Source organism: Peromyscus californicus, unplaced genomic scaffold (assembly GCF_007827085.1).
Source record: "Peromyscus californicus insignis strain IS unplaced genomic scaffold, ASM782708v3 Scaffold_10__1_contigs__length_136768540, whole genome shotgun sequence".
Classification (NCBI taxonomy): domain Eukaryota; kingdom Metazoa; phylum Chordata; class Mammalia; order Rodentia; family Cricetidae; genus Peromyscus; species Peromyscus californicus.
Genome location: NW_026294391.1, coordinates 72,443,927 through 72,516,015, shown reverse-complemented (window position 1 = coordinate 72,516,015; position 72,089 = coordinate 72,443,927). Strand labels below are relative to the sequence as shown.

Here is a 72,089-nt window from a genome sequence, read left to right as displayed (position 1 = left end):
CCATGATGACAAACAGCATGTGAAGATGCCGGTAAGCCACGAGCCACATGGCAAGGTAAAGATTAATGGAAATGGATTAATTTAAGCTGTAAGAACAGTTAGCAAGAAGCCTGCCACGGCCATACAGTTTGTAACCAGTATAAGTCTCTGTGTTTACTTGGTTGGGTCTGAGCGGCTGTGGGACTGGCAGGTGAGAGAGATTTATCCTGACTGTGGGCCAGGCAGGAAAACTCCAGCTACAAATGGCGTCCAACGTGGTGGCAAGAGTTTCCACCTAAAAACTGAGAAAAAAGATTCTAAAACGGAGATAAAAACAGTTCCTAATTGTCTCTCTCAAATGAGCGGCACCTGCTGGTTTTAGCTCCTTGTGGGTTTCTGGTGTGCATGCTCGACCTGCCGTTTGGCGGGAATGAGGCCTCTGCAAGTGGCACATTAAGCTGCATGGTGGATTTAGCCTTTGCTAGTATAAAACAAAAAAAGAGGTTTTTGGGCTACATGCTGCTTGGATAAAAGCATAGACCCACGATAGCTCCCAGAGCTGGCTGTAAATATACCGTACCACTGCCATGTTGGGAAGCTGAGGTGGGCGGAGCCAGCAGCCAAAGCTGCTGCAGTTTAAGGCAATAGATTCACAATAAGACAGATTCAGATGTAATAGTTTACGATGTGTGTAAAATATACGTAGGCTTGAAAGAGACAAAAAAGGTGATAAATACAGTTATATAAACAAATACATAGTTTGAAAAATTAAAGTCTTTAAAGAGACAGTAAAGTTAATATAAAAAATAAGCCACATGAAGATGAATATTAAGATGAATATTACACAGAGAATCTGGATTGTGTTGTCCTTGGGATTTTTAACTGCAGAAAAACATTTGATTGTAAAAGCTGTTGAGTTATGTCAAAATGTATATTTTAAAGGTACTTTGACTTCAAAATTTGGATATAAGGATATGTTGCTTTGGAAAAGAGTCTCTGCTTTTGTTCCCACAGAAAGCCAAAGGTTATGGATTTGTTCCAGATTAAGATACATCAGGTTTGACCAGCCAAGACCACCTGAAAGGTCTCTGATGACACCATGGCCCAGATGATCCAACATCCAGAATGGTTTCAAGGCAACCGGCTCAGACGATACAGCCTCATGGACTATTCCATAATCCTAAAATTTTCTGTTTCCCCAGAAGATACAGCGCCCCCCTCCAGCAGGAAGTAGTAAGAGAAGCTACGCCCAAATTCCCAAATATACCAAGCTGACTTTGGAGATGTGTAAAGGTTAAAACCTTCCTTTTTAAGAAAAGAAAAGGGGAAGTGCTGTGGGATGGTCTGTATGTCAAATGTGTTGCTGATTGGTCAATAAATAAATCACTGATTGGCCCGTGGCCAGGCAGGAAGTATAGGCGGGACAAGGAGGAGAATAGAACTGGGAAGTGGAAGGCTGAGTCAGAGAGACACTGCCAGCCGCCATGATGACAAACAGCATGTGAAGATGCCGGTAAGCCACGAGCCACGTGGCAAGGTATAGGTTAATGGAAATGGATTAATTTAAGCTGTAAGAACAGTTAGCAAGAAGCCTGCCACGGCCATACAGTTTGTAACCAGTATAAGTCTCTGTGTTTACTTGGTTGGGTCTGAGCGGCTATGGGACTGGCAGGTGAGAAAGATTTATCCTGACTGTGGGCCAGGCAGGAAAACTCCAGCTACATTTTCCGAGAAAGATTTTCCCAACATATTTGGCTGGAGAAATGAGACGAGATAGGTACTTCCTCAGTAGTCTTTTTTATCCTCGGCTCTCTGCTCCACTACCCACTCATCCAGCCTTACTTGATTTTTCCATGTATTTTACATCTATACATGTCCTTGAGAAACTCTCCATTAGTAGTTTAAACTTACTACTTCTAGTCCTTCTGTGAATTTCCTCCCATGTGCCTGGGGAGGTGGGAAAGTATGGATATTACAACCACAAACGAGAACTGTCTTGACATTTGTTTTATACTGTTCATTGATTTACCCATTTATCCCAAATTTTTATGCTCTTTCTTCTAATGAAGCTATAATCATTAAGATGCTCAAAAAAGAATGTGATTATCAGAGCTGCTTAGACTATTTTAGCAAACTGTGATGTGATTTTGGTTGACATCTACTATGGATAGAAATAATATTTGCCAAGGTGCATTATAGATCACTAAGGGAGGTATCAAATTTGACCATAATAAATCAAGCAGTCTTGCTTGCTTTTGCCTTGTAAGTATATAGCTCTCTTTGGAAATTCATAAGAAACTGGAGGCCAATAATTTTTGCTTTATCTGTGTGTCAGTTTTTTTAACAGATAGAATATGGATGATTACAAGTGGAATGACATATGGAGAGGATATACATCAGGTGTGGTCGCTAATTTACTCAGATGAAAAAAACCTTGAATTTCTAGGACTATACAATATCTTTATTTTTTAAAATAGTTATAGTTTTTATGTGAATATTTTAGTGATTTTTGGCAATTTTCACGAATTCTAAATGTATACATGTGTTTTATATATAATTTACTTAAAATAAAATGATATAAGTGTTCTATACAGGATATTTTTAAAACAAGAATCTCAAATTATAGTTTAATTCTTCACAGAAAAGTTAGCAGAAACTCAGGTATGGAGGAAAAAATCAAGGAATCAATACTTTAAAGATTCATTTGCTTATTATTTGATGTGTATGTGTGTGACTGAGTAAATGTATGTGCACCATGTAGGTGTATATACCCACAGAGGTCAGAAGATGGCATTATATGCTCATGGGAAGAGAGCTGTAGGCCATTGTCAGCTGCCAGATAATGGGTTCTGGGAACCAAAGCAGGTTCCTTTGGAAAAGTACCAAGCACTCTCAATGATTAAGCTATTATTCCAGCCCTAGAATTAGTACTTTATAAAGGATGAAACTATAATGTATTTTTCTTTATGTTTTCATTTTTTGCTTTATAATTTCTACAAAATTAGAGTAGATATCATGAAATTTGCTAAGTAAGTGAATACAGCTTGTACTGGACATTACACGTTTTAAAGGCAAACATTTCAACTTTCACATGATTTCAGTATACATTTAATTTAATCAGTTATGTCAAATTTATTGTGGTACCCATTATAAATATCTTAAGAGCTTTAAGTTTTATTAAAACAAAGTGAAAGATATATTTAATCAACGCTACTACTGATTTCAAGAGACAAAATCTGGAAGTTCATTTCCTGTTTCCTTTCACTTCTTAATTCACATCTTAACAAGTCATAAATACACTATCCATCCTGTACTCTTTGCTGTTTCACTACTTTAATTTCAAAAGCTCTCCACTACAAAAGAAAATGATTATACAAGATGAACATCGATAAGAATCTACTTCAAAAGTAGTTAATTTCTTCCCTAAGTGAATAAAATTGATATCTGTATTCCTGTTTATTTCTGTTACATCGAGTATTTTAAATCTTTTAGTTTCAGAATCATAAATTGTATTTAAGTATCTCTTGGATTCTCTTTGAAGACAAATTTCAAGGTACCCTTAATTTCTAGGTATCTTGATACCCCTTATAAAGCATAAAATGGATGGAACACTATGCTGCATTTCTAACCTCTTTAATTCCAAGCTAAATTATTTTATTAGCGTACAAATGTAGTTCTGAAGGTAAGGTTAGTGGTACACAGATGTAATTTAAGAACTCATTAGTTATCTGGACAGTGGTGGCATATGCATTTAATCACAGCACTTGGGAGGCAGAGGCAGATGGATCTCAGTGAGTTCGAGGCCAGCCTGGTCTAGAGTGTGAGTTCCAGGACAGCCATGACTGTTATCCAGAGAAATCCTGTCTCGAAAAACCTAAACGTGCCCCCCCACACACACACACATACACACACACACACACACACACACACACACACACACACAAACACACACACAAAAGAATTCAGGAGTTGTAGACAGGAGAATTGGAAATCCAAGGCCATAGTCAGCTACAGAGCAATTCCCAGAATACCTTGCTATTTGAGATTTTCTCTCAAGAAACAAAATGTAAGCCTGACTAAATTGGATTTGATATTTTAATTATATTAATGACTAAGATAAAAGTTAAACAAAATGATGTCAGATTAATTTTATTCATCATGAATTATATATTTCTGAAGTTCATAATTATTGGCAGGACTTTCAGTATATTTCCCGTATACATTTTTTTCTTAAAAAAAAAAAAAGAACCAGTTTTGTTTATTACTATTGTATACTTGTATGCATGTTGTATTTGTGGATATCAGAGGGAAACTTTGAGGAGTTGACTTTTTCCTGCCACCTTTAGTGGATTCCAGAAATCAAACATAGATCACCAGGCTTGGGTAGCTGATACTTCAAACTGCTGAGCCATCTTGCAGTCCCTGATTTCTGAGTTTTATTCAAAGTGCAATGACACAGCAGAATGTGCAATTTCTTACTATGTTCCCACAATTGGCCTGCAACCAGGCTCATCTCAAACACACTGAGATATGCCTGCCTCCACCTCCAGAGCAGGGGATTTAAAACAGGCATAACCACTTCTGCCAGAATTTAGATAAATTTTAACATAAAAATTATACATGATTCAGAAGCTATGTATAGTTAGCTTCATATAAATATTGTATTATATTGTTTGCAAGTATATTGAAATGTGACATAGTACCCTATTAACCCATATAATAATTGAGTTGTATCTTTTATGTCAATTAAAACAAGTTTAAAATAATAATTCTCTAGTACAATTTATAAAATCAATAAACAATACACCAAGCCCTAATTTTACAAATTTACACATTTACTTGTTTTAATCCATGCAACAAATATATATAATTTCAATGTAGCCAAAGGACAGCAATAAAAGTGAAGTTGAAAAGAGGTGTATAATGCTGTATCAATAGGAAAAGGCAGGGAACACAGCATATGGCAATGGAATATAACCTTCCAACACACACTCAAATTGAAGAAACAGCTATTTTCTCATCAAACTCCATTAAATACTTAATCCATTCACAACATCAGAGCTCCCACTTTTTATTGTATCTGGAAATACTTTAACAGAAAAGTAGACATTTCTTAATCCAATCAAGTTGACAAATCAACATTATCTGCAAGAAAGAATGCCAAGGGTTCCAGAGACAACTCAGTCAGTAAAGTTTTTGCTATACATGCATGAAGACCTGAGTTTGCTTGATCCCCAGTAAGAACATAAAAGCCCTGCACAGTGGTACCTGTCTATAATCTCAGTGCTAAGGAAGCAGAGACTAGAGGATCCCTGGAACTTAGAGGATTCTTGGATCTTGTTCAATCAGTTTTCTTGTGTTATTTGTCATTTCAATATTGACTCATGTTCTTAATGTTACCTTTGCTCTCTCTCTCTCTCTCTCTGTGTGTGTGTGTGTGTGTGTGTGTGTGTGTGTGTGTGTGTGTGTGTGTGTGTATGTGTGTGTGTGTGTTCATGACTGTGAAGGTCAGAAGAGAATTTGAGGCAGTTAATTTGCTCCTACTATGTGGGTGCCAGGGTTTGAACTCACGATGTCAGCCTTAGCAACAAATCTTTTTTTTTTTTTAATTTTTATTAAGAGATTTTCTATTCATTTTACATATCAACCACGGATTCCCCTGTCCTCCATCCTCCCACCCCCAGCCTCCCCCCCCAACCCACCCCCATTCCCACCTCCTCCAAGGCAAGGTCTCCCCTGGGGAGTCAGCAGAGCCTGGTATATTCAGATGAGGCAGGTCCAAGCCCCTCCTCCCTGCACCAAGGCTGAGCAAAGTATCTCAGCATAGGCCCTAGGTTCCAAACAGCCAGCTCATGCACTAAGGACAGGTCGTAGTCTCACTGCCTGGGGGCCCTCTAAACAGTTCAAGTAAAACAACTGTCTCACTTATCCAGAAGGCCTAGTCCAGTACCATAGGGGCTCCTCAGCTATTGGTTCACAGTTCATGTGTTTCCACTAGTTTGGCTAATTTTCTCTGTATTTTTCCAGTCAAGTCTCAATATCTCTTGCTCATATAATCCTTCCTCTCTCTCTCATTGATTGGACTCCTGGAGCTCTACCTGGGGCTTGGCCATGGATCTCTGCATCTGCTTCCATCAGTTACTGCATGAGGGTTCTATCATGACAGTTAGGGTGTTGGCCATCTGATCACCAGAGTAGGTCAGTTCAGGCACCCTCTCGACCATTATCAGTAGTCTATAGTGGAGTCATCTTTGTGGATTCCTGGGGATCTCTCTAGCAGTCTGCTTCTTCCTATTCCCATGGTCAAGTATAATATTAGAGGGACCAGCCTTAACATTACACATCCCAGGGGCTCAGGAGAGAGAACTACTAACGGTGAGGACTATTTTAGGGAAATAGAATCTCAGCACACCGAGCTCTATAGTCCACTTGCTTTAATTCCTCTGGCATAACATCCTTTATACACAGCTTCAGTTCTGTTCTCATGCCTAGCTCCTTTCTTGCCTGATTTCTCTCTATATCCATCTACTGCTCCCTCTCAGTTCTATCTTAATTCTCTCATCTTAATTCTGCCTTGTGTAGGTCCTTTTTACCTTGTTTTTACCCAGCTAGGACTTCCTCATCTGAATCTTCCTCATCTTCCATCTGTACTCTCTGGTCAAATTCCTCCTTATCCCTCTCAGTTTTCCGTCTGTAAGTTCTCCATGTTCCCCTAAGTTTCCCAGCAATCCAGTTATAAACCCAAGCAATAGCAGTCCCCTGATCAAGCAAGGTCACCAGGCTTGAATTCTGTGGGGTCATAAAGGCAGGTAAGAATTTTCCTCAGGCAGTGACCACGAGGCTTCCAGGGTCAAACGGAAGGGTGATAAGAATTAAATAGAAGGGCAGTAATTGTTAATTATCATTTGCAACCCAAAAGGGAAGTGGCTAATGAATTAACTAAAGGCTAAATTCGGGTAATATCTAAGAAGAAGTATTGATTTCCCAGAGTCCAGGGGGGCTTTGCTATGTCTGGCGTGGGATATCAGGGGGAAAAAATCAATGTACACTATATTCTTACATCTATTAACTTTATTCCTCAAAGACAAAATTCTATCAATTCAGCTATAGCTCCACCAGACATTCAAGGCAGGAACAACTCTGGTCATACCAAGCTCTATATCCGTCTACTCTATTTCTCTGGGATGAAATCCTGTCTCCATAACTACAGTTCGGTCCAGCTCCCCAGCTCATAGTCCAGCTAATGACTAACTCCTATGCTTTCAGCCTCATCTTCGTCCTCTGTATCCTCTTTCTCCATCTCTGCTGCTCTCTACTCCTGGCACTCAGAAAACTCTACTCGAGATCTGCTTACCCTCTACGGAACCTCTGTCATCTTCTCTTCTCTCTTGCCATGCTGCTCTGTCCCTGTCTACAGAAAATGCCTGCCCTTTCTTTCCCTGGGCACCTCATTCCCTGCCTCCTCAGGAATGTTGTTTTATCTCTCACCTTGATATACAAAAACCTCTTTTGTTCTCAGGCAAAGTGCTCTGGAGAACCACTAGGCCTCCCCAAGGCAAGGGGATGGTCTGAGCTTCCTCAGCACAGGAAACAAAGCTAGGCATCTCCTGCCAGCTTGTCTCCTAAGCTCAGCAGGGCAATTAGTAACTTAATAGGTTCAGCAGGTCTGGGGAGCTGAACTGTTTACCAGTTGGTCTGGGCACGCAAGGATTTCATAGCAGAAGACAGCTGGAATATTAAAGGCTGGGCCACCAAATATTCATAATAAATGGCTTTGCCTTTTGACAGACCCTTGGCCGGTCAAAGTTCAGCTTTAATACACAGCTGATTCTCTATGATTGATAAATTCTTGAGGCCCACAAGAAAGAGGGATCTTATGTGCTCAACTATAACCTTAAACGTGATTGGTGGAAAATGTTAAGAATCTGTAAGTTGCTAGGTCAATGGGAGAAAATAAAACTGCCTTCTTTTTTCCTGTAGCTCCTATCTGTCCAAGCTATCTGCCGTTTTTCTACAGGAGGAAAGTGTGCTCCATTGCTAGGCAACCTGTGTACAGCTAGATGCCTCTGGTGATAGTTAAAGGGAAATCTGGAACTAGAGGTAAGATTTGGGAAAGGAGGAAGTTAAGATTAATTGGCACAACTGCCAGGCCTTCTCAAACGGGTAATCTGGATGCTTAAGTCTGTTCTTAAAGAGTACAGAGGTATCTCTGATAAGGCACTTTCCTCCCTCTGGGGATGGAGCTGGCCAGATGCTGCCAATGAGGATAAGTACAGGGAGGCTTGAACTGGAGTCTGGCTGACAGTGCAGAAGGTTATATCTAAATATTCCTAGATAAGGTTAGGGGTTAAAGGTCTATAAAGTTAGTAGGGCATTGACAAGGGAGGGTCCAAGCTAAATTGTGTAAAACTATTACTTAACGTCCACCTGACCTAGGCGGTGTCTCCTTGTGGAATTTACCTTAAATTAGGAGACTTGCATGTGGACTGTTATTACTGTTAGTCCTTGAAAGTGGATAAGGGAGATATCTGATTCCAGAGGAAGCCTTTCCTGAAGCTGCTCTCCAGATACTTTGAATGTGTATGTCCAGAGAATGATCAGTCCACCCTGTTAGCCCTTCTAGGGAAAAGTCAATTGGGAAAACTATAAAGGCACACATGATTTTCATAACAGAAGACAGCTGATACACAACAAGCCAACTAACACCAAAAGCTCCTTAGAAATTGGCTTCCTCTGGAGAAATTCCTTGATCCCTCCAGGTAGTGACTTTGCCGTAATCAGCTGAGTTCTTATGATATATTCCTGCGGCCCGCAGCACCATGGTGTCTTCATTTATCATGGTATCTCTTTCCTTGTTCTCCCACTCTGTTCCTGATCCAGCTAGGACCTCCTGCTCCCCTAAGCTCTCTTTCCCCCCGACCCTTGCCCTACATTACCCCCCCACCTCCAGTTTGCTCATGTATCTCATCCATTTCTCCGTCACTATGAGGTGCGATCCCTGTGTCTTTCCTAGGGTTCTCTTTACAAGGACACATGCTCAACTATGTTCATAGCAGCATTATTTGTAATAGTCAGAACCTGGAAACAACCTAGATGCCCTTCAACTGAAGAATGGATAAACAAAATGTGGTACATATACACAATGGAATACTACTCAGCAGAGAAAAACAATGACATCATAAGGTTTGCAGGCAAATGGATGGAACTAGAAAATATCATCCTAAGTGAGGTAACACAGACTCAGAAAGACAAACATGGTATGTACTCACTCATAAGTGGATACTAGATGTAAAGCAAAGGTTAACCAGACTGCAACTCACAACTCAAGGGAGCCTTTCTAGTAAAGGCAACAAATCCTTTGAAACTCTGAGCTGGCTCACCATGCCCATGTGTGTTTTTATCTATTCCAAATATAATCTTATTATTCTGTAAGCTTTTTAAGTTATTTTTTCCTGACTGAATCACAATTTTTTTTTAATTTATGTGAAAAAGTGTTTTCAATCCATTCCTCTCTCATGGAACATGTGGACTCTTTCCAATTTGTGTGAGCATGAAGAGTACTGCCATGAATACTTGTGCATGAATACTATGTGAAATTATGGTTTCATTTCTTTTCAGTAGCTTCCATTTCTTTTCAGTATGTACATAGAACTTTAATTCTTGTATCATGTATGAATTCTTTCTTGAATTTACATAGGAAAAATAGTGGTAATTTTAAGTGACTGAAGTATTTGGAACCTATGGAGATTTCAATTTTTTTACATTTATACCAACTTTTTCATTAAAACTATTATCATCCTAGTACATGTGAAATTTAATCTTACTTTAGCTCTAGTTTGCATTTTCCTAATGACAAACAGATGTTGTCTTACTGAAGTGAGGTACTAGCTCATTGTGGAATAGATTTACACCACGTAATCATCCAGTGAGGATGTACTATTTCCTCTACTACATGTACCACTTATCCATCTGTTTTTCTTCTTCCAGAAATGTTTATTCATATCATTTAATTCTTCATTTTTACATATAAAATATTGATTTTTCTTGCTCTAGAGACTGAAATACTCATAATTTTTGCAGATTAATCTTTTGTCAAATTAACATTTTTCAAATATTTTTCCATTGAATGAGCTCACCTAGTATGGAAAATTCCTTCTTTGAGCAGTCCAAAATAGTAGTATTCCTGTCTGAATTGATTACTGTACTTTCCCATAGCACGTTAAAATAAAAGCTCAAGGATCTCCTGGATTAATACATACTCTCCCTTTTCTCTATCTGAAGTTGCAATCTAATGTCCCTTCAGTAGTTAGACTTAATTACACCACTCAGCACATTAACTTGCTTCTTTACTTATTGACTTAGAGGCATCTGCAAAGAGACTGGATGCAAGAATTGACTTCCAAGTCAATACATTTTGTTTTCTGTCAGAAGCACTTTCCTATTTTAAAATTAAAACCTTAAGACAAGTAGAGCATATGATTGGAAGGACAAGAAATAATATTTTGATACAATAGCAATATAATAATGAGAAATTCTACTTTTTGAATGATTCATTAATTTTTATTTAATGCTCATTGGTGTTTTGCCTGCATGTATGTCTGCATGAGGGTGTTGGATCCTCTGGAGGTATAGGTAGAGACAGTTGAAAGCTGCCATGCGGGTGCTGGGAATTGAACCCAAGTCCTGTGGAAGAACAATGCTGTTAACCACTGAGCCATCTGCCCAGTCCCCAACAAACTCTACTTCTATTACTACTACATAATTGCTGGTTTCATAAGTCATGGCTATGGGAGATTCAGTACAGTTCAAATGCTGTATCAGAACATCCTTATATCCATGCAGAAACTTAACAATGGCACTATAATCAAATTTACCAGAATCTTTAAAGGCTGTTTCAATATTTTGGGAAAACTGGCTGCTTCAGAATGGAGATGATCAGATTTCAGATGATTTGGTTGACTATAGCATGTCCATTACTGTAAAATGATATTCCCAATATATAAAATATTGACCTTCTTTATATTCCTGTACTGGATTTTCCATCTTCTGACATTTTCTACCAGTAAGTCAGAAGCTGTGGCTGCTGCATCATGATCAACAGCTGTAATTACTAGAATATCATAATAATATTAATAGTATCATACAAAGAGAAAGTGATTAATTAGTGTTATTGTGAACTAAGTTATAGCAAAGGTACAGAATATTAGTTATACCTCAAAGTGAAACAATATCCCTGGTTTTGCCAAACTAAAAGAAAAATATAATAATGATAGTCTTCACTTTAGAAATTATAGCATTTCCTACATCAGTGTTTGCACACCTGGGCCAGATAATGTATTGATTTTCTCAATCAATGAAAACAAAATTTGTGTGTAACAGCTTTAGAACAAATATCAGGTTAATCTTATCACTAATCAATTGTCATTTTCTATTGCCCAACTGTTCTATAACTGTTCTATTAATCAGTCAAATTGACTAGTTAAAGGGAGATACAGTTGGAATCTCTACCTCTGAATCCTCCTGTTCCTTAATAGGGTCAGTCATCTCTGAACTTGCTCCAAGACCAAAATACTACTTTGGCTTACTATTTTTCTAGGTTTTGACAGGCCTAGTATATTTTCAGCCTTCCTATTATAAAGGTTTTCAAGGAAAATGCCAGAAAGCAGGTGATTCTTCTAGTTGTAGTGTATGTACATGTTTTTTTTTCACATATTAACTTAAAAAATAAACACAGGAGGTTCTAGGTTCTGGAGCTGTTTGAAAACAAAAGTAAAGTAAAATTTCATTGATAACTTTACTTTCCATAAAGTCATACTGTGACTGGTAGACCATAGTGACAATGTGTTCAAACCAGTCTCTTAAAAATAGTATCAGTTCAGAACTGGTGTTTGAGAATCCTTTAAATGTGTGGATATTTTTACTCATGCATGGTTACCTTATTAAAAGACCCCTCTGACAGTGTCCTCCTACTCTTATAAGAAAATATCTTAATTGAAGTAATCTATAATTATCATAATTTATTTTTTCTTACAGTTTTAAAGGCTGCAAACAAAATCAAAGCAATAGTCCCTTTTATGTCTGCTGGTGGCCCATTCTTTTCTTCCAACATTATTTATTGTTTATGAGTCCTATAGAGGGAGCATGAAACCATGCGTTTAATTGACAGAAAAGAAGAAGGAGATAACATGATCCTAGTTAATTCTTTTAAGCCCTTCTATGAGGACAATTTTTTTCACTCTGAATGTTAGAGGTCTTTTATTTTAATCATTTCCTAAAGTATTCATCAATTAACAACACTGGATTACAAATTCAATATCAACTTGAATTTTGGAGAGGCTATAAACATTAAAACAACAATAGTTCCTTTCAGGAAGAATTGGAAAAATACATTACAATTTTAGCAGTTTAGTGAACTCCTTTTTGCCCTCAATTCAAATTGGCTTAAATTCTGGGAAAAGGTTGATAAATTTTCTTTCTGATTTTATGATTTAAACTTTTGTCCACTTTCACTACAAACACTCTACTGAAACACCCAAAAAGTATGGAAAACAACACTTATCCTACATTCATGAGCACCTTGAACAACCTGTACTTATAGAGTAGAATCAGAGTAGTTTGGTTACTTGTAGCACGAATCCTAATTGGTCTTAGTAAAAACCCTGAGCCAGATATCAGGGTAAATGCTGAAAGATCAGAGAGATAAAGGAACAAGCCATAGCCACCTCTTACCTTACCAGCTCCTCAGTCTGAAAGAACTGAGCTCCTGTCTTCTCCTGCCTTATATTTCTTTTCTCTGCCCAGTCATATTACTTCCTGTCTTAATCTGGGGCTGGGATTAAAGGCATGTGTGCTTCCCAAGTACTGGGAGAAAAGGCATGAAATCCCAAGTGCTAGGATTAAAGGTGTGTGCCACCACTGCCTGACCTCTATGACTAACTAGTGGCTGGCTTTGCCCTCTGATCTTCATGCAAGCTTTATTTGTTAGATCATATACAAAATATCACCACAGTTACTTATTCTGATGTCCATTTTAACAATCATGGTTATCTTTAGTAGGGAAGTTAAACTAAAGAGATTATTGTCAGCCATGAAATCTGTCTTTTAGTCACCTATGTCTTTCTCAATGGATGTCATAATTTTCTACTAACCTTTTATAATATAAAGAAGAACAATATGCTGGATGATATTGTGGTGGCCAAACCTATCAATTCCTAAAACATCATTCTGAAATTTTTATTTTTCTTATCTTAATGGACAATATGATTTTAGAAAAAAAATAGTTCTACTACTGTCTATCTTGAACTGTTCAGCATGGGAATAATTTATGAAAAAATATACATTTGGCTTTGAATTACTAAAGTCCTTAAGTATATAACAAGTAAAAGGTAAAGTAATAAACAGTAAATAGCAGGAACAGAGAAGCAACAGATACTTACAGAAAAACTTCATCAAACCTAAAAATGAGAGCTCATGTTATCCTTTGGAGATCACTGGAGTTGTCCAAATGAAAACAATAGGCAATATTGTCAAGTCAGAAGCTTACAATCAATCCAGCAGAAATTGACTGGGGAAGTCTCATTGAGGTAGTAAGCTGGAGTTTTCAAATGAGAGAATCCCTGTTGATAAAACATGTTCCTTTGGGTAACATTTTTAAATAAAAGAACAAATAATAGCACATAATATAATCAAACAAGGTTTTCAATTCATACATAAGAAACTGACTGGGATAAGTGTAAGCAGTCAGCTGAAGGTCCTAATGGAGTCCTCTTCATGGATAAGCTTCCCATGGCTGCAACTCCAGCTTCCCATTCCTACTAAAGGTATTTTTATATCAAGGAAAACAATACTATCATCTGTTGTAAATACTTTACCTTCCAGATGCACTTAAGGACACCATCATTTTTTTTTTACTCTGGTGATTGTTGTTTTTCTTTCTTTTTGTTACAGCATTAAGGGTCATGCTTTCCTGGGGCAGGTTGTTTTGGATGAGACAAGTTGGGTAGGTTGGGAGACACTTCACTCCCAGTGTTGACTTCTCAGTGAACAACAACACATGATAATTTTTTTTCTTTTCTTTCCTTTTTTTTTTTGAGACAGGGTTTCTCTGTGTAGCTTTGTTGCCTTTCCTAGAACTCATTCTGTAGCCAAGCTGGCCTCGAACTCACAGAGATCCACCTGCCTCTGCCTCCCAAGTGTTGGGATTAAAGGCATGCACCACCACCACCCGGCTTAACACATGATAATTTACCAATACAATGTACATTACATGAAATACTCCAAAAATCAGCCAGGTTCTCTCCTTTTGTATCTGTTGTTTATGCTGTGGTGCTGCCCCTCATGGCTGGTCGCCACCCGCAGCAGCCATGCTGGCGGAGGAGCATGCTGATTGAAAGAATCACAGCCATGGTTACCTTTTTAGAGCTTTATTGGGAGAGGGGGAGAGAGAGAGAGAGAGAGAGAGAGAGAGAGAGAGAGAGAGAGAGAGAGAGAGAGAGAGAGAGAGAGAGTGCTTTATTGGGAGAGAGGGGGGAGAGAAGGGGTGGAGAGAGAGGGACGGGGAGAGTGAGAGAGGGGGGCCAACAGGAGGAAGGAGCAGAAAGGAGAGGAGACAGAGCATGCACAGAGGGTCCACCCGCTTTTTAGGCTGGGACGCCGTCGAAGGCTGATGATATAATTAAGGACCAAATCCTTACAATATCTTCTCTATAGTTTATGGTAACACTGCTTTCTGGTGGGATGAATGCAGCCATGAGCAATCAAATGGTTACAAATGATTGTCCAGCCACTCACTTGATGTACTCCAGAAGAAATGCCTTGTTTTTTTCAATATGATGAGTTACATATTCTCCAAATATTTATTTCCTTTCTGTATGAATTTGCTCAGTTTATCTTTCACATTTTATTATAAAAAAAAGAAACCCAAATTATATCATGTACATTTTCTTACAAGTCAGTTTAGTTAGCTGTACAACTTTATCATTAAGAAGTTCTTTACTTGAATTAAACAATGATTTAACTTAGTTCTTTGCCACTTTCCAACAAGAGTCGCCACCCTGCCAATATGCAAACCATCTTCTTAATTTCTACCTGAGGCTTCATCACAATAATTTTCATGTCCTTTTTTTTTTTTTTTTTTTTTTTTTGAGACAGGGTTTCTCTGAGTAGCTTTGCACTTTTCCTGGATCTCGCTCTGTAGACCAGGCTGGCCTCGAACTCACAAAGATCCACCTGCCTCTGCCTCCCGAGTGCTGGGATTAAAGGCGTGCACCACCACCGCCCGGCGAATAATTTATTTATTTTTATTTTATGTGTATTGGTGTTCTGCCTGTATGCATGTCTGTGTGAGGGTGTCTGATCTTGTAGTTACAGACAGTTGTTAGCTGCTGTGTGGGTGCTGGGAATTGAACTCATGACCTCTGGAAGAGCAGTCAGTGTTCTTAACCACTGAGCCATCTCTCCAGTTCATGTCCTTTTTTAAACCATAAGTCTTTTCCAATAAACTTCAATATTTTTCTAATACCTACTTCAGAACTCCAATGATTTATAACCATTATGCAGCTCGAAAGTCAATTCCATATTCCTAGTTTTATGTAGCAGTTATCCAAATCTATCATTAGTTTTCTATGAAGCTTCAGCAAAGCACTGCAGAGCCATTAAATTAATAAGATTTTGGTGTGCCTACCTGATATTTTGAGAAATATACTTTAAGAGGGTATTGATTTTGGTTTTCTCTTTTTTATTACTATGCACCCGTTTCTATGTTAGAACACAGACCTTGGTGTAATCTGAATGAGGTTTTCTTCACCATGGTTACTCATATTTCACTCCTGAATAAACTTTCTTATGCCTTTTGAGTTGATAGGTGCTAGCTTGTGTCCAGTTAGGCACCTGAACTTAGGACCCCAAGAATGGTGCATTTTTTTTAATCAGAGGAGTAAAGAGGATAAGAGAGAGATACCAGCCAAATAGGTGCCTTGTGCTCACACAATCTGTGTTTATCTCCTCAGGTGGATTGTGGTGATTTTTTTCTGGTACTTTTTGTTTGTTTGTTTATTTGTTTGTTTGAGACAGGGTTTCTCTGGATAACAGTCCTGGGAGGCCTGGAAATCACTTGTAGACCAGGTTGGCCTCAAACTCACAGTAATCCCTCTGCCTCCTGAATGCTAGGATTAAAGATGTTTACCACCACTGCCCAGCTTCTTGCAGATACTTAAGCCTCCTTTGTTTCAATTTGTTATTTATTCAGAGTTAGTTGCTTAGCATCCTATTTGATGCATCCTTTTGTTTCTTTAAAACATTTTATTTTAAGGTATCCATTTATTTATTTGCTTTGAAGTTATTTTGGCTTCCAATAATCTATTTTGTTGTTGGTTTTGTTTTATTTTGTTTTTAGAACTCTGAAGGCATTTTGATTTCTGAATGAGCATTCAGTCTGTTTGTCCCTGAAATGCCTCTAATATTCTATTGAAGAAAGGACAAAATATTTGAAGAAAACCAGAATATTTTATGTTTCAACTAACTGTATATTTGATATATATGTTAATTTAACCTACATGTATTTCAGAAAGGGGAATTAAGCTAAAGATAATTTAGTTGGCTTTAACTCTCCCTCAGTTGAGAATATTCACTATATTTAATATGATTAATTTTCCACATTTAACTAGAAATCTTAGGCAATATACTTAAAAACAAAATCATAAGTGGACAGCCTGCTTTAATTTAAATTTAGAATTATGCTTTAGAATAGAAATTATAAAGCTGGTAATTTATAAAATTAATAAGATTTCTAAAAATTACATCTATGTTAAAGTGATACATTAAAATTAAAAAGAAAACTGTTTTGTGAGATGGTTCAGTGTTATGCTAGCTATTTTTATGTCAACACAAGCTAGAGTTATTTCAAAAGAGCAATGCTCAATGTTCCAACTGGAGTGCATTCTCTTAATTAATGATTGATGTGGGAGGGCACAGGCCATTGTGGGTGGTGCTATGCCTGGGTTTTATATGAAAGCAGATTGAGAAAATCATGATGATAAGGTCAATTAAGTAGCACTCCATCAGTTTCTGGTTCCAGTTTCCTTCCCTTCTTAATTTCCTCTTCTGACATTCCTAAATGATAAACAATGAGGTAGAAGAATAAGCCAAATAGACACTTTCTTCCCCAACTTGCTATTGGTCATGATATAGTAATACCTTATTACTATATGTAACCACGATTATAGTAACTCTAAGTCAGATATTAAGTCAGATATTGGTATAATTAGTGAGACATTGCTTTGATAGACCAGACCAGGTTCTCTTTGGAAGGATTGTGGAAAGACTTTGGACACAGAGTTTTAAAAGCCACTGAATATTGAGAGTTCAGTGGACGGTTCTGTAGGAACTTAGAAGATAAGAATGTTGAAGACACTACAGATGATGGAGCCCAACTTTGGAATCTGAGGGAGGTTTAAAGACTTGATTGAGGTGAATTGCTGTTTTTAATTAAGGTTCTGGGGTTGTGGTTAGCTGGGACTGAAGAATCTGTTGTGATTAACAATATACTAGAACCGCTAAAGTGAAAGCTTTGTTTTGCTGGTATACACGATGCTGGCTAACTGGAGCTGAGATCTTAGTTCTAGAGTAAGAAGAGACCAGCATCACTGAGTTGAAATCTGGGAAATATTTCTCAGAGTTAGCACACAGAAGCTATGTTTCAGAGGCAGCCAAAATGCTGACAACTAAACTAGTAGTCTAAAAGTCACTTAAGTGGTGCAGATTTAGAAGACATGAATGGGTCATGGAGAGGAGCTGACACTTGGCAATGTGTGGCAGGGATGGAGACCTGAAGAAAGCCCAGAAAATGCTACTAGTGAAAGTGAAAACCAGTTGAAGCAGAAGACCCCAGCATTTAGGAGATGCCTGTACCATGGGATGATCACCAAAATCAGCAATGAAGTCAGCTAGAACAAATAGACAAGCTGTTGGTGCTATAGAAGGGAGAGCCAAAGAAGTAACCCAGGACTTTTGACTTTTGGCAGATCCCAGAAGACTATGAATGAACATTGAGGTTTTTTTTCTTTGTTCAGGTTATGACTGTGCCTTGGTTCTTACTTCTTTAAGAATGTATTCCAATTATTTTTTGATTTTACAGGAGTGCACAATTGAGACTTTGAACTTTAAAATAGATTTTGAATATTTAAAGAAACTGGATATATCAAAGAGACATAAATTTTAATGTGTTTGAATTGTTAAAGACTGTTGAGCTTTAAATGTTATTTATGTTTTATATTATAATAATATTAATGTGCCACCTTGGGGGCAAATGAGAAAGGAAAGATTATTATTGAGAAGTGATGTGTTTGTGTGTCAAGTTGATAAGGCATCAAGTGTTTAAAAGTGCTTATTGCCAATACTGATGAGTTTAATTTCTGGAAGCTACATAGTGAAAGTAGACGACCAACTCCCAAAAGATGTCCTCTGACTTTCATATATACACACAAAGCTTCTTCTAACCCCTCTCAAGGTTCCCCTCACATATTCTGAACTTCATATTCTTTCTCAAAAACAAAAATAAAACTAAACAAAACACACACACACACACACACACACACACACACACACACACACACACAATCTATGGAGTCTAATTTGTGTAGGCCAACTGTTCCTTGTTGTGGGTCTGGGGTCATTCAAAGATTCACCAGTCTGACCATACTAATTTTTTTAAACAAATAAGAGGTTTTATTGAACACTGGCCAAGACCATGAATACAGGCCAGGTCCACACCCTAAAATGGTACCAATTACTATGTAGTTCCTGCCTACACATGATCAAACATACATCCTGTGCCATACGGGCAACCAAGCTTGTTTACAAAAGTGAAAACACACAGCTTGTTATCTTACATGAAAACAGTCTCCAGCATTCCAGGAAGATTTCTGTAATTGGCAAGTAGGGTTTACCGGTTAGAAGCAATTTTGTATTATAGATCTCTTTAATATATTAATTTAAACTTAAAACATAACATTAGCCATTACATCCTGAGCATGGACCTTTCCTGAAGTGTGGTTGATTTACTTAGTGTCACTACATGGAAGGAAACTGTCAAATTAAGAAATAAAGCATGCCGGGCAGTGGTGGCACATGCCTTTAATCCCATGCACTCGGGAGGCAGAGCCAGGCAGATCTCTGTGAGTTCAAGGCCAGCCTGGGCTATAGAGTGAGTTCCAGGAAAGGCACCAAAGCTACACAGAGAAACTCTGTCTCGAAAAACCAAATAAATAAATATATAAATAAATAAATAAATCGCATTTCATTCATTGTATATTTCTCATAATTAATGAAAGGTACAAGGTTTATAGATATTGCAAATATTTCCTAATTATCACTGACTAAATCACGGACTGAAATGTTTATGAAAATAAAATAAAATTTTCTATGGTAGCATTGAGGTAAAAGTTTCCTACCTATCTTGACACTGAAGAAATACAATAACTCATCAAAAGATAACATATAGGAATACAGTGGCTTCCAGAAATGTTTGTGGCCTAGAGAAGAAGTCCTTTGTATTCTGCTTCATATCCATCTGAATCAGGAATGGAACGGCTGAAACATATTTTGTAAGCCATGTGATAAAGGAATGCTGGGGTTGGGGATTTAGCTCAGTGGTAGAGTGCTTGCCGAGCAAGCTCAAGGCCCTGGGTTAGGTCCTCAGCTCTGAAAAAAAATTAAAAAGTTAAAAAAATAAAGGAATGATAGTTAAACATTGAATAAAGAGGAAGATAGTTTTTTTTATAAGAAGTCACAAATTTTCTCTGATGTAAGTATTTAAAATAGTAATAATAGCAATTTAATTTTTCATGATGTAGTTGAAGTGTGGTGGTTATATACTTTTTATAATTTATTTGATGTTAAATATTTTCTTCATTATGTAATGTGAAATATATTTCTTGAATAAATAATATTATAGAATTATTTAATATAGGTATAGCATTTTATTAATACTATCTGTCCTGTGTAAGTCGGAATTCTTTAATTAGAAGTGTGCTAAACAGGCTTAAGGCATTCATATCACTGAAAAATGCTCAACTGACATTATCCTGACACTGAAGTTTAACAAAGACTTTTTTAGGTGCTATGAACTTATGAGGAAGAGATGAAGACAATAACACGGCAAAGGCATTAAGTGAGCATCCTAATATAAAAATTTATCATATATATGATTTAGGGAAACATTTCTTCCATGTCACTTGATGTGTCTAAGCACCCTCTTACTTTTTAGAAATAAGCCCACAATGGTAAGCTACAATGGGAACTTGATTCATAAAAAATAAAAAGAAAGTTCCCATGTGCTAACCCTATACTTATATTTTTGGAAAATAGCCTAGCCTTCTTAGAGACTTCCTCATAAACCAAACAAAATAAAACCAAAACCCCCTTGTGAGCATAAGTTTTTATTGACAGGCTCTTTACCATTATGTAAGACAGGATGTGGAACATACTAACATTCTTACATTTTTTCCCATCTACAAGAAAAAACACACGCTTTTATCTTTCTGTGTGTACTTATCTTAACCTTTTAAAAGACTATTTGAGGGCTGAGGAAATGCTTCAGTACAAAAAAGTACTTGCCATCAAAGCTGAAAACACATGTGATATCCCCATGATTTACATGGGGAAGGAGGGAACTGACTCCTACAGTCCCTCCTCTAATCTTCATTGATGTGCTAGCACATCAGTGACCTACAAAACCTCCACAAGCAAAATAAATTAATGCCATAAACATTTTTAAACATTTTGTTTTAGATTTAGGTTTGTATTTGTTAGACTTAATTGTTTTGTAGTAGTTTTCTCTGAGATTAAAACTATCTATCTTAGAAGGAAGCTCATTAAGACACAGGATGTTAAAGGAGAGGTCAAAAAAAAAAAAACAGTAACAGGGTGTTCTCAGGAAAGTTCTTTAGCATCTTTGAACTGAGGATTTTTACAAGGAGGTAAAAGAGCAATGTGTGCTAAAGGAAGGTGAAATGTTCCATTCTGCAGGCAGCTTGTAAAGCTCAGGAAGGAAACAACTCAATGGCTTCAGCAAGTCCCTGAAACTGGCAAGATTCACTAGACGCTTTCTCCTTTGAGAATTTCTCCTTCAAGAAGTACAAGAGCCACTGAGAGACATACTCAGAGTAACTAGGTTACTTGGAAACGACATCATTTAACTTGTAGAATAGCCTGCAGGTTGTACAGGGAACTCTAGGACTGAAGCTTTTATGTGCAGTCATGCTGGGGTGGGTTTGGTTGATACTGCTGTCTATGAATCATTTCTGCTCCTATAACTAATCTCTCACCCATATTCCTGTAACTAATCTTATTAAAACTCACTGACACACCAAGTTGGACTTTTGTGGTATTCATATGTGTTGGTCTATCATCAGTTCCCTATCTGTGGTGAACACATATTTGTTAATGCCTCACCAGGAATAGTGTTATAAAATATTAATTTGAAAATTACATGTCATATAAATTGCATATGTACATTTATACTTATGTATCTTCTATAACTTTATGCCATATGGTTCTATAATAATTTACTAGTGAATATACAAGTACACACTGATGCGTTAAATTGCAGATGAATTTTATATATATATATATATAATATATATATAACAATTGTCTACATACTGTATGAACATATACCAATAACTGTCTACATATTATATGAATACATAACACAGAATCATTACATATAAGACTTCCATGTAGCTGTCTGTGGTTTTGTGTGTGTTCAGTTGTGAAAGAATTAGATTTCACAAATTAGTTTGCTAGATTTTCACAACATTAAATAAAGCCTCAGAAATAAACATGTAAATTTCATTGGGCATTAATGCTGAATTAGTGATAGATTTTAACTCAGTAACATGAACACCAAATCTTTTACTAGCAAGAATCTCTCAATTTTCACATTCACTTAACAACTGACTACTATTTTGAACACAAAACTTGTTACTTGACCAATTTTAAATCCTTTCTTGTATCAATCCATTTTTTCTCAACATATTATCTGTAGTTTCCTTAATTTTCCTAGAACAATCATCTTAATTACTTAGACCATGTTGTATATTTTTCTCTGTGTCCCTATTGCTTTGTCCTAACGCTTTGAAAATCATTCTTTTGTCACATTTAACTTATTGCTTATACAAATAATTTTTGTAACTGATAAATAAATGTCAGTAAATTTATTATTCCAGGTACATAAAGAAATGTAAAACAAACATTTATTATTGAGTCAATGCAACTCTGAAATTTACAACATTCACATTAAACTTGAAAAAAATCAAATGAGTCACACACACATAATTTAATTTAAGTTCATCTTAAATATTATAGTTCAGTCTAATAATATTATAGTTGTTAGATATTTAAGGCAGCATACAGAGACAGAAGGCAGAAAGAGACCAGTCTGGCCTCACCAGAAGATACTGTTTATTTCAAAACAGTGAAGGGCAGATACTTTCTAACCAGAAAGGAGTGCCTATAAAGGGTGAAGGGGGTATTTGGAATTTATATAGGAAGATTGGGAATGGGAAATTAAATGCAGCTTCAGGAGGCTGTGTGCCAGTCCACAGCCTCTACTTCCTGGAGTTTGTCATCCAGACAAGGCCATTTTCTCTTTAGAAAGTGCTTTTCCCTGGCTATCAAGATGCAGGTAACAGTGAATGAACTGACCAATATCTATGAAGCTGAAGGGGCTGGAATATTAACATAGGGGCAGCAGATTTCAGCAACTTAGGGGAACAGAGAGATACTTGATCAGAGTCTGGGAGACTTTGTTAAAGGTTGATTTTGACGACAGTACTTACAAAGATGCTCAAATATTGCTTTGGATTTTCAATTCTCAGTAGTAAGAACTGTTTTTATTATGAAAATGTTTTATCTGAGCTAAATAAAATTGCTTTCAAAATCATATTGGTCTACCATGGGGAAATTCATAGTATGCTGAGCATCTTATAACACCCACACACATTTGACCTTGTTTTGTTTTAAGGCAAGACGACATGTAGTCTAGACTAGCCTATGATTAAGTCCTATGCAGCTCAGGGTGGCCGTGAACTTCACTTCTTTCTGACTCTATCTTTTAGTGCTAAAATTATAGGTATGTGACATCATGGCCAATTTTCCTTCTGTTGCATTTATAAAGGTTTTGTTTGTGTCTTAATGAAAGAGGCAGGAAGAACCGTTTAAAGTCCATTTCATTCATATTGTGATAACTGTGTCTGGTTTCTTTAAAATAAATGCCACTATTACTTTGGACACTTTTTGAGCATATTCCCTTGTTGATTGTCAATTCTTACAGCTGTCTTGTACAAACTATAATAATTGGTAGTACTTGCAGCTTTAAGTTCACTTTGAGTTAAAACCAAAAGTATTCAAAAGTTAGGAAACTAATTTTAATCAAATATTTTAGACAGTTTTAATATATCCATGTTATCAAATGGAAAATATAACACAACCATTTTTCCTAGTGAGTTGACATTTGGTCTTATGATACTTTTTAAGATAATATTCTTTTGAATAGGACCATGTTCTCATCATAATTTAAAATATATAATATTATCCTTTATTCCTACTTTTAACTAGCAGAAATTAAATGCTAACAAGTCGACTTAGTTGATATTTATTTGATACATGTTCTTATGGCTATCTAGAATAATCTTTTCACTATCCACAAGGTGTAGTTCTTATAAATTCAAAATACCAATTTTGGCTATGTTCTCTGACAATTTTACACAGTGCCATTGTTTTAATTTGTAATTACATATTTATTTTCTATGTTTATGTATCACTGTTTTAATTGTATGTTTGTTTTTGCTCTGTTGTCTATCTTCTTTGCAGCGCTGAATACTGTATGATAACACATATAAAGAGTTCACTGTTTTGTAAAAAGAGGCACATGTTACTGGTAAGTGAATTCTAGAACAGTTCATCATCATGAAGCAGATCATAATAAAGCATCCAACAGCCTTAGAAGCCTATATAGAGACAGTACCTATTCATAAGAATCAATGGGAATTAATTATACATTTAGAAAGCAGAGATAGGTTAAGTTTGTTAACACCAGTTTTCCTTCACTGTTTAAAATCGTACTTAGTACCCTGGTAGGTTTCCATATTGGTTGATTCTAGTAGTTACTTCATTTCAAGGAAATTTTTGAACATGAGAATGAGAAGAGTTTCCATGGGAGTAATGGTTATGGTTATGTAGTCAAATAGAAGTGAAAAATATCCTCACAAAAGGGGATGATTTCTTTTTTATTGAATCTTATTCAATTAGCTTTCACTTTTGGCATATACTTATAATCTGGCAAGGATTTGAGGATAGGCCAAGAAAAATGAGTAAGAAAGAAAAAAGAACAGCATAACAGAATGAGTGTGATATGGAAATCCTTATGATGAAGTGATTGACTTCAGCACAAGTTCCTAACAAATGTGACTATCACATTCAAATGAAATTTAGATGTAAATAAACTAGCCAAGTCAATCAATATCCCAAATTCTAGAATGTTTACATGTTACTAACTTGCAGTAGACTTTGATATTGTCTTGACAAGTACAAAAGACAAAAGATGTTTTAATAAAATAAGTCATAACATTCAATGTAATTATTATTTCAAATATATTTCAGACTCTTGTTATATACTTTAGGATACTTATTTTGTTTGCAATGATATTTTTTTAAAAAATTTCTACATTTCAAATAATTGTAAGACTACATAACATTATATAGTTACCAATGATCAGTAATCCTTAATATTAAAAATGAAAAACAGAGCAAGAAAACAGTATCTTTGTTGTCTTCTAATTTAGAACAATATTGTGAAACTTGAAAATGCTGAATTATTTTATCACTTTCAAGTTTTTTATATATATTAGTAATTTACACTCTGTTGGTATTTTCATTAGAACAATGTTGATAACAAAAGTTCACTTACTGAGTTTAACTCTTTAGTTCATTTAAACCATATTTCTGAAGAGTCATAATTATTTGATTCAGACATCCTGTTTAGGGCAGAGTGTCTAAGTTCTCTTATTTTTTGATCATATTCCAGTTGTGGGTCTCTGTATTTGTTCCCACCTACTGTAGGAAGAATATTCCCTGATAAAACATGAACAAGACATGAGAAAAGCAGAATGTTGTTAAGGGTAATTTTATTTCTTGTTCTTTTAGAAAAACAGTGATATTACTTTTCCCCTATCTAGGTCAATGGCCTATCTAGTCTCACATTCTTGGCCATTGTATTAGTTTGCAATATGACAACAGAAACATTTTTAAAGGAAGTATTTAGTTGTGGCTGGCTTACAGGTCAGAGGATTAATACAATACAGTCATGGAAGGAAGCATGGCAGCATGCAGGCAGACATGGTACTGTTGAGGAAGCTTAGAGTTCTACATATGGAGGCATTTTCCTTCAGACCTCCACATTGAACTCCCTGGTCCCTATATGTAGAATATTTCTTTACAGTGTGTGAATATATGTCACTATGATTGGTTTAATTAACAACTGACTGGCCAATAGCTGAACAAAATAAGATTAGGTAAGGAAGCCAAACTGAGAATGCTAGGAAGGAGAAAAGCAAACTTGGGAGTCGTCAACAGAAGCAAAGAGAAGCAAGATGGGCATGACACACTGACAAAAGGTACCAAGCCATGTGGCAAAGCATAGATAAGAAATATGGGTTGATTCTATTGGTCTAGGTTTGTAATTAGTATTAAGTCTCTGTGTTGGTTATTTGGGAACTGGCAGGTGGGAAAAAAATGTCTGCCAACACCTATAGGCTTGAGCCCACATGATAATGCAAAACATCATTCAGTCTAACTTCAAAAGTCCCCATATTCTTTCAAAGTTTCAACAATGTTTAAAAGTTCAAAGTTTCTTTTAAGACTCAAAGCAATCTCTTAACTATGATGTCTGTAAAATAAAAATCACATACTTCCCACATACAATGGCACAGAGTATACATTACTGTTCTACGATATCTATTAAGGAAAGCTGCAATTAGGGAGTAGAAGTATAAGAGAAAGAAGTGTGTTTTAGTCAGTCATGTTTTGGTCCAGTATTTCCTCACTATACTCCCTATCTTACCTTTTGGAACACTAATGTATACTCTGTGCCACTGTATGTGGGAAGTATGTGATTTTTATTTTCTCTTAGACTTCTACTCCATAATAGCAGCTTTCCTTAATAGATATCATAGAACACTTGAATTTCCAAAATCTTGGGATCTCCAAGGCAATTCAGGTTTCAGTTTCACAGTTTTACACAGTGGCCTCTCTAGAACTCCATGCAGGGACACCTCTGACACATCCTTGGCCTCCTCAGCTTAGTCAAAGAGGAATAACCCCTAACTGCTTTCTTGTATCCTTGACTCTAGAATGCAAAACACATTACTGAAGCTGCCAAGTACTGCTACGTGCTAGAGCTAGAAAATGGTCCCCCTTGTTCAAATACATTTTTACCAGTTTTCTGTTTGTGAAGGTTTTCTTTGCTGCCTAAGCTTGGCTGTCTTGGTACTAGTTCTGTAGACCAGGCTTGCCTTGGATTCCAAGATTGTGTTGCCCCTGTCTCCTGAGTGCTGTGATCAAAGGTGTGTACCATCAATCGTGGGCCTCAGTTGTTCTTCAATTATTTTTTATAGTTGGAAGCTTAGCTTGGCAAAGTCTTGCCTTGAGGTCGTCATTCCCTTTATTCCATTTGACATCAAGCTTCTCATTAAACTTTTTTCTGGTGCTCTTTTTATCCTCAAACTATATATTTTGTATTTTTCTTGTTCAGCTTGCTCATTTTCATTATAGATCTTCATAATATTGGTTACTAATAACCAAACAACTCCTAAAAGAAAAACATTTAATTGATGCTAGATTACACTTTCAGAGGTTTAGTCCATTTTCCTCATGGCAGGAAGCATGTTGGCACTCAGGTAGACATGTGAGTGATTGGCAAGTGGCATGAAGAAGAGTACCACTGGGTCTGGCTTGAACTTCTGCATCATCAAAGTTGTAGCTGGAGTTTTCTCCAGTCCCATACAGGCCTGCAGCTGCTCAGACCCAAGTAAACACACAGAGACTTATATTACTTATAAACTGTATGGTCGTGGCAGGCTTCTTGCTATCTAGTTCTTATATCTTAAATTAACCCATTTCTATTAATCTATAAGTTGCCACGTGGCTTGTGGCTTACCGGTACTTTACATCTTACTTCTCATGGCAGCAGTGGCTGGCAGTGTCTCCTGACTCAGCCTTCCCCTTCCCAGAATTCTCCTTTCTGCTTGTCCCACCTATACTATACTTTCTGCATGGCTACTGGCCAATCAGTGTTTTATTTATCAGTCCATCAGAGCAACACATTCACAGCATACAGAAAGACATCCCAGCACTATACTTCCTCATAAGGGCACACCTATTCCAACAAGGACATACCTCCTAATAATGCTACTCCCCATGGGCCTAAGTGGGGCCATTTTCTATCAAATCATCACATTCCACTCCCTGGCCCCCATAGGCTTGTATCAATTTTATAATGCAAAATGCATTTAGGCCAACATCAAAAGTCCCCATATTCTATCATAAGTATCAGCACTGTTTAAATGTCCAAAGTTCAAAGTCTCTTCTGAGACTCATGAAATCTCTTAACTGTAATCCCCAGTAAAGTCAAAATGAAAGAACAGATCACATACTCCAAAATATAACATCACATGGTATACATTGCCATTACTGGACCAAAGCAAGAAATAAACCATCTGGGAAAATTTCAAACCCTGCATCTCCATGGATGATGTCAAAGTTCTCTTCAGTTCTCCAAGTCCTTTCAGGTTTGTTAATTTCAACACACTTATTTTTCATAGACGGCTTCCACTTCCTGTTAGCAGCTTTCCTCAGCAGGTATTCAATGGCTCTGGTAACTCCAACATATTGGGTCTCCAAGGCAATTCAGGCCTCAACTTCACAGCTTCAAACAATGGCCTCTCTAGGCTTCCATACAGGGACATCCCTGACACATGCTTAGCCTCCTCTACTTCCCTTAGTCACAGAGGGGGATTCAATAACCTCTTTCTTGTATCATTGACTCTAAAATACAACCACGTGGCTGAAACTGCCAAGTTCTGCTGCTTTCTGGGCCTGGTACATGGCCCCTTAGTTCAAATACATTTTCCCCAGCTTACTGTTTTCACTGCCTAAGTTTGGCTATCCTGGAATTAGCACTGTAGACAAGGCTGCCCTGGAACACAGAGATCCACTTTCCTTTGCCTCCTGTTTCGATAAAAGGCATGTGATACCATGCTGGCCTTAAACTTTTCTTTAATTTCTTTTCAAAAGCTTACAGCTTAGCTAGGTGGGATATTGTCTGGAGCTTATCACTTCCTTTATTCCATTTATCAGGCTTTTATTTAATCTGTTTATTTTCTTGATCATAGGACTCAGCTCCATTAAACTTCCTGGCACTCCCTTTCTCTTCAAACTGTACATTTTGTATTTTCCTTGTTTAGCTTGCTCCTTTTCATTATAGATCTATGTAATATCAGTACTATTAGCCAAGAAACACATCCAATAGTAGCTTGTTTTGAAATCTACTCTGACAAACCTGTTAATCCACAACTCTTCAGTTCAGCCTCAGGCAGAATTTTGTGCAAGGGTAGAAAGCAGTCACGTTCTTAACCAAAATATCATAAAACAATATCTAGGCCACACACTAAGGTTCTTCTCTTCTGAAACTTCTTCAACCAGGTCCCCAGAGTTTAAATCACCCTCAGCACCCTCTTCCATGTTCCTACTAGGATGGCCCATGAAGCCCCACTTAAAGTGTCCAATAACTCTTCTAGTCAAATGTCCCAAAGTGTTCCATATTCCTCCAAGCAAAAGCATGGTCCAGCCTGTTACACCAGTCCTTGCTACCAACTCTGTCCTAGGATTTCTTTTGCTATGAAGAAATACCATGACCACAGCAACTTTTAATAAGGAAAACATTTAATTGGGATTGCCTTACAGTTCAGAGACTTAGTTCTTTATAGTCATTACATGAAGAATGGCAGCACACAGGCAGACATAGTGCTAGAGAAGCAGCCAAGAGTTTTATATCCAGATCAATAGGCAGGAGGAAGAGAGAGTGATACTGGCCCTGGCTTGAGCTTCTGAAACCTCAAAGCCCATCCCCAGTGACACACTTCCTCCACCAAGGTCATACCTATTCTAATAAAGCCACACCTAATAATGCCAATTGCTTATTTTTGTTGCAAATATTTTTATTAGCATATATTAATTACACAAAGCAATGGACTTTACTATCACATTTTTATAGGTGTATTAGAGCACTCTAGAGAAACAGAACTGATGGAGTAAATATATATATATATATTTCTACAGTTGTTTAGCAGATTGTCTTACATGATGACTAGAGTGGTCCAACAGTGGCTGTCTATATGCTGTCCAAGACTGAGAACCAGCAGCTGCCCAGCCCATGAGAGCCTTGGGGTAGTCCTCAGTCCACATTGCAATATCAGAATCACACTTCTGACAGCAACAAAAGTTGCCAATGATGACAGCTGCAGGGTGGCTGCACATGCCCCCAGCAAGTTGAGGGATGGGCGAGTGAAGCAGCACTGCTTTCTTTGTAGACAGATTTCAATTTGGGGGAGGATCTTCACACACACACACACACACACACACACACACACACACACACACACACACACCAGTTAATTCTTCCTAGAAATACCTTCAGACATGCCCAGAGGCATGTCTCCTAGGTGATTACAGCCAGGTGGTAATCAGTGTTAACCCTCATAGCCAGGCAGAAGCGGTGCATTCCTTAAATCCTAGCCTTTGGGTGGCAGAGGCAGGCACATCTCCATGATTGGAGAAGCCAACCTGGTCTACACAGTGAGTTCCAGGGCATCCAGGATTACACAGAGAAACCCTGTCTTAAAACAAACAAAAAGAGTCAAAAGTCAGGTGGCAGTGCCCGTGGCGCACATCTTTAATCCCAGCTCTTGGGAGGCAGAGGCTGGTGGATCTCAGTGAGTTTGAGACCAGTCTGGTCTACAAAGCAAGTTCCAGGACACTGAGGATTACACAGAGAAACCTTATCTCAAGAAACAAAAACAAAAACCAAACAAAACAAACAAATAAAAAAGATGAATCATTACAGCAGGGTTGTTAATGATCACAACCCAAACAGGTGTGGCTGATGAACCTTTAATCCAAGTGCTCAACGCAGAGGCAAGGGGAATCTGTGAATTAGGAGCCAGTCTGGTCTACATAGTGAGTCTCAGGACAGACAGGGCTATGTAGAGATACCTTGTTGCCACTTTGATTATATTCACTACTCCAACACCTTCTGTTACTTCTCTCTTCCTCCTGTAGCTCCTCCTCTTCCTAGTTCCTCCTCTGCTGTCCTGCCCACTGAAATGCTCCCGTGCTAAACTGATCTACATAATTCCTCAACTTCCCAGGTGACTCTTGATGTTAAAATTAAACTGACTCAGCTGGAATTTTTTGATAGGCCTGGGTCAAGCCAACTCCTTAGGAATTCCTTAATCCGATCAAGTTGACAATCAAAACTAACCATCCCAGCACAGAAAGAAAAACAGATTAAAAACTTAAATGTAAGACCTAAAACTAGCCATGTGTGTGGATCATACCCTTAATCCCAGCACCCAGGAGGCAAGGTAGCAGGTAGATCTGAGTTCTAGGTCAGCGTTGTCTACATAGTGTGCTGTAGATGTAACCAACCTTCTTATTAAATAAGAAACACAGAGCCAATGCAAAGAAGAAAGCCAAGAGGACAGAGCTAAGAGCTAAAACCTTACCCTTCCTCCTGTGGTGGTCCTACCTCTCCGAACCAGAGCTACCCCTGTGTTAAAGTCTTTATATAGAGTTCCTCTTCTGCCTTCTCATTGGTTGTAAACCCAACCACATGACCGCCTCCTCACGGCCTGTCTGTATAGGCCTCCAGGTTTTCCATGATTGGTATTGATTAAAGGCATGTGTATCCAATAATGGCTGTATCCCTGAACACACAGAGACTTACCCAGCTCTGCCTACCAAGTGCTGAGATTACAAGTGTACGCCACCACTGCCCTGCTTTCCTATGGCTTGCTAATAGCTCTGACCCCCAGGAAACTTTATTTATTAACCTACAAATAACATTTTAATACAAATAAAATATCACCATAGTGTGCTCCTGTCCAGTCAGTGCTACAAAGTGAGACCCTGTAAAACCAAAAACAACAACAACAATAAAAAAAACCTTACTAGAACAGGTAAAATTTCATGACAGTGGGTTGAGCAGAAATGTCCTCAATATGGCCCCCAAACACAAGCACACACACACACACACACACACACACACACACACACACACACACACACACATCTTTAGCACCAGCACTTGAAGATCTATGAGATCTAAGTCAGCCAGGGCTATATATAAGTATATATATCAAGATCCTGTCTCAAAACAAAACAAAATACTCACACCTATAATCAGAAAAATGCAAAGTCACCATGATAAATAACAGTCTATTGTAGTTTTTAAAGCCAGGAACATTTTGGTATAACCTCTGTATCACAGTACATCAATACATAAGCCTGAAATGGTGGCACATACCTGTTATCACATTAATTCGAGAACAGTCTGGGCTACTTAGCAAGACTGACTCCAAGCAAGCAAGCAAGTAAGCAAGCTGGCGTACTCTAGAAGAAAAAGTATTTTCATAGCAAAGGCATTCAGTCTATAATTTCAGTTGTTTGAAATACATTTGTCCATTAATAAAATTTGTGGTAATATTTTGTTTGTACTCCAACAGATAAAATTTGCCTGAAAATCAGAGAACAGAACCAACCACTAGATTAAGCATAGAGGCCAGGCAGTGGTAGCACACATCTTTAATCCTAGCACTCCCGAGGCTGAGATCTATCTGGACCTCTGAGTTCAAAGCCACACTGGACTACAGGAGATTAATCCAGTCTGATCCATGGTGTTCTTGGATACCCAATCTATGAACACTAAGTTTATTACAATAACAAAGTATCTGCAAGTGAACTATGAGCATCCTTCTGAAATATCTTCAGCTTCCTTTGAGCACCAATGTAATGCCAACACTCCTAAAGAAGTTGTCAGGACAAGAAAAGTCTGCACATGTTCTGTGCACAGTTCCCCTAGATGTTTCTAAGTCATGGATGTGGGATCTGTGAGTATGAAGAGCAGCTGTTTGGAAAAATTCTGAAGCTCTGGGTTTTCTGATCCTAGAAAAGCAAGAAATGATAGAATACAGTTAGAAGCTGGAGTGGCTTAGCTCTGGTAACCGGCATAAGCATAGTAGTTTGCATTCCAGTGGTTCAAGCTGAGATATTCCTGATTAGGCTGCCTGTACTGTTAGTAGAAGAGGTCTGTCCCCAGGAAGTGAGATGGAGAGAGTGTAGCTTGAGTTTTCCTGCCTGGCCCACAGTCAGGACAAATCTCTCTCACCTGCCAGTCCCACAACCGCTCAGACCCCACCAAGTAAACACAGAGACTTATATTGGTTACAAACTGTATGGCCATGGCAGGCTTTTTACTACCTGTTCTTACAGCTTAAATTAATCCATTTCCATTAATCTATACCTTGCTAAATGGCTCGTGGCTTACCGGCATCTTCACATGCTGTTTCTCATCATGGTGGCTGGCAGTGTCTCTCTGACTCAGCCTTCTACTTCCCAGCTTTATTCTCCTCCTTGTCCTGCCTATACTTCCTGCCTAGCCACTGGCCAATCAGTGATTTATTTACTGACCAATCAGAGCAACACATTTGCCATATAGAACATCCCACAGCAAGAGAGTCTTTGGAGAACAGCTTCGCTGAACTGGTAGGTCAGGTTTCTGTGGATTTTTGTGATCTCTCCAGTCCTGCTATATTTCCTCAGGGCTATAGCCATCTTCTGGTAAGTCATGGGTTTTTGGTTGCCTTTTCTTTTCCCCCAAAGCTCAGCAAGCTTTCCTTTGTTTTTTGATATAAACTGAAAGACACCTTTGGTTTTATTGACCCACTGAATACAAGACACCATCTCCAAATTGCACAGAGATTTGAAAAGGTATTCAAACAACCAAAGCTTCCTCCTGCTTTCTCTTCCCTTGTGCTGGAAGAGGGGGGGGCTTGTACCAGTTGGTTTTCAGTTATTCTCTGCAGATAGTGATGGAAACTTTCTTCCAAATACAAGTCCACAGAACCATTTGTTACACTTCTCCAGTTATAGGCAGGCTCTTCTGGGGGTGATATTCCACAACTGGAATTTCCTCTCATGTGAGGGTAAGGGTTAAGGAAAATCATGTAATTTTTATGTTCTGGGGGGCATATTAGCTCACACTAGCACTATTATTGAAGATGCTCTCTTTATTACTGTGTGTATTTCTGGCTTCTTTATAAAAAATAAGGTGTCCATATGTGTGGGAACATTTGTTTCTTCAATTATAGTTCATTGATCAGTGTGTCTGCTTTTATTTCAATTACCATGCTGCTCTTAGTAATATACCTCCATAGCACAACTTGAAACCAGAGATGGTGATACCTCTAGCTGTTCTATTACTCATGATGGTTTTAGCTACCCTGGATTTTTGTTGCTGCTGCTGTTGCTGTTGATGATGATTGTTTCCACATAATGCTGGAAACTGTCCTTTCAAATCCTCTCAAGAATTATTTTAGAATTTTGATAGAGATTGCATGGAACCTGTAGACATCTTTTGGTAGAATGGCCATTTTCACTATATTGATCCAGCTGATCCATTAGCGTGGGAGATATTTTTATCTTCTGATATCTTAAATTTATTTCGTCAATGTGATACAATTTTTATTATAAAAAATTTCACTTGTTGATTAAGTTATCACAAGATAGTTTTTTGTGGCTATTCTGAAAAGTATTGTTTCTTTGATTTATTTCTCAGTCCATTTGTCATTTGTATAATAGGAAACCTACCAATTTTTTAAGTTAGTTTCTTCTGGGGTTTTCTAGACAGGGTTTCTCCGTGAAACAGTCCTGGCTGTCCTGGAACTCACTCTGTAGACCAGGTTGGCCTTGAACTCACAGAGATCTACCTGTTTTTGTCTCCTGAGTGCTGAGATTAAAGGCATGCACCACCACTGCCTGGCATTTAAGTTTTTTTTTTTTTATCCTGCTACATTGCTGAAAGTGTTTATCAACTAGAGAAGTTTCCCAGTAGAATTTTTAGGGTCAATAATATATGCTATCATATCATCTGAAAAGAGAGATACATTGACTTCTTCCATTGCTAATATACCCCATTAATCACCATCATTTTTCTTTTTGCTCTAGCTCAGCCTTCAAGTACTATATAGAATAGGCATGGAAAGAGTAGACAGTATTGCATTGTTCCTGATTTTAGTCGAAATGCTTTGAGGTTTCTTTTTTGTTTGTTTAGGTTGATATTGGCTCTGGGATTGCTGTAAATTGCCTCCATTATTTTTATGTCTGTCCTTTGTATCCCCAGTCCCTCCAGGAGATCATGAAGGGGTGTTGAATTTTGTCATAGGCCTTTTCTGCATCTAATAGAAGGATCATGGTTTTTTTTCTTTCAATTTATTCATGTGCTTGATTACTTTTATTGATTTATATATGGAATACCATATCTACGACTCTGGTATGAAGCCTGCCTGGTCAAGATGAATAATCTTTGACATGTTCTTAGATTTGGTTTGCAAGTACTTTTTGAGAAGTTTTGTATCTATGCTCATAAGGGAAATTGGTCTATTATTTTTTCTTTGTTTGGTCTTTGTGTGGTTTAGTATCCATGGTAATTATGGCTTCATAAAAAGAATTAGGCAATGTTCCTTCTGTTTCTATGTTACAGAATTGTTTGAGGAATATTGGCATTAATTCTTCCTTGAAAGTTTTATAGAATTATGTTAAGAATCCATCTGTCTCTGGTTTTTGTTGAGGCTTTTGGTTACCACTTCTATTACACTGGGGGTTAATGGCTGGTTTAAATTAATTATATGATCTTGATATAACTTTTGTGCTTCCTGTCACATGAAATCCATCCTTTCATTTTATATTTTTCAGTTTGGAGAAGTACAGATTTTCAAAGTATGTCCTTATAATTCTCTAGAATTCTTGAGTGTCTGTTGCTTTCTTTCCCCTTTCATCACAAATTTAATTTATTTGGACTGTCTCTCTCTTCCTTTTAGTTTATTTGGATAAGCACTTATTGGTCTCATTGATTTTTCTCAAAAAAAGAAAATGAAAAAAAAAACAGCTCTTCATTTCATTGATTGATGTATTGGTTTTTTTTTGTTCATTTTGTTTTGTTTTTGCTTCTTTTTGGTTTGTATTTTATTGATTCCAACCCTCAACAAATAATTCTTGACATCTGCTCCTTTTGGGTGTCATTTCTTCTTTTTGTTTTAGTTCTTTCAGATGTGTCATTATGTTGTGAATGTAAGATCTCTCTCTTTTTTTAAGTGACAGCACTTATTGCTGCAAACTTCACTCTTAGGACTGCCTTCACTGTAGCTCAAAGGTGTGGTGGGGTTGTGCGCTCATTTTCATTCAGTTGTAAGATGTTTTTAACTTTCTTCTGCCTTAACATTTTTTGCTTTTATTCATTTTTTTTTCGATTCAGTAGTAAATTTGTTCATTTTCCATGAGATTGTAAACTTTTTGGTGTTCCTGTGGTTGTTGATATCCAGTTTTAATTTGTGGTGGTCAGATAAGATTCTGGGTGTTAATGTCAATTTTCTTGTATCTTGTATTTTCTTTACAATTTTCTTTCTTGTATTAAGGCTTGCTTTGTGCCAAAATATGTGGTCAGTTTTAGAGAGAGTTCCATCAACTCCTGAGAGAAAACAGACATGTATGTATATATTTATATTTGGGTGAATTGTTCTACATTTTATTTATGACCTTATTTAGCTTCAGCATTTCTCTGTTTAGTTTTTTGTATGTGTGATTGCACTATTGGAGAGAATGTGATTTTCCAGTTACCCACTATCACTTTTATGAGGACCAATGTGTTATTTAAGCTATACTACTGTTTCTTTTATGAGCTTGGGATCCCTTGTGTTTGGTGCATAGATATTAACAGTTGCCATATTCACTTAGATTTTTCCATTGATGAGTGCATAGTGTCCTTCCCCATCTCTCCTGATTGACTTTGGTTTGAAGTCGTTTTTGGCAGATTTTAGATGAAATTCTAAGCAGTCTTAGTAAATAAGAAACACAGAGCCAAATACCGAGGAAATAGCCAAAGAGATCAGAGCAATAGCCACAACTAACTTAGCTTACCACCAGCAGTAGCTTCCCCAGAGAGTTTTTTCCTGCCTGACTTGTTTTTATTGCCTTTCTGTTCTGCCTTCTCATTGGCTCTAAGCCCAGTCACATGACTTCCTTGTCACTCACTGCCTGTTTATACAGACCTCCAGGTCTCTATGGTTGGTACTGGAATTAAAGGCTTGTTTTACGAAATTTGGCTATGTCCTTGACCACACAGAGACTCTGTCTGCCATGTGATTGGATTAAGGGCATGTGCTACCACCACTGGACTTCTGCTTAATGACTATTTGACCTCTGATCTCCAGGCAACTTTATTTATTAACATACAAATAAAATATCACATTTCATCACAAATAAAATATCACCACAGCAGATATTAAAATGACAACACTGGTTTGTTTCCTCGATTGATTTGTTTGCAATATCTTTTTTTTGTTCTTTTACTCTAAGGTGGTATCTATCCTTGATGTTAAGATTTGTTTCTTGGATGCAGCAAAAGGATGGATCCTGTTTTTAATCCAATCTATTAGTATGTGTATTTTTAATGAATCAATGAAATATTAATGTTGAGATTTATCAATGGGCAGTGTTTGTTGTTTCCTGTTAATTTGTTGCTATGGTATATTTTTTCTTTCATTTGAATTGCTAGTCTGAGGTTATTTATTCATTGTTTTGTTTGGTGTGGCTAACCTCTTCCTGTTGAAGTTTTACTTCTAGAACTTTATCTATCTATCTATCTATCTATCTGCCTATATATATATATATATATATATATATATATATATATATTGATTTTTATCATGGAATGTCTTTAATTCTCCATCTATTGTTATTGCAATTTTGCTGGATGTAGCAGTCTGGGCTGGCATCTGTGGGTTTTTAAGTTTTGTAATACGTTTATCTATGTCCTTTTGGTTTTTAGAGTCTCCACTGAGAATTCAGGTGTTCAGCCTTTATATGTTGTTTGGTCTTTTCCTATTGCAGCTTTTTATTATTCTTTGTTCTCTACCTTCTGTGTTTTGATTATTATGTGTCATGGAGGATTTCTTCTCTGGTCCAATCTGTTTGTTGTTCTGTGTGCTTTTTGTACATGATAGGCACCTCCTTCTTTAGGTTGAGAAAATTTTCTTCTATGATGCTGCTGAAAATATTTTCTGTACCTTTGACCTCAGTTTCTTCCCCTTTAACTCTTCCTGTTATTCATAGATATTGCCATTCTACAGTGTTCCAGTTTTCCCATATATATTTTCTGTGTTATTTTAGATGTAACATTGTGTTTGACTGGGGTTCTTCATTTCTTCTGTTTTGTCTTCAATGCCTAAAATTCTCAGTTCCACCTCTTGTACAGTGTTGGTGAGGCTAATGTCTTAGTTAGAGATTTTATTGTTGAGGCAAAACACTATGACCAGAAAGCAAATTTGAGGAAAAATGGTTTATATGGCTTAAACTCCCATATTTCTGTTCATTATTGAAGGAAGTCATGACAAGAATTCAAAAAGGGCAAGATCTTGGAGCCAGGAGTTGATGAAGATGTCATGGATGGGTGCTGCTTACTGGCTTGCTCAGTCTGCTTTCTTAACAGAACTCACAGCCATTATCCCATGGATGGCACCACTCACAATGAGCGGGGCCCTCCCCCATTGACGTCTGTCTTAGGGTTTCCATTACTGCAAAGACACCATGAGAACCATAACTCTTATAAAGGAAAACATTTAATTGGGATGACTCACTTACAGTTCAGAAGTGTAGTCCATTATCATCACAGTGGGACATAGTAGCATGCAAGCAGACATCATGCTAGAGAAGTAGCTGAGAGTTCTTACATACTGACTGACAGGAAAAAAGAAGTGGTTTGCTGCACTGGGCATGGCTTGAGCATATATGAGACCTCAAAGCCCATCTTCCAACAAGAACACATCTACTCCAACAAGGCAACACCTCCTAGTGTTCCACTCATTTTGGGGGCCATTTCCTTTCAAATTACCACAATCACTAATTGAGAAAATGCCTTACAGCTGGATCTCATGGAGGCATTTCCTCAACTGTGGCTCCTTCCTCTCAGATGACTCTAGCTTATATCAAATATACACAAAAGCCAGTACAACTTACCTCTGAGGTTTTTGTTTGACTTCCTAAATTTTGTATTTCCAGTTTTACCTCACTTTAGGTTTCCTTAGTCATTTTATTTCTAATTTCATGTCTTGAACTATTTTCATTATTTCATTCCATCACTTACTTTTCAATAAGTTTATTAAGGGATTTATTTATATACTCTTAAGGTCCTTGAACATATTCATATTAACTATTCTGAAAATTCCATTGACTTTACCCATAATTTTGTTCCTCAAGGCCTACTATAGTAGAGTTGCTGGGTTCTAGTAGAGACGTATTGTCTTGGACATTAATGTCTGTGTTTTTGCACAGGTGTCTAAGCATCTGGGTTTGAGATGATTGTGATTCTAGAGGGTGATAACTACTCCAGTCCTCATTTAGTGGGTGTTCCCTTTCTTGGATTCTGTTGCCCACTCTAGACTTTAGGAAGGTGTGGTAGCCGTCCGTTGCCTGATAGAGAATGCTTATGTTGTGGCCAGTTTGTGATCCCTGGAAATTTTGGGTAAAATGTCTTTCTAGGTATTGGGGGGCTGATTTGAAGGATACAGATTACATAGAAAAGTAGGATGAATCTGAGAAGGTCCATAGGAAGCAGGCAACCTGGATCTTCTCCAAGGTTTGATGAAATACCCAGTGAGTGGAGTCAGAGAAGAAAGGCAGTTTCCTGAAAATATACTTCTACAAGTTTGAATTCTACTTGAGATTTTGCAAGTAAGGAAAGGGAATAAAGTGAAGATAGCCTACCTGATTCCCAGACCTGAGTGGTGATCAAGTTGCCAGGTAGCGCGCCTCTGGGTGTTGTTGTCTGCTGAGACAGATAAATGGACAGGTAGGACAATTGGGTCTTCTGTGAGGATCTCTGGTATCTCCAAGGAATGGTAGCAGAGAGAGGACATACCACTTCAATTGGTCTGCTACATTGCTGAATATGAGAATGGGAGATTTAAAATGGAAGGCAGAAAGTAGAGTGAAGCTCATCTACCTGATCCACAGCCTGGAGTCGCCTATGGGTTCCAAGTAGAGAGTGCTCAATATTATACTTTTTACAATTAAATTTTTAATAAAACATTTTCATATAATATGTTTTGATTATATTATTTCCTATCCCCCAATTCTTCCCTAGTACACACTACTTCCCTACTCACCCATCTTCACATTCTCTCATTTTCTTTCTCTCAATGAAGCAAAAACAAATAGAAACAAAGACCAAAATGAAACTCAAAATAAATTAATTAAAAATAAAACAAAGTAAATGACAGAAATCTATGAAAACAATACAAAAGTAACACACACATACCCCAACAAGTTAAATAAAGATTCACTCTATTTGGCCCACTACTCCTAGGCATAGTACCTCCCTTAGAATGTGGTTGATATACCCAGTGACATTACACTGGAGAAAAGTGATTTTCTGTTTCCCTGCAAGCATCCATTGCAAATAGCTTTTTGTTTAGTTGTGGCACTTTGTTTTCATTTTCCATTCCCAGTGCTGGTATTTTATCTGATATAAATTTATGCATATCACATTTGTGCATACTGTCACAATCTCTGTGATTTCATGTATGAATTATCTGTATTAGGGAGTTATTTGTATAAATATGAATTCATGAGTCTCTGTGGGTGGTGTTTATCAATCCTGTTGTGTCTGTAGGACATGTTCGCTTGAAGTCTTCCACAACCTCTGGTTCTTACAATCTTCATGCCTCATCTTCATACATAGATCCCTGAACCTTGAGGGGAGGGATTTGATAAAGACATTAGATTTAGGCTTTAGCCTCCAATATCTCATCCTCTTCACATTGTCCAGTTGTTGGTCACTGTTAATTACCATTTACTGCAAGAACCTTCTCTGATGATAGCTGAACAATGTTGATTGAACTTTTGAGATCATATCTAAGAATACATTAAAAAGGCTGAAATTATAAAGATTTATTCCTATTTTCTTCGGAGTTTTAGAGTCCACCCTTTGTATTTATATCATAAATCTCTTAGGAGTCAGATCATGTATGACGTTTGAAATGATACTGTATTCATTGTCTTGCTGTCTCAAAATCACTTATTCCAAGACTATTTTTCCCTCATTGAATTGTCTTGTCAACCTTGGAAAAATTAATTGGCAATAGATGCATGGGTTACCTTTTGAATTTTCAATTATATTCCATTAGTCTGCACATCTTTCCTTATGATTGCACCATACTCTTTTCATTAGCGTAATTGTGTACTCATTTATGAAACTGGAAGTGCAGTGTCCAGACTTTAGTTCTTTTTATTTTCAAAAACATTGGCTATAATAGTATGATTATAATTTCATATTTTAAAACTAGGTTTAATGCTTCTGAAATTTAAAAAAAATAGAATTTTGATAGAGTTTGCTTTGAATTTGCTGATTATTCTGAGTTGAATTTCCAAATTAGTGCAATTAATTCTTCTTATCTTTGAATATTAGATATCTTTCTTTAATTTCTTATTTCTTTAATTTCTCTTATCAACAACTTGTAGCTTTACATAGTTATGTCCTTCTCTGTAGATAGCTTTGTCCATGGATAATCTATTTTCTGTTGACTTTTCCATAATTTATGGATTTTTCTTTACTAGTATATACAACTCAGCTGCTGTTGAATCGAGACTGTACTCTGAAACTTTTGTGAAATTTCTTATTAGTTCCAATAGCTTTTTATTGGTTCACTGGGATTTTCTACACGTAGCATTTTGTCATTGTTGAGGAGAAATCTAAGACTACATAGGTCATGGGCCTAAGGGAAAATCTACTATTATTCTCTAAAGGGAATATAACACAAACTGATTCCTAAGGACATGGTGCTATATACCCATAGATCAGTCCCTCACACAGCCCACATCAGAGAAACTTCTTGCCGTAAAGAGGAATCAACACAGAAACCCACAACTGGATAATATACATCTCATGGAGCAAACCTCAAATCAAAGTCATTTGTTAATTCCAAAATATTCATGCTGCTATTGCCCCAAAAGTCATATTGTGCTAAGCAGATAATTATTGTATCTAGCAAAGTTTGTAGATAATCGAGATTATTAATTTCTCTTTCATTACCATGTACAGCACCTTCTTGCAATATGAAATTTAACCAGTATGCATTAAGGGTGAAGCTTTCTAATGAAAAAAAGTTACATTTTCACATTTGCTGGGTCATAACTATGTGGTCCCTTTAACAATAGCATTTAACTCTCAAGTTGTGGAGGTTGACCAATAATATCAGTCATAGCCTGTAATGTTTAGGGAATCTATGAGAACCAATGGGCCAACAACAAAAAGATGGAACCTTATAACACATTCCTTGTACTTGGGGTTTATTTTGGTAGCATATGATATCTAATTGGCATTATATGGTGAATATATGTACACTATATGGAGGCCTTTACAGTAGTGGGTTTCCATATCTCTTTTTCAAAGGCCCTTCAGTGTTAGCTATCCCTCTCTATATTTACTTTGGTATGCTCCATGAGCTGGAAACAATCATCTAGATCCAGAAAGAAAAATATTATATGATTTCCTCTCATGTGGATATTAGATTTTATATTTTAGATATGCATGTTTCATTAGAGTATGCACAAAAGTTTGGTGGCTAGTATAAAGTTAGTGGATAGGAGATGATCTTTCAAGGAACTGAAATAGAGTAGGGTGTTATAAGGGGGTAAAATAGAAATTAGGTTGGGATTATTAAATAGAACCAAATTTTTTGATGTTTAAAAAAAAAAAACCTCATTCACAGTCAAATGTAAACGTTGGCAGCTGCTCAGAGTAGGAGAATGGAGAAGAGATGGGAAATTAAGCTATGTCATTTAAGTTAAGCTGGCATTGAGGTTAGCTACTTGGTAGGGAGTGGGCTTCAGAAAAAAAAATCAAAGAACTTTGAAGTATTAGAGACATCATACTTAGATATAGATAGAAAGAAGGAAATTAAAAGATACACTTCTCTGTGTAGTTTAGGAAATCAGGCAGACTGATGAAACAACCTGGCTGTATAATTACAGAGATTCTATTAGAGAATTTCGGAAAAGAAAAGTACATTATCTCTTTAAAAGAATAATTGGTTCACTTATCTCTTTAGCATAACTTAAGGTGGGCCTATATTCCAGGTAGTCCTTTGCAGAGAGGTGGTCACTTGACCTGGTGATTGACTTCTGAATTAGAATTTTAGGCCTAGGCCAGAGATTTTGTCTTGAACAGATGTAGTTTCACTTATTGGGTCTTACCTACTAAAACTTCCATTTAAATTTTCTCCTTTATCCTCTCCAAACAGTTTGGAAATCAGTAATAATTTTGGGAATATTTTAAGAGTATTTTATTGTAAATGTTTTGAATAAAAATTGTCTAATTTTAGCTGTGAGAGTATCTAAATTGCCTCTAATCTCCTTTTGAAAATATCTTTGGATTTTTTGTCAATTTAAATTTTTTCACTTCACATTGACAATCCAAGTTGACTGATTTCCTACTCCAGACTTACTAAAATATCTTCATTAGCTTCTGTTTAATTTATAACATTAATTCATTTTGGTCAAAGATTTCCAGATCAGATTGCATATTTATTTTCATATAAGGTAATATTTATTATTATAAATCTCGGTACTCATGTATATATTTGAATGCTCACTCATCAGAGAGTGGCACCACTTGAGAAGGAATAAGAGATGTAGTTGAAAGGTGAGAGGGAAGATGGAAAATTTTGTGACTGAATTTCAATTAAAAACATTCAAAAATAAACAAATGCATTCTATTAACATAATAACATTAAAAAACCACTGTATTTTTATTTTACAGTCCCATAATATTGTATGCCAGTTTTATGCTTATACTGGTGACTATATTTCTGTAGTGTTTTAGAAATAAATGTTACGATAACCTACCTTGATTTTTTTCTTTTTTTTAATTTAATTTTATTTTATTTTACACTACAATTCAGTTCTACATATCAGCCACGGATTCCCTTGCCCCCCCCTTCCTGCCTCCTCCCCTTCCCCCCAACCTATCCCCCATTCCCACCTCCTCCAGGGCAAAGCCTCCCCCGAGGACTGAGATCAACCTGGTAGACTCAGTCCAGGCAGGTCCAGTCCCCTCCTCCCAGGCCGAGCCAAGCAACCCTGTACAAGCCCCAGGTTTGAAACAGCCAACTCATGCAATGAGCACAGGACCCGGTCCCACTGCCTGGATGCCTCCCAAAGAGATCAAGCCAATCAATCGCCTATCTCACCCATTCAGAGGGCCTGATCCAGTTGGGGGCCCCTCAGCCATTGGTTCATAGTTCATGTGTTTCCATTCGTTTGGCTATTTGTCCCTGTGCTTTATCCAACCTTGGTCTCAACAATTCTTGCTCATGTAAACCCTCCTCTTTCTCACTAATTGGACTCCTGGAACTCCACCTGGGGCCTAGCCATGGATCTCTGCATCCAATTCCCTCAGTCATTGGATGGGGTTTCTAGCATGACAATTAGGGTGTTTGGCCATGCCATCACCAGAGTAGGTCAGTTCGGGCTGTCTCTCGACCATTGCTGGCAGAAAGACAAACATGGTATGTACTCACTCATAGGAGGATACTAGATGTGGAACAAGGATGACTGGACTGCTACTCACATCACCAGGGAGGCTACCTGGAAAACAGGACCCCAAGAAAACACGGGGATCACCCAATGACGGAGAAATGGATGAGATCTACATGAACAGCCTGGACATGAGTGGGGGTAATGAAAGGCAAGGGTTGAGGGAAAGAGAGCTTGGGGGAGCTGGAGATCCCAGCTGGATCAAGAACAGAGAGGGAGAACAAGGAATAGGAGACCATGGTAAATGAAGACCACATGAGAATAGGAAGAAGCAAAGTGCTAGAGAGGTCCACAGAAATCCACAAAGATACCCCCACAATAGACTGATTTTTTTTCTTAGTAACATCTCTAAGTCTTTTGTGGTTCTATAAGAACTATAGTAATGTTTTACTCGACCCACCTTTTAATTGATTCCATATACCTATCTGTGTATGTGTGTGTTGGCATGAGTATTTGAATATTTGAATGTGAGATATGGCACACATGTGAAGGCCAGAAAAAAAGTGAAGAGTTAATTCTTTCTTTTGATCAGGTGGTCTGGTAATGGAACTCAGGCCTTCAACTTAAAGGAATGTGCCTTTGCCCTTTGAGCCATCTCACCAACACCAGATTTATCTTTATATGTGTACGATATTCTTAATATTATTATAAAGATTTCACTAAATCTACACTTTACATATGTTTATAATGTAGTTGTTTAAAACATACTAATTTTTACAAATTATGAGCAAAAGTCTCTCTCCACTTTTGCATGCTCTACAATACATATTATTAGTGAAAAGATCTCTCAGGTCCTTGATTACATTACATTATATGTATTTTACTTATATTTATGCATATGATGAATCTGTCTATTTTTATTTAATTTTTATTGTTTTATTTGGATATGGGAAGTATAACTTTTACTACTAAAAATATAAAAATATTTCTTTATTATGTTGATTTCATACATTGTTACTTTCTGAATTTGTCTGCTTTAACCACATTTTGATAGAATACATAGATTTTCACTGAGTAATATCATGACATGTTCAAACATAGATAATATTTCCTTGATTATTATTATTTGTTTTGAGGTTGTAATATAATTAAATATTTCCTCCTTCCTTTTCTCTCTCTAACCCTTCCCCTGGTATTTTGGTCTTTTTCAAATTGATGGCCTGCTCTTTTTTTATTGTTGTGACACAAATAACATTATGTGGACTAAGCAGATCATATTTTTAAATTAGGTAGTATTTTCCTTTGACTCTTTGAGATACTGTATCATTTTCATTTTCATGATTTCTGTTACTATTACTTTCAAGACAGTATCAAGGTAGTGGTACAAGTAAGAACATTTATATTGGTCTATAATTCAAAGGAAACACTTTGAACTTTTTCTCATTCATTCTATTGGATATAGGGTTGATAGTCAAGCAAAGCATTTATTACTTTAAAGTAGACTCCCTTCAAACCTAATTTGTTAAAAGATTTGTTCAGTGAAGAAATGTTTCTACTATGACTGGATACATGGTTCAACAGTTAACTGTCTGTAATTCTTGGGGAATTCAAAGGAATTCAAAATTCTCTTTCGGCCTCTTGGAGCACTAAGCACACTAGTGTTGAACAGATATGCATGCATAAAAACATTCCTACACATAAAATGATAAAGATAATTTTAAAATAAAAGAAATATTAATCCTTATTCAACATACACTCCATATACTGTGATGAGAATGTTGTTTTAGTTTTGGTTTTGTTTTTTGTTTTTTGTTTTGCTTTGTTTTCGTTGCGTTCATAGGTCATAGGTTTCAGAACACTTACTGATTTTTAAATGTTAAAACATTCTACCGTTCCTCCTACAACTCTTCTCTTGTATGTAATGATTTGTGATATGTTGAAGTTAGTTTATTAGTGTTTGGTTTAAAAAATTACATTTCTACTCATGAGTGAATATTAATCTAGTTTATTTATTATTGCTTTGTCTAATTTTTCTATGAGGGAAATGTTAACATCATTAAAATAAATTGTCAAAATTATGATTTATTCATGAATACTGAAATATTAACAAATTGGAAAAGGAAAGAGAGCCTAAAACTTTACCCACAATTCTCTAGCCTGTAGATATTTTACACAGAGGAACTAAAATATGCACTGGTTAAAGGAAAACCTTTTAAATAATTTATGTTGTAAACATTAAAAATAAATTTATAGAACATGAAAACTATCCCTAATTTTTCAGTAGATATGAAATTCAGTTCAATGGAATTTAAGTGCTTTGATATATTACATGAATTATAAAATTTTTAGAAGAAAATAGTGGAGAAAATATCTCAGGTTATGAAAATGATTTAAATGTTTTCATACATGATTCTAGAAACAAGTGAAAGTAACTGAAGTCTACACCAGTATTATTATATTAATAGTGACAACAAAAGCTGATTCACAAAAAATGTTCAACAGGGTGAATAAACACCTTATAGAATAGACTGACTTGGATAATTTGCATGTGGACTATTAGAGAAATTCCATAAACTTAATTACAAAAACTATTTATTTGGTTGTGAAGAAGCTTCCTGCTTTGGTATAATTAAATTTTCTATTTGTACAATTATAGAAAGACCAATACCACATGGTTATCTATACCCATTTGTTCCCCTTTGAATATAAAGTCCAAATCTGTGCTGTAATTACAGACTATCTGGTTATTGAATAGCAGGTATTAGAATTATACATTAAGAGTAAACCCTAGTGATCTTTAGCATAGTAAACTAAGAACAATATACATTAAACTAGTACATATGTGGTGAATATTATAGGAGTTCACTGGCTCTACATACAAAGAATTGATATGGAGCTAGAAAACTTAATTCTTCTGAGTTGATTCACATATATTGGATAAATGTACCAAAATATTATTATGTATTCTACAAATAGGATAATTATTACAATCAGCTAAAATACAAAATAAAATCAAACATTTAGAGAATGAAGAAATGAATTAATTTTAAATGTTAATTCTAAATAGGTAGAAGCAAGGGTTCAATATGACTTTCTTAGTATATTAATATAAATGAAGATTTGATGAATCAGATATTAGATTGAATGGCACTAATTTTAAATATCTTACCTAGGATTTTTAGATTTCAAACTTAATGGAACTTAAAGCTGGCTCTCTAAGCTACACAATTATGTATATTGCTTCATTATATTTCATCTTGGTATTTTTCTTGTTAAATTTTAATACAACCAAAGGTAAAATTAGTGTTAGAATGTTTCAGTTCTTTGTATCATATTGATGTAGATAAAATAGAAGTTTATTTAAAGTTAAAACTTTTTTGTCATATATTTAAAACTATATTTTTTCAAAAGAATAATCAAATATGTGCATTAAAATTTCATAAGACTTCAATTGGAGATGTATTTGTAATATGTAGTAATTTGTATTACAAAAAGGAATTCTTTAACATGAAAAGTTTGTTGATTTTGTTGTTATTATTTTTGTTAAAGAATGAATTCTGTGATAACCATGTTTTGAAATATGAAGAACAAAAATTCACATTTCTATTGTGCTTTATATTGTTTCCACTTGTTAAGTTTGGTGAAAACCTTATTGAGAAACCTTATCTACTTCACAAGAATAAGAAAAGGATGTTCCATGGAAATTAAGATTAGAAGTTGTATTTTAAAGTGAATACATTTTTTGTTGCTTTAAGACATGATGAAGAATAGAGAAGCCCTAAACCCCTACTCTCATTATTATGAGCATGTATGCTTATAAGTACAAATTCTTATGATGTGTGTTAGTAATGAAATATTTGTCAATGCCTGATAAATCTTCACTCTGCTCCCAGTTTCCTGATTCACCACTATTTTGTGAATCATTGTTGTTTTGCATTGTAGTGCTTAAATTAAAACTGCCCCACATTTCAGTGTCTTGTGACTATTATTATGAATTTGACTATGAAATGACGGAATATGTTATAATAATCATGGAACTTTGTAATTTTGAAATAATTCAGTTATAGTTGATGTATATTTTGGGGATGTATTATTGCACAATGAAATGATTACACTATAAAAGATTAATATTTTAAAAGTATATCTCTTTGGAGAACTATAAAATATTACTGTTTGGTTCAGCAGCATAAAGTACATATTATTAATATACTTTTATTTATATTTTATTTATTTTCATCTGTATCCAGCATATTCAAATATTTGAGGAATATATTAATAACTAAATTGTAATTAAAACATGGTTACTGACTTTCTTACTGATTAGAAATGATTCTTTTTTTTTTTTTGGTTTTTCGAGACAGGGTTTCTCTGTGTAGCTTTGCGCCTTTCCTGGGACTCACTTGGTAGCCCAGGCTGGCCTCGAACTCACAGAGATCCGCCTGGCTCTGCCTCCCGAGTGCTGGGATTAAAGGCGTGCGCCACCACCGCCCGGCTTAGAAATGATTCTAATGAATAAATAATTGGGCTGGGAAATGGCTAAGCCTTTAAAGGCTAGGCTCATAACCAAAAAATAATTGCTAAAAATTAGGCTTTAGTCAATGATGACATCACACAGACAATTTTACCATTTTTTGTTTCCCCTACAATTTTGTGTAAGGGAGTAAAAAAGAGTATCATATCTAGATCATTAATTATTGCAATGGGTGTTATATTTATACATATGTTTTAGAGATTAAGAATGGATAAATGCAGGTTATTTTAGCCTAAAGTTTCACTTCCACCTTCTGAAACTCTTTGCTGGTACATTTAAAATCCTGTATGAGTAAAGAGAAAAATAGTGATTCTTAAGCTTTTTTTTTGTTTTGATAAAGAGAGAGAGGAAAATAAGGAAAAGTTCCATTTGAGTAGAACACTTCATTGAAACTTCAATGACTCTGTGCAAATGGAAACTCAATTTATTGACTCTACTTATCTGAGCATTCTACAGCCAGTCTCTTTGTTAAGGAGTCCAGTACAGCATGTTTAAAATCCATATTTGTCTGCTTGAAACTATGGAAACCATGACTAATTGATTTGAGAAATTGAGTTTTGAAATGTGAAGTTCAATACACAAGAGGCTTTAGCTGTCTTTCTACTAAACTTCCCGTGGTATTATCATCATTCTGAATTTTATTTTCAGTTGAAAGATTGCAGTAAGACAAACATTTAAAAACTGTATTTGACATATCTTTTTGTTTGGTTTTAAATATATGCTACCTTCTGATAAATTGCATCTGCTCACCATAACTCCCTTTCTCCCTTCCCTATGTCTTTCAAATTCATTCAATTCCCCTGTATCCTAACCTATTTTATTATTGTTCATCTCCAGATACAAAGCGTAATATAAACACATTTATCTGCATCATACTGAACAAATACTTTTAAGTAAATATATCAAACCATTCTCTTTACAAAATGACAGTAATACTTTGAGAATGAAATTTGTTATCACTGTGCACAACATTTGTCTAACAAAATAGTTCAAACAACTGACTTATTTTTTAATATGTATAGCACTGTAGTTTTGAAGCCATTGTGAGAAAACTTAATTGATACAGATTATTTTTATGTACATGCTGCCTATCATTATAAAATACATAAATTGCATTGCACATGTAAAAGGGAACAAGCAAGGTCAATTAATTATCAAAAATAATCAGACCACAGTGCAAAGAGAAAGAAGTCAGAAAATTAAATCATGTTATTAAACTTAAAACATACTTCATCAGAACTAACTTTATTCAGAGTCTTGTAACTCTTGATTTAAGCATGGAGAATCATGCCCACTGTTTAACAGAATGGAAGTAGTCTGTGCATAGAAAATAAGCTTCTTCTTTGAAATATTTTATTAGGGTAAGTAAAACAATCCATGAAATTTCACTTGTAGAAAATTAAGTATGAAAGGGAAAAATGAAAAATAATTGCAAGAATGAGAAAGAAAACAGTGACTCAGAAAATGACACACTTTTTGAGGACACAAACGAAAATGTCTTCTATAGTACAAAACATGGGGGAAACTACACAAATTTGCCCTTTATTTAAGAGTAAAATATCAATGTTGACATATTTTAAAATATTGCCTTTTCAGAAATGCATGTTTCCACCAGGAACAAGATCCACATTTTTATTAATGGATTATGGGTAAATATTTTCTGCATCAAATGAATATACATTTATTTAGAGTTAGGATAATGAATTATAGGTAGTCTTTGTTATATATGTGTAATAAATACATTAAAGATAGATATATGGGTAGAGAGGTAGATGATAGAAAGATAGATGATAGATAGATAGATGATAGGTAGATAGATAGATGGATAGACAGACAGACAGATAGATAGATAGATAGATAGATAGATAGATAGATAGATAGATAGATAGATAGATAGATAGATGGTAGGTACATAGACAGGGGTATGATAGACATAGATTCTGTTTTCAGCTAAAATAGGGTAAACTTAAATTATTGATCAAACCATCATGGATTCACATATTTAAGAGCATGTGAAGAATTAGTTGTATCATATATAACCAAAGATGGTAAGTTGACTTGATTTTATTCTTCAGAGAATTATTTATTCAATAAGATGTTCATAAAAAGCTTTAATTCAGATTAGTTTGACTTCATAAAGATGTATGTTTTAGACTAAAACCCAATGCAATTAATTTTATTATTTACAATTTTCAGGTTTATTAAGTAGTTTTTTTTCCCACTGATGTTGATATGTTTGATTGAAACAAATCACTGACAATTTTAAAATACTTCTTTATTTAACTCTACAGTCTACATAAAGCTTTAACTGTGCAGCTCATTTTCCATTCCTAGAGAGAACACTTTTCTAAGTAGCAATGTCACAGCAGAAGCCTAGACTTGGGTCCTGAATTTGAGTTTTGTTCGTCAGGCACTATTGCTTTTAACTAGTCCCTCCTGACAGAGTTAGGAGAATTAAAATATACTAAACTTTACATCAAGACAAGTTTCTAGCTATTTATTAATATTTGCATCTCAATATTAAGAAAATGTAAATAAATGGTAATTTATTCAATATAACTCCACTTTCATTTGGGTAATTACAGCCTCCTTGCTTTGTTGTGGAAAAACTCGGGTCCCACAATCCAAAACCTTTTTAGGTTCAGTAAACACATAGTTTTCAGATTTGTTAATCCACACAACCCTGAACAATTTCCAAGCCACAAATTGCCTAGACCCAGTTCATTTTTCCCTTTATTGCTACAGACTTCAGTGATATCCAAAGCTATTCACATCATCAAACTCATTTATTGAGAGAGTTTGATATCTTTCTTTTTTATTTAGTACCTTAATTTGGCTGATGTTTAATTCCATTACTGTAACTCAAACTCCTTTACATATGTGTGTCATTAAAAACTGACAAAATTTTTGGACTTATAGTATTTTTGCCTAAAAATTTTCACTAAAAGTGAAATTATTATTATTATTATTATTATTATTATTATTATTATTATTATTATTATTAGAACTAGTAGGAGGGGAGGAGGAGGAGGAGGAGTAAAATATGCATCTTGTTTGAACTCTGATGAATCATGACTTAATCTGAGTCAAAAGTTTTTGTTTAGGAATGAAGATCATTCCTTCTCTGTTCTCTATGAAACACTTTCCTACAACTATTATAAAGTTCATTCTATTCATAGATTTGTCTTTTTGTCTTCTGTACTTACAAATTATCTCATACAATGTTAAGTAAATCAAGTGGGATTTTATTATTGTCATTATCATGCCATGGACTTGATATTACCACAAAGAAGAGATGGCTCTTCCCTTTATGTATGTCTAATAATTGAATTTATGGTCTTCATGCATGATGCCAGTCAAGCACTCTAACACTGAGCTACATTGTCAATCCCTCGGAGTCATTAATGACTAATTTCTTGATTATGTCTGGAATAGTTTGTTATCTGTTTGGATTCATTAAGTTCCTGGAATCATGTTTCTAGTGTTGGAAGAGAATTCCTGAGTGCCTAATTTAAAGATTAAGAAGATGTGGCATTTTCACAGAATGAGAGGCCAACCTTTGAAGAAGTTGTTGTTGATAGATTGTAGTCTACCACATATATTATAAGTACTCAAAATGTCTGTCAAACTCTTGAAATTTTATGTATTTTAAAGTCCAATAGTTTAGGTCAATTACTTGCATATCAGGTTTTATAATGTATTACATTCTGGAAAGGATGCCGTCTACACTACAAGTTTTATCACAGCAAAACATCATTTGAATAGTAACCTGCGTGTTTGTAATCATTTCATTGATGCTTAACAGTGGTTGTCTGTTTAGACTGACAACTTAGCTATCAAAATCAGCCAAAAAGATTGTGAGCTTTGGAATTCTGTAATTATTATAATTGTAGATTATAATGATCCTACAGTAGTCTAATATAATCTGTACCTTTACAAATTATACAAATCAATTTGTTAATGCACAAATAGAAATTTAACAGGAAATATGAAGAAGAATACAGTTTAAAATTATTTGTTATAAATATTAAATCTTGAGGGAGTAAGTGATCCAAGTTGTAAAATAATTTGTTTTCCTCAATGAATGAGCTATGTCACATTTAAAATAGTGTCCTAAATCAATTCAATCCCATTACAATGATCAGAAATGTAACACAAAAACAAATTAAATCAAGTCTTCCAGATGCAATGGTATAATTAAACACAAGTCCAGCTGCTACCAGCCTTATAAACAAGGTAAAACATGTGTGATTTCACCCTAAGGATATTATTTGATATTAAAGAAAATCACTATAATGAAAAATTTGTCTTCCTTCAGTTTTATTTTTTCCTTGTTATGATCTAAATTGTTGTCCACAGCAATCTAGTACTAACAACCAATGTTGAGGAAATTCAATTAGGAGAAAAATTATTTTTTAATTTTATAATTGCAAATATTGACATATAGTCATAGCATTATACTGTTTGAAAACACAAATGTAAATTCCACATATCTTGTTCTTGCTTGCATTACAAATAAAAATGAAGTGTTATCTTGATTTTGAAATAAAAAATATCTTTGGATTTAAGTTATTATTGTTTTCAGCTCCAACTTTGTGACTACTCATGTACTCTGTACTATGTACCTCCTAATTAATCATAGTAAAAATCCTATTTTGACTCAGATAATTTTCCATACAGGAAACATTTATATATATATATATATATATATATATATATATATATATATATATATATATATATATATATATGATAAGAATAAAACAGTAACAAAATGTAATTTGCTAAAGAGCAATGCCATGTTTATAAAAAAGCAAAAACAGCATCATTAAATAGATATTGGTAAAGCCATTAATCAGACTTTTTATTGCTCTTAGGAACACATGAAAAATAACTTAAAGGATAAATATTTATTTCACTTAATGATTTCAGAGAATTTACTTTGTGTTCAGATGGCTCCTAGATGAAGAATGTCATGTCAAAATCTGTCCATTCCGGGCAGACAGGAAACAAATGAGGGAATAGGAAAGAATGAGAAGTATCTTTGGAATGCCCCTGTGACTCACTTCTCCAATTAATTCTCATGTTTCAATAATACCTCTATATTGTAACTACACTAACTAATCCATTAATTAAGACTGCCAGGATCCAGTCCCTTCCCAGAAAGTCATCAGGTGGTGATCTCAGAACAAATGAGCTTTTGGGAAAGACCTCAGATTTAACTCATAGCATGAAGTTTCTCTGGTCACCAGAAGTCCTAGCCTTCTCATAATGGAAAATGGACTTTGTTTATCTCTATGACACTCAAAAATTTCAAGAGTTCCAAGATTATACAAAAGTACAAATGCCCTGAGATGTAAGTCCAAAACCTATGAGTGCTAACAAACTCTAAAAAGGAAAATCAAGTTATATACCATAAGTTGCAATGACACACAGTAAAAATTGTATCCAAAACAAGAAGAATAGAAATGATGTATATAAAGAAAGATAAAAATCCATTAATATGAAAATGATGTAGATATGTGTTCAGCCAAACTCTACGGCCTTGCTGACTATACTGGTATGTTTTCTCTTCTAGGTTAAATTTGCTTACTTTCTGCATTTTTTGGGCAAGCATTCTATGGTCATGGAATTTCTGACATCCTGGAGTCTTCATTCTTCACAGTATTTTTACTTTCATTCTTATACCTTTATGCATCAATATTCCAGTGGCTACCTGAAGGAAGCTAAAACCATAAAAATCGTCTGACACCAAAGGCTTTCTGTTATCACTGGGGAGCAGATATCAGTGAGCCACTAACTTTTGAATTTTGTACACTTTTAAAATGAGCACCATGTCAACAACATCAAGGTGTGCTTCCAATTCAACCAGTAACTTGTCCCTTTCTACCAAGGATTTGTAGCTATTAAATAACTATAAAACTGAATGGCAAGCTTTGCCACATGTCCTTGTAAAGGAAGAGGCTTCTGTTTTCTTTTCTCAAGGCAAAATTTTTCAAACGAATGTATTAATGGGCATCAGTAGCCCTGTGACAGTTGGAGCTGACATCTTTCCTATCTTATCAATGAGAATATGTACAATGTTTTAGTGTAGCTAATGTTATATCAGTCATCACACCTTCCATTGCCAAACATTTTGCATGCTTCTTTTCTGCAAGATTCTCAAATCACCTTGCTCTAATTTGACTCCCAATTATCTCTTTGAACTTGGCTACAAGTCACCTGTAATACTTATGCACAGCACAATCTGAATGGTAGAATTCTATGAAATTATCTCCACCAGATTATGTAGTCCATTCTTTTAAATTTCAGCCTATGGCTATGTTGGGACATGGGAAAAATGGAGACAGACTACACAATGTGGCCCTTATCAAATCTAGTCAAATTTCTGATAGTGTTTTCCCTTCCATTGTAAAATTATGCAACTCAGTTATACCATGGTTGTCAGTATGTGGAAGAATACTATTATTTCTATAGAAAGAATAATGTTAGGAGTCCTTATACTTCCCATTTCAAGAAAAATATTATCTTATTTTATGACATTTCCATTGTAGGCTCCATTTACAAAACTGTGTTTGAAATTAATAAAAAAAACTAAGCTACAAAAGAACACCTTTTCCAAGGTTAACAACATAAACATTTGGACAATTATTTATAATTTTATTTGCCAGATGTATTGGAAGTGGTTGAAATAAAAAATAGGCTAGTCAAGGTTGTTGAGGAAGCGATAGGAATGAGTTGTTCATAAGGACATGGACAAGCTTTGATACATTGTCAATAACATAGGTGGCTGTGCATATAAAGAATACTCTGAGTATACTTATGACCTGAGAACTTTCATGGCTTCCACATTAGGTGAATCTTTGAGTTTTATGTGAGCAGAAAGGAAAGGATCTGGAATAACTGTGAAATGTCTGTCTGAGTGTTGAAGATATGCTTCTGTATGTATACAAAACTGCTTTCAGTATAAAGGGGAATTGTCTTATTGCTCTTAGACAGCTAAGTTAACTTGAGCAAAAACTTGATGATTAATAGAAAACAAATTTATACAGTCCTTCCATATCATATCCTCCTCCCCATCATACTCAGTGGATCAAGATCAGGAGAAAGCTTCCTATTGTCTTTATCTCTCTCACTGGGATAGGAAAGAGTTTGAGCATATAGTCAGTATTTCAGATACTAGAGTAAGTAGATTATTAGACAAAAAAGTCCACTACAGGTAATGTACCTACACAGGTCCTAAGGAGATACCTTCACAGAAAAAAAAATTGGAGAAGGCCATATATCTCAGAGGCCTTAGGTGGCTGGTGAAGACCTAGCCTTGTGAAGAGCCAATATATGGAAAATAGGAGAGGATTTTATGGCACAAATTGTAATAAGAGAAATGGAGAGTTTATCACTGGGGCTAAAAGCCCTAAATCTATTAAGCTGAGGAACAAAACATGGATTTAAAGGAATGCTAATTTGGGGTTGTTTCAAGAGGTGGTGCATCAGTTAAGAGTGCTAAGTACCCTTTCAGAGGACCAGAGTTCATTTCTCAGCAACTAAGTTTGGTGGCTCAAGCTCACCTGTATTTCCTGCTCCTAGAAGTCTGACACACTTTTCTGGCCTCTGTAGTCACCAGCACACCTGTGACCACCCCCAACACACATAAATAAAAGTAAATCTAAAAGATGATTTGAAATTAGTCAGATGAAATTAAAAGAAAGTAAACAGGGAGGAAATAGAACTTGCAAGACATTATAAAGTACACCAATATATCCATAAAAATTTTCTAAGAAAGCAAAGAAACAGAAAAGGAAAGAAAGAAATTTTGTTTAGTAAAATAGTATAATGCAACTTCAAAAATCTGGAAAAGAAATTAGTATATAGATATAAGAAGCCTAATATATAAAAACAAACATAACACCCTCTGACTCACTGAAAAAACTTAATCAAATATAAAAAGTTAAAGAATTCACAAGTGAGCAAGAATGATTAAGTAATGTAAGAAAGAATATCTGTAAGACTTATGAGAAGCCATCCCTAATGAATATAGGTGTCAAACCTTCAACACATGAAACCAACCAATTAAAGATTTCATCAAATGAGTGCTTTCTACAAATATGTGGGATTTATTTGAATGCAGGCTGTAAGGATGGTTCAACATAGTTTATTTTTAAATGTGCTCTACCACATTAAACAGCTGAAGAATAAATAAATGTCCCATGATAGTTTCAGCGGATGCATAAAAATATTTGCTATTATATAATTTAATACTCTTTATTGAAACATACATATAGCAATTAAAGAAATAACTCAATATAGTCATATAATGAAGCCATTTCTGTGTATCCAATAGCAACATTTTGCTCAAATATGAAAACTTAAGACATTTCCTTTATTAGAGACCATGTTATAATGTCAAGTTCCACCACTCCTTTTTGTTATGATTGCTTGTTTATTTAAGACAGAGTGTTATTTAGTTGCACCGTTCTGCTTGAAACTAATTAAGTAACCCAAGTAAGCCTTAAACTTGTCATCTTGCCTTTGTGTCATGAATTCTTGTAAGGGTGTTCCACAAGCAAAGGCAAAGTCTCATTATTGCTGTTGAACCAATGAAATAGGGCAAGGAAAAATAATCCTAAGTTGTAAAAAAAATCAATAATATTGGTTCACTAATAATGTGCTCTTCTATGAGAAAACTAGCAAATATTTCACAAATGACTATGAGATATAAATGAATTAAAAGGAGGTGGAAACACAATTAAATCTTACAATAATCAGCTGTGCTTCTATATACTAACAATGGGCTGTCACATAAAAAGGAGTTGAAAACACAATCACATTTTCAACAGCAAATAAAATGCACAGAAATAAAGCTTAAGCAAGACTGTGTAAACTGGAGAACATTACTGGAATAAAATAAAATAAACAAATACAATTTTTTCAAGAAAGCAATTTCATCTTGAAATTCATACAGAGCTAAAAAGAAGTTCAAGTGGCCAAAATGACCCTGGGAAATAAGTTTGTTGTAAGATTTACACTATTATAAAAAAAAGTGTCTGAGATAATGAACTTATGAGAAAACTGTTTCTTTTGCCTCACAGTTTTAGAGGTCTAAATCCATGATTAGTTTTATATATTGTTTTAGGTCCTGCATCACTTCAGCACATAAGAACAAACAGACAGCATGTGTTAGGTCAGAACTGCTTATATTATCGTATCATCATCAGCAGTAGCAGCAGCAGCAGGGAAGGAAGGGGAAAGGGAGATCAGAGTTTAACACCTCAAAGGTCTTTAAAATTCTCAGTATGCTCTAGTTCTATAAATAGCCTCTACAGCCTACTAGTGTCATGGGGCTTGGGATGAAGTCTTCAATGCAGTTGACTGTGGGAGATACTTATTTAAATCAAAGTGAGAAGAACCTGAAAAAAAATATCACTACATTATTATTAAAATCTGAATTAGGGCTTCTGGGTGAAATGGCCAATTAAAAGAGGCCTTCGTGTGACTCTGTAATGGAGAAGAGAAGAGAATGGAAGAGGAGAGAAGAGAGGAGAGCAGGGAGGGAGGGGGCAGGGAGAGGGAGAGAAACAAACAGACAAAGAGATAGAGGGCTAGAAACAGAGACAAATAGACACAGATGTGAAAGAGACTATTCCTGCAACAGAAAGAGAAAGATACTGTCTGTAAAACCTATAGCAGAAGTGTGGTATAAAATCCTGAATCAGATCTCCTCCCTGAGCTCCTGTCATGACTCGCCTGAGGAATATATGGAAGGCTTAGACTCTGCATGGCTTAGAGAGTGACAGAAAGAAAAAACTGACCCAAGAACAAAGTGGAGAATGGGTGGTTTCTTTCATGTACTGTTAGGATAATTGGATTTTCACAAGTAATAAAGAAATGTAAACCCTAACAAACACTTTAAAATGAGCTCATAATCAATTAAATATTTAAACTGCTGGTCTGAGAGCATAAAACTGCTGGTTAGGATATAAGAAATTTTAATCATGTTGATTACAGCTTTAATTCTTTGCTATTAAAACAAGGAGATTGATAATAAAATTAACAACAAGCTAACTGCACTGTATCAAACTAAGATTTTTCTTCAGAGTGAAAGAAATAATGAATAAAATGAAAAAGGCAACCTGGTGAAAATGAAAATGCAGTTACAGAGCATACATCATATATGCATGATATCAAAACATACACGGTATTACTATAACTCAAAGATAAAACTATATAATTGTATTAATGAAGAGGAAAATGACAAAATATAATTCCATCAAGGAAGAAATACAAGCAACAAACAGGTATATCAAATCCTGTCTAATATCAGTTTTCAGAGAAATAATAATATTTATTATTATTTACAAAAAATATTATAAAAATTGGGCAGGTTATATGTATGTATGTATGTATGTATGTATGTATGTATGTATGTATGTGTGTGTATATATACACACATGCATGCAAAGACAATAAAAAGGGGCCATAGATTTGAGAGAGAGAGAGAGAGAGAGAGAGAGAGAGAGAGAGAGAGAGAAAGGAGAGGTATATGGGAGAGTTTTGAGGGAGGAAAGGAAAGGAAAGAAGGAAGGGAGAAATACTGTAATTATGTTATAATCTCAATTTTTTAAAGTTAAAAATTGATATATAGTACTAATGTAAGTTAAATAATCTGGTGGTATTACTAGCTATGTTTCCCTGCTACCCCTGATAATTAACATTTTATATTTTCCAACACACAATGTATATACCTATTACACAATTACATCTTATCTATCTCAACTCAGTTCCTGGCACTCATCATTCTACATATTTCTTCCCTATCATTTTGGCTAGTTGAATTCATTTATATGAGTGAAATCTATATGCCTTTTGTTATGTAAAATGTCTTCATCATTCATCTTAACTTCCTTCTTTAAACTGAATAGTATTTCACAGTATGTGGAACTGAAGCTCTATTTGTCCATTTATCCACTAGTCGACACTTGGTTGCATTCTCACCTTTGTTCGTTCAGATATACATCTTGAAGACAAGCTGCTGAATCGAATCAAATATCCAGTTGTGGGTTTTAGGAACTTCTCGAACTTCTTTGTTTCCATCACTTTCGAGATGTTTGCCACATTGTTATTCTTGTCAGTGATGGATGTGGGAGCCACTTTATCTTTCTGCTTAGAAACCCTTGTTATCAGTTCTCTATCCCTCTCCCTCTATCTCCCTCTATCTGCCTGTCAGTCTGCCTCTCCCGTGTGTGTGTGTGTGTGTGTGTGTGTGTGTGTGTGTGTGTGTGTGTGTGTATGTGTGTATGCATGTGTTAAAAACTATCCTAAAGAATAGGAACTGGTATGGCTTTGTGATTTATCATTTATTTATTTTTATTTTTTGATATTTTAATGCATAAGTACTATATTTAAATAATTTACACCTTCCCTGTCTCCTTCTAATTCATCATCATCATCATTATTATTGTTGTTAATATTATTATTTAAACTTTTCATTAATTCTTTCTGGATTTCACATCATGCATCACAATCCCCATCCCTTTGGATCCACCCTCTGCCCTTGTAACCTCCTTTCAAAAATAAAATAAAATTTAAATGAAAAACAAAAGTAAACAAAAAAATCCCAGTGTAGAAGATGTAGTGTGACCCAGTGGGTCACACATTATACCACTTAGTTCATTTTCTTTACTTGTAAATGTTCATTGTGCTGAGTCATTGGTTTGTTTCAAGGCCTCTGGCTTCTGCTGCTCTATTGATACTATGCTCTCACGGGACTCCTCTTGTATGTCCTATTGGTAACTTGTGTCATGTAGGTCCTACAGCTTTGGATCTGCAAATATTGCCCCTTCACATGCTCCAGCAGTTCATAGAGAAGGTAAATATTGCATTTAGCTAGCTCATAGGCCTGGTTTTTGGTGTGGATGATAGCTCGATTGGTCATCCCATATTACACTCACAAAAATAGGATAGATTATAGAATATTTTCTTTAAATTTGTCAAATACAAATAGACTAGATATTGTAACAGTAATTCTTGCTTGATAACTGTTTTGTTATATGTAATTTTAATATGTTAAAGTTATAACCTTCCTTTTTGATTATAAATAAAAGAGGGAGTGCTGTGGAATGTCTTTCTGTATGCTGTGAATATGTGTGACTCCCATTGGATAATAAATAAAGCTGTTTTGGCCTATGGTAAAGCAGCTGCGAAGAGAAGGGCAGAGTGGAGTTAAGGGGGACGGGAGCCACTGCCCAAGGAGCAACAAGATGCCAGCAGACTGGTAACACTATGGCCACATGGGAATCTATAGATTAATCAAAATGGGTTGTCTTAAGTTATAAGAGCTAGCTAACAAGAAGTCTGACCCATAAGCCATAGAGTTTGCAAATAATACAAGCCTCTGTGTGTTTACTTGGGAAAAAGCAGCTTCCAGATGTAGGTGGGAGAGATTCATCCCAACCTTCGGGCTGGGGAGGACCTAAGAAACTTAGGGCTACAAACATGGGCCTTGGATACCAACATGTCCCCAGGTGGCATCCCAGACACAAGATGTCCTTTTTTTCCTTCAATGGTAACAGGAGCCACAGACATCAACATGGACTCTGGCTGCCATAGGGCCACAGAACCAAACATGGTCCCTGGCCAGAGTTTGGGTCCAGACATCACTATGGTCCTTGGTGCTTTCAGAGGCCACCCAGATCTGTATGGCCCCAGCAGCAGCTAGATACTCAAAGAACAACATGGTCTCAGCTGTTGTCCCAGACTTTAGGTCTCTGAACAGCTAGCTCTCCACAGCAACATGAGCCCCAGATATCAAGCAGAGCCTGGCTGCAACAAGCCCACACAATCAGACACAGAATATGCAGGTCTTGGCCTGATGTCACCACAGCTTTCAGTCACAGCACAGGTATCTCAGATAGGCCTGGTCCCTGTGGGGGCACATCCCTTGAATATCAACAGGATCACAGTTGGTAGCCCAGATTCCAGGCGTCTACAGGACCCTCAATGGTAATAAGAGCCGCAGACATCAACACAGATCACAGATCCTACTTCAGAGCTACAGATCAGGGCATGGTACTTGGCAGCAACCCATGCACAGACATCACCATGGCCATGGGTGGCAAGCAGACCATCCACATCAGCCCATTCCACACCACCCTGGCCTCTTCACGTCAGCTTCCCTTCCCAGAAAGTAAACAGTTCTGCTTCTGTCTCTCTCTCTCCTGTTTCCCCATCCATTACTCACTCACTATAAAGGGGCCTGACCTCCCTGCAATACAGGCCCTGGGCAGGCTAGTGATTGATGTCTGCTTGCCCAGACCATGTGGCCTGGGTGAAGTTGTGATTGTCCTCCCTGTAGCTAATTCATCTTAGAAATGCCGGGTGGCTAGTGGTTGATGTCTGCCAGCCAGGTCAAGTGGCCTTCTAATTCTTATTATACACCCACCACACTCTCAATTTCAAAACATCTTAAATAAATAAATAAATAAACAAATAAATAAATAAATAATTTATATATACATATATATGGTCTATTTACATATGTAAACATGTATGTACACATGTCTAGGAATGACAATATGGAATTAGATAAACTATTATGTAACTTGTCTCTGGGGTGAAAAGTGAAATTATTACTCTAAGCAGTCATTGATTTCCTCTAAATCTTTATCTAGAGATTGGGCCTTGCAAAATTTTTCTCTTCAACATTATTATTTCAACTTGTGCTATCATTATGCAGGTTTTGTTTGGGCAATCATGTTGAGATTTCATGAATTCAGCTTTCATCTCGTATTTTGAAGACATTATATCACAGCAGATTCCTAATCCTCAGGTTCTTACAATCTTTCTAATTCTGTACAATTTTCCTTGTATCTTAGGAATAGGGTTTACACTTCACATTTACCACCTGGGGTTCTGAATACTCTATGGTCACTTATTCTCTGTCTTTTGACCAGTTACAGACATTTGTTATAGCATTTAGGGTGTATATTCCCTCCACGATTAAAAAAGTTAAGAAAAATCACTCACAGGCATATTCCAATGGTTGTCTTCCAAGTAATTCTAGATTTTGTCAAGTTGATAATGAATATTAACCATAACAGAGATTTTCTATCATTGTGCTTTTCCTGTATCAACTGATTATGTTCTAAGATGTTAGCTGAAATAGATATTGATATATTCTTTCAAATATATGTTTATATATTTTAAAACCAATTTAGGATATCTCAGTAATTTTTGTTTTAAATTTTGAAATTACATACAAAGGGGAAAAGAAAATAATTAGATGTGGAAGATCAGAAATTATTCTAAATCATCTTTGTTCATCATATACAATCTTTTTGTAGTGGGTAGCCATTCCAGCTTTGATCTGGAAGTTCCAACCCCCATTGAGACTTCGACAACTGTCACGCCTACAAGGCAGGGCCAAGGAAGGGGCCTGGGGACCTGAGATCTGGATCAGCGAGCGCTCTCTGCGTGTCGGGACCCTGGACGTGAGAGGTGGACCAAGCAGAGCTCCAGAGAACACCGTTGGACTGCGATACACCTTCCCCAGACCCCGCGACCTACCTATCCCTTAATTTGTAAGTTATGCCATTAAATAAATCTCCTTTTAACTACATGGAGTGGCCTTAATAATTACACCAATATCTGGCGCTCATGTGGGGCAAATTCCAAAGGCCTGGGTGGCTCCCATCCTCAGCATCCTCCCTGGCTAGCGGGTACCTAAACCCGCCTACAAAGTTCCATATAACCAGGGAACGCCTACACGGTTCCATTCCCCAAAAAGGGAGCAGCTACAGTCGGTAGAGCATGATACTCTTAATCTCAGGGTCATGGGTTCGTGCCCCATGTTGGGTGCCAGATATTGGTATAATTATTAAGGCCACTCCACGTAGCTAAAAGGAGATTTATTTAATGGCGTAACTTACAAATTAAGGGATAGGTAGGTCACGGAGTCTGGGGAAGGTGTATCGCAGTCCAACGGTGTTCTCTGGAGCTCTGCTTGGTCCACCTCTCACGTCCAGGGTCCCGACACGCAGAGAGCACCCGCCGATCCAGATCTCGGGTCCCCAGGCGCCTTCCTTGGCCCTGCCTTGTAGGCGTGACAGTTGCCGAAGTCTCAATGGGGGTTGGAAATTCCAGATCAAAGCTGGAATGGCTACCCACTACATCTTTTCAAAATTTATGTTTGTGTATGTGTGAGTACATACACATGTGAATGTATATGTATATGTGTGTGTGTGGTGCATGCCCACAGAGTCCAGAGGAAATCATCATATGCCCTAGAGCTGGAGACACAGGTAGTTGTGAATTGCCAGACATGAGTGTTGCAGACAAGCCTATGATCTACTAGAAAAACAGCAAGTTTTTTTAACAGCTCACTGATCCTTCCAAACTATCTTTTTAGTCATAAAGGAGCATCTTATTTACCATCACAAATCATAAAAAGGAACATGAAGTATGAAGAATCAAGTATATCAATAATTAAAAGTAAAAGTTTCATAACTAAACAATGATATCTCTTTGTTCTACTTTATAATCAAGGTAATTAAACTACAAAAATAGAAAAAAAAGCTGCCTTCTTCATTTTATCTTATTTTGAAATTCATTGTTGCAAAATCCTCAGTAGCTGATTTGTATGACACAAAATTGCTTTTCAAATATAAACATGAGTGTTTACCAACTTTCTGAAAATCTAAATATCAGTTAGACAAACACTAGTCCACAGTCCAACTTGGCTCATAGCCCAATTTTGTAAACATAATTTTATGGAAATTTAGTCAGCCCCCTAGTTCATGAATTATCTATGGCTGCTTTCATTCATTATAACACAGTTAAGTAGTTAAGACAAAGACCATCTGCCTGCAAAGCCAAAAATATTCACTTTTGGCTCTTAACAATCTTTTGTGTGTAGTGAGAATACAGGCCATGTAAGAACTAAAATAATTGTCTGGCTCATTCACCTTCATTAGTAGATAAAGAGAAAACATGTCAGAAAAATTAAAGTATAATACCAATAATTACAATAATAAAATCAAGTAGCAACAAAATGTCAAAATGATATTTATTGATTCTACTTTTGACAAGTTTTATGCAAAATGTATAATAATATACCAATTTAAAAAAGAGGAATGGATCTCTCAAATAATTTAATAAACACACTAAGGAAGATGCATAGTAAATATAATGTTGTATATATAATATACATATTATATATAGTTTAACATACTTTCTATACCAAATTGAGTTTCCTCAAATTGATTACTCTTCAAAATTTCTATAATTTTCTTTATGAGTTTTGTTACTGAATGTAATTAATGACTTATCACAGATTTTTTTCAGTCTCAAGGTGATAAAATGTGCTCCATTATACCTTGGACCAATGCCCAAAGTATTTTGCCAATCATAAGATACTGATTTCATTAAAAATTTCAATTTCTTTCATTTATATTTTATTTACTTATTATTTATATTATAATTTGGTTATATAAATATCGAATGATATAAATATATTCAATTATATTTATTATTTACTAATTATTTCTCTTTTCAGAAAATAATATATCAACCAATGTGTGAAAATAGCAGAGGGCAGCTAAGAAAATATTTAACTTTAATTAAATAGAAAGAGTGTAAGTATTTTTGGATAGTGTTTTTCTTCAGAAGAAAATAATTTGCTGCAGAATGGTTTTTAGATTTTTGCGTCATGATCCAAAATATCCCTTCATTTTAACAAAAAGATCACTTTGACTTTTAATATTCATTATACATACTTGATTCATATTATATATGAATGAAAATCCAATTAGATAATCATAGTTAAAAACATAGGGACCTCATAAATCAAAGTATATATACTAAATCTGAAATTAGAAAACTACTGACACTAGTAGAAATTTGATATCAGTAAATAATATTTAAATAACTTTTTCATTCATATCCTTGTAAATTTTTTTCTCATTAATTTTAGGAATTTAAATCTTTGGGACCTCAGAAGGAAGTAGCACCGTCACAGTACATAGACGCTCAGTTCTGAATATAGTAGAAATGTATCTAGTTATCTAAATTTAGTTTTCTCATTTATAGAAGCTGTATACCAAATTAGGTATACTTGTTTGTGAGAAAAATATTACTTGCCACTAGTATGCATAGTAATGCATTTTTGAAATTTTTGTTATTATTATTGTTGTTGTTATTATTATTATTATTATTATTATTATTATTATTATTATTACTATTTTGTTTCTGTTTTTCGTAACAGGGTTTCTCTGTGTAGTTTTGGTGCTTGCCCTGGATCTTGCTCTGTAGAGTAGGCTGGCCTCAAACTCACAGAGATACACCTGGATCTGCCTCCCAAGTGTGCCACCACGGCCTGGCTTTTTTTTTTTTTTAAGAACGTTTTGTATACTGGCCTACTAAATATGTTTCATTCTTCTTAAAATTCTGGCAAGAATTACTTATTGCATAAGGCTGTTTTCACCATTTCTCTCTGGATGGTATGATGTGTTAACTTCATTGTTTACTCTGAAATAGGTTCAACACCATTCAGAAGGAACACATTCTATTATCAGCACATATCAAGGTTTACTGATTAAGCAGCCTTTTGTAAGACAATTAATCAGAGAGTACAAATGCTAAAAGCCATGCTGCCTACTATGATTTCTTACGTATGCTTCCTTATACTTTGTGTTGCACATACAAATTCATTTAATATGGAAAGAAAATTATTCCATCACAGATAAATTCCATGATTACATTTTTCTGATTCTGTTGAAAATAGAATTCTTATTTTCTAGGCGCAATGATATGGTAGAGTGAAACAAAATCCACCAAAAGAACTGGATTCATTTTTACTGAAAAAAAAAAATTTCTCATTTGCAGGTATCATATTTATTCTGAGACTACAATAATATGGTGCATTGAATGGAAAATATTTCACATAGGCTAATGTATTTGAACACTTGCTACCCAGTCGGTGTATACTGTTTGGAGAGGTTGTGGATTCTTTAGGAGGTACAGCCTGAATGAAGGAAGCATGTCACTGGGGGAAATTTTGAAGATGTATAATTTCACTCTATTTCCAGATTACTCTCTTCACTATGTGTTTGAGGTTGAATATATGATATCTCTGCTTTCTACTCCTACTACCATGCCTGCTGCTTGCTGTCTTACCTTCTTGCTATGATGAACCCTTATGTCTCTCATACGTCAGAACCATTAGCCCAAATGCAATCTTTCTTCTATCTATTGCATTGATCATGGAATTCTATCACAGAAATGAAAACTAAATGATACAAGTAAATTGATAGATTTGTTTGCAGGCATGTGTCTGTGATGTTTTATTTAGTATAATTTATTTAGTATATAGGAGATAATATAAAAACAAATGCCAAAGAAGTGTTATCATTAAAAACAATCCCTATCATTAAAAATAAATCCCCATAAATGAAAAAAGTGCTATTAATTGTCTTGGGAAGAGAGAGAGAGAGAGAGAGAGAGAGAGAGAGAGAGAGAGAGAGAGACAGAGACAGAGACAGAGAGAGACAGAGACAGAGAGACAGAGAGAGACAGAGAGACAGAGATAATGACAATCATTATTTAGGAGTTGGAATGAAGGCATGATTTATATAAGAATAGGTAGCTAGAGGGGTCTTCTTTTGCATTACTCTAACAATAGCTACAAGTGTTTCTTTCTAATAAGCTGATGCTCAAATTGCAAGAATTCTCTAACCAGGCTTGTTGCCTCTGGCTACCAGGTAGTCTCTCCATAGCCACAGGTGCAAACTATAATTTTGGGTCTCATACTTCATACACTGTTAATGCTTTAAGGTCATTAAATCATAACCACAAAGTATCTGGTTCCATTTTTAACAACTGAAACAAAATTTTGACAGGCAATAATGATGGAAAGAAAATGAATTTTCTGGCAACAAATCAGAAAGTTAGAAGATGGGGAATCTTTTCCTAAAGAATCCATACATTGTTTCTGGCAGTGTAGCCATTTTCCCAATATTAATTCTGCTGTTCTCTGAGAAGAGAGACGTGTTAATCTTTTAGTGTCTTCTTTAATTTCTTTACTGGCTGTTTGTATACCTTCTGAGTGGAAGATGTTAACCACCTTGATTCAATATTTTTGCTAATTTCTTCATTTTTTGTGTTTTAAAATTTGATTTTTACCTTTTTATTTTTTGAAAGTTTCATGAATTCTACCACCCATTCAATTCCTCATATTTTCCCTTTATTCTCCTGCCATTAATTTCTTTCTGTGTTCATATGCTTTTTAATTGAAGAAAAAAACTGAGTCCACATAGTGATACCGCATGTGCATGGGTATAGGCCAATCTATTGGAGCATAGGTAGCATGTCAGTCGCCACTTCCCTGTAGAAAGTTGACCTTTTTAAGTAAATTGATCTTCTTAAGGGTTGAAGTCTCAAGGCTTTCATGTGAATTTGAAGTCTCATAAGAATTTCATGGAGGCAAACAGATTGGCCAGTGCCAGGATTTTTACAAATTTTTGGTGATCTGCTTTTCTCGTGCACACTCCTGCTGTTTGCTGTAGGTTAATTTGTAATATAAGTTCTGTAATTCTTAAAATTTCTAATTGAGAAGATTTATAACACATGTATCTCTAATTTCTTTTCCCAGGAATTATGAACTCTGCCGTTAATCAGCAGATTGAAAAGAATAAGTTTTTTTCATAAGATATTGTGAATGGCAGCTATTCTCAAGAGATCAGAAAAAAACAACCTGTTTCTTAGCTAAGAGGGAAAAGGCAACTTTCAATGGAAAAGTGAATGAATTTGTAATTTTTTCAAAAGAAATAGTTTAACCCATTAGATGGCTTCAGCCAGAGAAACACAGAAAAACTACCAGGAGATTAAGAATCATTCAATTCAATGACCCTCCAAAGTTAGCGGCTTTAAAAAGTGAACTAAAGCATTTTGGGTACTGTAGTTTATCTGTTTTCTCTTGGTTGCAGCAACAGTGTTGCAGAGTCCATATTACATTGAAAACAACTTTAGTCACCAGTTCATTATCATTCTGTAAATAGAAGTATATATATATATATATATATATATATATATATATATATATATATATATATATATACACATATATATGTATATATATACCCATTACATATCTTACTGAAGAGACATATTATTTTTTTCACCAAAATTTTTAGCCTTTTTATAATTGATATTGTGATGTAAGCAGTCATGTGCTATATTTCCCAGATAGTAATGGTGAAAGGAAGAGGAATATAATGAATTCTTTGATAGAATGTGAAAGCAGTGTGATGCTAATTTATGACAGAGAGTGAAAAGGTAAACTTGCCACTTTTTCTAAATCAGCCAGCCAGAAAGTGAGTAACCCAGGATACTGGAATACAATGTAGAAATAGAAGAAATCCCAGAAGTAAATGTATGCCCGATACCTATCAATCAATTATGAATAAATATGTTGGATCTCACGTATGGTAGAAGTGAAAACCTCCTGAATGTAGCACTGAAAATATTTCTCTTGGTGACAGTTGGATAATAAAAGTAAAAGAGAGTATATCATTTATTTTCGAGTCACATTAAGTTCGAACAAGTGTGTGTTTTTGCATTCTATCGGCAGAAAACAAAACTGAAAAAGGTTTTGAGTAGCAAAGAATCATAATGGATCTTTTCTTAAAAAAATGAATTCCATCTTTTAGGTAAAGATGATATTGAGGTATTATCTTTTATTCCAATGTACTCTTTCAGACACAACAACATTTGAGTCATCAAGAATACAGAGTAACTGCATAAAAGTGGCACAGTGGCTATGAGTACTTGCTACACTTTTAGAGGTTCCAAGTTCATTTCCCAATGTCCACTTTATGTAGCTCATAATTATCTGTAACTCTAGCTCCAGTAGTTCTAACTCTCCCTTTTTCTGTACAGACACCAGCATATATGTGACATAAACTCACAAAAACACACAAACACAGAGAGAGAGAGAGAGAGAGAGAGAGAGAGAGAGAGAGAGAGAGAGAGAGAGAGAGAGTGAAATAAAATGAAACCTTAAAAATCTGATGATATGTTGTGTCCCCCAATATATTGTGCACCCCAATAAACTTATCTGTGGGTTGGAGAAGAGAAGAGCCACTATATTAAACATAGAGGTTAGGCAGTGGTAGCACATAATCCTAGCATTCGGGAGGCAGAGATCTATCTGGAACTCTGTGAATTCAAGGCCATACTGGGAACAGAGCCTGGCGTGGTGGCACACACTTTTAATCCCAGCACTTGAGATCTCTTATCTTTGCTTGGGAAGGACACATGCCTTTAATCCTAGGAAGTAATATGGCAGGACACAGAAAGGCTTATAAGGAATGAAGAAACAGGAACTCACGCTCTTAAAGCATGAGGAGCAGGAACTAGAGGCTTTTAAGCAGTTCAACTGAGACTGTCAGGGGTGAGGGCTCAGAGGCTTTCAGTCTGAGGATTTGTGGAAACAGGATCAGCTCAGGAGTTGGTGAGGTAAGGTTGGCTGTGGCTTGTTCTGTTTCCCTGATCTTTCAGGTTACACCCCAATATCAGGCTCAAGGTTTTTTTTTTTTTTAATTAATAAGACCATTTAGCAATTCATCTTACAAAAGATCTCCAGAAAGAATAAAGAGATACAAGAGGAATGGATTGCCACAAAATAAATGAGTTTTTAGATTAATCTCTGTGAAGAACATTTGCTCATATCATGAACTTACGACTTACAGCATTTATATCATATTACTGGATTTGACCTTTGGAATATGTACTTAAGATGAAGTCTCTTCCTTCTGAATTCTGGAGCACTTTTTGATCATTTTGTTCTAAATATGTTGCTACATTATGTATATTGTTCCATTGTTTGAATAACAGTTGATTCACAGTAATTATTATATTTTCAAACTAGATATTTTATTATTTGTGCCAAACATATTTTCAAACTAAATCAAAACAAATACAAAGTAAAAAAATTGCCTAAAATTTCTTATATTTTAAATAAAATGTTCATTCAAACTTCATTTTATAAACATCAGAATCACTGTGTTTTAATAATGACATTGAAGTTAGAGATAGAAATTTAATGTTATCTTTCCTTATGGTTTTTATAAGGTTAGGTCATTTGACAGATGCATTTGTTTATGTAATTTATGTGACATGTGTGCACTGCTTTAATAGGAGTTTCTATTAGTGTAAATTCTACTCTAAACATGGCGTTAGCTGCATTCCACTAAATTGCTCTACATGTTTAAAATTAAAATTAGGTTATACCCCTTGTAATAGAGTATTTAATTCTAGGACTTAAATACTGAAATAAAAATGTTTACTATCAGTACTATTTTTAGATTAATAGATTGCAAAAACTAAATTATATATGTTTTCAATAGGATCTGTATCCAAATATGTAAGCTACCAGAAAGACTGAACTGCATGGCATTAAACAGATTGTCTTTCCCATTTCAATTTGGTAGTATTTGACTTTTAGTTTTTCTAGTCTCCTTGACTTTGAAATTGGACTTGAGATTTCTAATAAAGTTCTTGTACATGCTTGTCATACACCAATCTTAATCTCTTTTTGAATCTTAACTTTAAGGTTTAATTTGAAGAATAAATCCTAATAGTAAGTATAATAATCCGTGCTCTCAATGACTCATGCTTTTTCAAAACAGTACTTTCTCTTTTTACCATATTTATACTTATTTTTTCTCATAATTACAGAAATGATGTTAAATCTAACACCATACTCAAATTCCATCTATTTAATTGTCCTTTGTGTATAGTTTATTTGATTTAACTTAAAAAAGAGAATAAAGTCAACACTGTATTTCGTACACTGTATTATTTTCTTATTTAATGTGTGTATGTGAGTGTGTCTCAATTTTCTTTGTATTCTCAGTATCATACTTCAATGATATCTTACTGGAACATCTTCAATTATATTTTTCCAGCACATACCTCTGTCAGCATCCCATCTTTAATCATATATTTGTATTTGATTGTGCCTGTCTATCATTGAGGATTTCCTAAATCCATATGTAATGTTTGCCCTGATAATTACAAAGGGATGAATAAATAAGATCCTAGTGGAAATGAAAATACAATAGTACACACCCTCATGCAATAGCAATGCTTTTCAGATGATATGGTGCTTTTAATAAAAAATGGAGGGATTAAATTGATGTGAAAGTGTTTACCAAACTTGGGGTACTAGAAGATGTGCTGCTGCTTGTCAAGCAGCAAGGTAACACACAGCATTTTGATTTTCTCTTCATATGATTTGACAGAAACATTTGGTTATTAAAAGCATTGATCAAGCCTCACCCCTTGCATACACTGATAATAATAAATGGTTCTGAGTCAGATACAGCAGCCATCCCAAGCAATTTACATTTGTGTGCACTGATTACATCCTTAAAATCCAATTCATAATATCTTTTTCTAGAAATAGAAGTTGTCCTTTTCTACAGAGAAATGCACACACACACACACACACACACACACACACACACACACACACACACACGCACACACACACACACAAACATACATGCACAAACACTATGTTCACCTATAGTCTCAACTACTTGGAAGACTGAGATGGGAGGGTTCCTGAATTCCATAAGCTGAAAGACACAATGGGAATTATAGC

At 35.6% G+C, this 72,089-nt stretch overlaps 1 pseudogene; it reads right to left on the bottom strand.

The window, feature by feature from the left end:
- Positions 1 to 32,302: 32,302 nt before the first annotated feature.
- LOC128116977 (transcription factor Spi-C-like) lies at positions 32,303 to 59,521 on the bottom strand (annotated as a pseudogene).
- Between the last annotated feature and the right edge of the window lie 12,568 nt (positions 59,522 to 72,089).